A 72,089-nucleotide genomic window follows, 5' to 3' on the forward strand; every position below is an offset into this window, starting at 1 on the left:
AAAGCCATTGTTGCTATGCAGCACTCACAATTCATTGCCTTTTAGTAGAACCCCAGAAGCTGCTGGCACAGTAGTCTTCAGGGAGGCCCCAAGGGCAGACTGAAGCCAAGGTAAAGCCTGGGTTTGGCTTATTGATACAGGGATCTGGGGTAGTGAGAACCAGTTAAGAATGCACCTGGCTTATGCAGGTAGGTTGGATCCTCACAATGATTTTGTGTGATAGCCTAAGACCAGAAGTGGCAGCTGGCAGAATGGTTCAGCCCAGGTGGCCAGTCACTCATTGTTCACTAGCAGACTTTGGCACTCAGGACAAACAGCTGCAATGCAGAATCAGTCCGATAGCTGGCTGAGCAGTGCCAAGCTCCAGGCCTCCAGCCAAGTCAGAGGGCAGCAGGCACTCATTCATATCAGTGAGTGAAGTCGAGCTAGTAGAGTTACTTGAAGAACCATAGTAATTCAGTGCTTCAGCAAATCTGGTCAGTAAAGTATAAGAAATTATATACTCTATTAGTGTTCAGCGTGTACATTTTCTATTTGAACCAGGGGGTTCTAGTCATGGAACTAAAATCTTTTGACCTAATCCAGGAAAACAAGTGGTAAGGGACATGCTTCAGCAGATAGATACTTGTTTTTCCACTACTTTTTTTTCCAGATCCCACTGAGTGATATCTTTATGTGAGATTACATTGGGGCAATGCAGTGCCTATCCTGCTCACCCTGCAAGGGCTGTAGGTGTTTTCTTCACAGCAGGACAGCAGCCAGAACAACACTGTCTCCTCCTGCCCCACATACCATGGCTAATGGAGACCTGAGGAGGTGCTGGTAGGTAGCTGCAGCAGGTGAAACTCTGAACAGCTGTAGCTAAGTACTCTTCTTTGCTCAGCCCCCAATTCAGCACAGTGTGGAAGTGTTAAAGCAAATACTCAGCTTGAAGCTTATGTTTAAGTGCCATCAACTTAACCACATGCTTAAATTTCAGCACATGCTTAAGTGCTTTGCTGAATGCTCTGGGACTGCAGGAGCATAGGTGAGGAGAGAGTATGGATGCAGTGCCACCCACCAGTTCCCTCAGGTATGGGCTTGCACTGAGGGAATTAAGGAAAAAGGAACTAAGGGTATGTCTACACTACCCACCGGATCGGCGGGCAGCAATCGATCTAGCGGGGATTGATTTATCGTGTCTAGTCTAGACACAATCAATCGATCCCCAAGCGCTCGCCTGTCGACTCCTGTACTTCACTGCCACAGGAGGCACAGGTGGAGTCGATGGGGGAGTGGCAGCAGTCAACTTCTAAGTCGATCTAAGTATGTCAACTTCAGCTACGTTATTCATGTTGCTGAAGTTGCGTAACTTAGATCAATCTCCCTTCCCCCTCCCTCCGCCCACAGTGTAGACCAGGCCTAGGAGACAGGTTAAATGTAGCTAGTTCTCAAATACGAGTAAATTGAAAATGGAGAAGATTGTGTTATCTTGTCTGGTTGGAACCTGGTAACAGAAACAGATAATTAAGCCCCCAAGAAGGCTTTGAGTGTCTCTCCCTTACTGAACCATAATTTGGGATATCTGTTTCATTTCAAGCCTTGTACTCAATTCTGTTCATTTTTGCAATATCTAGTCTGCATTGTACATGTTCCAAGAAGAGTTAGTTAGGCACTTAACTGCAATGACACCATTCATTACAAAGATATGTTTAACTGTTCTCACATAAATGTTACTCATTTGCCACCCTGGTGTTTAAGTGTGAACAACATATTGTGTAGTCTGTGTAGCTGGTGAGTCAGTTATACATTGTTTGGCACTTTTTTCTCTTTCTGTCCTAACCATAAAATAACTGCAATAAAATAATCATGGAATCATAGAAATGTAGAAGTGGTATGTACTTTGAGAGGTCATCTAGTCCACACTACCTGCCTTCCCTCTCCCCCCGATGAGGCAGGACCAACTAAACCTAGGCTGATAAATCTACCCTGTGCTTAAAAACCTCCTATGATGGGGATTCCACAACCTCCTTTGCAAGCCTATTTCAGTGCTTAACTATTCTTATAGTTACAAGTTTTTCCTAATATCTAACCTAAATTGCCCTTGCTGCAGCTTAAGCCCATTACTGCTTGTCCTACCTTCAGTGGACATCAAGAGCAACGGAACACCTACCTTTTTACAACAGCCCTTAACATATTTGAAGTCTGTTATCAGGTTCCCCCTCAGTTGTCTTTTCTCAAGACTAACCATGCCCACTATTTTAAACCTTTTCTTGTAGGTCAGGTTTTCTAAACCTTTTATCATTTTTGTTGCTCGCGTGTGGACTCTCTCCAGTTTGTCCGCATCTTTCTTGAAGTGTGGCATCCAGAATTGGACATCATACTCCAGGTGAGGCTTCACTAGTGCCTAGTAGAGTGAAACAGTTGCCTCCCATTTCTTACATACAACATTCCTATTAATCCAGAATATTAGCCTTTTTCCCAACTGCTTCACCTTGTTGGTTCATATGCAATTCGTGATCCACTATAATCTACTGACTCTTTTCAACCATGTTACTGCCTCACCAGTTATTCCCCATGTTGTATTTATGCATTTGATTTTTCCTTTCTAAGGCTAGTACTTTGCACTTGTCGTTATTCAATTTCATCTTGTTGATTTGAGATCAATTGTTCAATTTATCCCAGTCATTTTGAATTCTAATCTTGGCCTCCAGAGCGCTAGTGATTGTGCCCAGCTTGGTGTCATCTGCGAATGTTATAAGCATATTCTCCACTCTATCAACTAAGTCATCAATGACAACTTTTGAATAGTATAGCACATAGGACAGATCTCTCCAGGACCCCACTGTATACGTCTTCCCACTTTGACAGAAAGCATTGATAACTCCTCTTTGAATATGGTTTTCCAAACAGTTGAGCATCTGCCTTATAGTAATTTCATCTAGCCCACATTGCCCTAATGATACGAAACATCCAGTGACACAATTGATTGGAGGCACAGTTCAAAAAGTCAGAGCAGCAATACTCCAGGCTCTCAATTTCCAACTGACAGGTTTACTTTGCTTTTTGGAATCAAGTCAAAATAACCAACAAAACTGGGACCACAGATTTGTAATCATCTTGATGTTGCTTTTCTTCCCTCACCTTTTGCTCCTCCCCATCCATCACTTCGTTCTACCCCTACGTTGTCTGGGTAAGTACACAGCATAGCCCCCTCGGTCACTGGATCCAAAACTGTGTCTTATTCCCTCTTCTCATCACTGCCCTGTACTGCTTCTTAGTTCCACTGATTATTGCCTTGGATCTGTATGACATATATGCACTCCTGTTCACATGTTTGGGTTTCCCCATTTCTTTTGTAAAATGGATCTGTCCTGCACAAAAACCCCTATAAATATTCCAAGACACAGTAGCCAAGTCCTGCCACACAAGGTGATCGTGCTACCGTATATCAAGCTGCTCTCACATATGCTAGTGCCTGAGTCAGCTCTCAACTGGTGGCAGAATCAGAAGTCACAAAGTTAGGTGCAAGAGAACTTACTCTAGTCTACCTCAGGTCCTGTGCCAAGCACTCAGGTCCAGGCTTCAACCCCCGAAATCAGGGCCTCCTTTTCTAGGGGAAAACTGGTGTACATTTAGGGTATGTCTACACTGGGTTTTAAAACCTGCAGCAGGGAGTCTCTCAACCTGGGTCTCTACAGAGTTAAGTTTGCTAGGTTTGCACTACAGCACTAAAAACAGGAGTGTAAATGTTGCAGCTTGGGTTGGAGATCAAGATATGAAGTCCACCCTGCTCAGAGCCCAAGCCCTAATATCTACACAGCTGTTTTAAGCACTGTAGCATGAATCCAAGTCTATAGACCTGGGATCTGAGATTTGCTCTCATGGGTTTTAAAATGCAATGTAGACAGTGGTGGATGATTAGCCACTGGGCCAATGGGGCCCATGCCCCAGGCAACTGGGGAGACCTAGAAAAAAGGGCACTTCTGTGTCCCAACCCGCTTCGCCCACCTGGACAGCTACCTGGCAGGAGCATGGGGGAAGTCAGGAGGGACTGCAGGCAGAAGGCAGGGAGGGGCCCCCGCTTGCTCTGGCCCAGGGACCCACAAAAGCTTAATCCGCCTCTGAATGTAGACATACCCTTAGGCCCTAATCCTGCAATGAGCTTCGTACAAGCAGATCCCTCTGTCCACACAGAGCCTGATTGACTTCAGTGGAGTTCAGCTTGGACACAGGGATCAATCCATGAAGAACTCTATTAAAGGTCACAGACTGTTCTATAGCAAATCATATTAGCAACGATTGATAGAAATGTATTTAGAAAAAAAAATTTAAGTGTGAAATCAAATTTGAAAGGACACATCTTTTCACTTTCAAATAGCTTAGGCCAAAAACCCAGGTGTGAATTTCCACTATTCCACTTGCATCTGAATTCCAATCTAAATTTCACTAAGACACATTTTTTCTTGTGTGTGTGTGTGCGCTAAATCTAATTAAAGAAGTAAATAAAAACAAGCCCTTTATAATGGGATAAACTACGATTTTGATCATGCAAAGACAGACACATGCTTAATGTTAAATGCACAGAGGGTAGTCTCATTGAGATATTTCCGGTACATAAAATTAAGCATGAATGTAAGTTTGTTGCAGGATCAGAACTTGGGGTCCGTCTATACTTACCTCCGGGTCCGGCGGTAAGCAATCGATCTTCTGGGTTTGATTTATCGCATCTCGTCTAGATGCAATAAATCGATCCCAGATCGCTCCCGGAAGTGCTCGCCGTCGATGCCGGTACTCCTGCTCCGCGAGAGGAGTATGCGGAGTCAACGGGGGAGCCTGCCTGCCGTGTCTGGACCCGCAGTAAGTTCAAACTAAGGTACTTCGACTTCAGCTACGTTATTCACGTAGCTGAAGTTGCGTATCTTAATTCGAAGTGGGGGGTTAGTGTGGACCAGGCCTTAGACATCTATCCTCAATTAGTTCTGATCTGGTGTAGGTGTCTGCTTGCAGGGAGCTCATTACAGGATCAGGACCTAAAATTCTAGATCTGAATGACTCTGAAATGTGATTTCAAAATGTAAATCTGATTTTTGCAGATTGAGCCCATCTCCAGTTGCCAATAATACTTGCTTTCCTCTTTCCAGTAGATACATCTGGGTAAACATTTTAATATGATATTTTTCACACTGTTAGTTCTTACAATTGACTGGTGCATCTGAGGATGCTTACTGTGGGTAAGTTATTGATTTTTAGGAAAAAATAGAGTTTGAACCACATTAATATTTTTTAATAAAATATATTCATATGTTTGTAATTGGAAGATGCTAGAAAACTGTCAGCTCTTTCTCTGTGGGATAGTTTTTAGTCGGGTTTTTTTTTATTGTTGCAAAAACAACAACAACAATCAGTTTCTCCCAGCCCACCTAAAAAGACCAAAATCCAGAGAAACACAGGAACAGTAGCAAACTACATTTTGTGTGTTTCAAATATAAATATATTTGCTTTGTGCATTTCTTCTATGTGTGCATCAAAGTGAATGCTTGGTTTATTTTGTATTCTATTTCTTTTGTGGGGAAATAATATCATCATCTGTGTTGCTCTTCCAGTTTCCTTGGGCAATTCTTTTGTGCTTGGAGCTCCCTTTGCTCCTTTGATGAGGAAACTGTCAGCAACTGTGGAAATAAAGATGGACTATATGTCCTACTGAATGTCAGAGTAGGTGGACCTCATTAACCTTCTGGGAATTAGAAATGAGTTAAACCCATCTGTAGAGGGTGAATTCAGAGGGGCCTCCTGAGGATCGCTGTCTTAGATATGGCCTAAATACACAAAGGTACTTAAGCACCTAGTTTTGTTCCACCGTGATCCACAAAACTGCCACTAAAACCTGTAGGCACCTAAATTTTCAGGGTAAATGTTCCTTAGGTACCTATGCTTCTGCCTCTGAGTGTGCGCCCTGCTGCCTCAGTGCAGGCATCCAGACACTTATCTCCTGCCTAACTCCAGTGGGGGAAGATAGGCACTCTTCTGCTAAATTGTAAGCAGGGCCCAATCCAGTAGATATGCTCAGAGGCCACCAACCAGATGGGGTCCCATTCAAAATCCAGCCAAAGGAGGAATTGATGCTCATCTTATAACTTCTAGATCAGTGGTCAGAACAAACTCACCTAGGATGTGGGAGGCCTAGATTCAATTTTCCCCTCTGCTGTCGGGAAAGAAAGGATTTGAGCAGAAGGTCTCCCACCTCTCAGGAGAGTGCTCTAACCACTGCCTATGGGATATTCTGATGTGGGGCTTCCGCCGCCTCTCCTATTGGAGCTTTTCACTGTGGCTAAATAATCATTGGAGAAGTGGCATTGTACCCTGGACCTCCTACTTCCCAGGTGGTTGTCCTAACCACTGGTCTACAAAGTCATTTTCAGTCTGTCACAAAACAACTCTTAAAATATTTATCTGCAGTAGAATAGTCGTGCCAGAAAAACAATGTGTGCGTGTAAAATATTGGTCTCATATACACTGTCAGAACAAAGTAGTCAACCAGAGGTGAAAACCAGGAGAGATGAAGCCAGGAGGAAAAGCATTTGAAAGGTTATAAGTAACAGCCAGGAGCTCACCTATATCAGAGAAAAGAACAACAACAAAGATGTGTGAAGCCCATAGGAGCTGCTAGGAAAAAGGGGAAGAAGTTCTGGAACTGCAGGTGTTAGAGCTGTGAGTAGTTCCAAAGCCATGCAGGGCCCACACAGCAACAACTCAGGGAAAGAGTACTTGGAGCATTGGAGAAAAAGGGAACCACAGGGAATGAAGTTGTGGGAGCACCTTCACATAGGAAAATTTGTATATAAGATACGTGAATGGATTCCTGTGGGGTCAGGCGAGGGAGGTCTTCTAGTCTGTTGCTAACAAGAGCAGAAGCTATCAACAGTGTGGGAGCACCCAAAGAAGCTAGGCAGAAAAGAGAAAATGTGAAGGGGCTCCCTAAAGGGGTGGAACTTGGGGCATCTTGGGTACTAATTTAAGTGACAGTTATATCTTTTGTTACACAGCCCTGTATACAGTGACTGATTCCAGGAATGGAGGAACCATGGAAACAAATTAAGACAGGCATGGGTCTATTCCATGTCCAAGAATACTATGTACCCACCAATGCAGGAAGAAACTACGCCAACCCTGAGAAATTTATCACAATCTCAAGTGAGAGCTAGACTATCATTTACACTGTTGATATCCCTGCTAAGTCTCATCAAGTAGCTGATGAGGATGAGGAAGCTACATTGTTCCCAGAGGATCTCAATGAGCCAAATAATGACAACATGTGAGGGAGAGGCAATTTAAATGATAGTGAAAGCCTGACAGTTAGATTTAAGACTGATGAGGGCATAGGGTAAGTGAGCTATTTCATAAACACCCATAGACTGATTTTCAGAAGAACTGAATAACTAAAGTTCCTGTTAAATCAATGGAAGTTAAACAGGCCAGCAAAGTATAGTGGCTGTGGTGTAAGATTTATTAGTGCCATAACTGAAGCATGCAAGGAACTGAAATTGTACAGAACAACTTTAGGATTATTAAAACTATGACAGGGCTGGGAGGAGTGAAACATGCAAAAGGGTATAGGGAAGTGATGACCTAGGTTCACATTCAGGTAGAATTCTGAGTGGTGTCTCTGCTACCCTGACTGTTTTTTGAGATATCTAAGACATTGTGGTGCAGTAGATAGTCCTGCCTCAGTGCAGGAGGCTCGACTTGATGAATTCTCAAGGTCCCTTCCAGTCCCACATTTCTATAATTCTATGAGCAGCATGAAAATTATACACATGCCTCTATCACTATACAGGAGAGAAGAAAAATATCTTTATGTGAACAGGCGAGAATTCTAGAGCAACCTCTATAGACATCTTACTTGAGATGATAATGTTCCCTTCAAGAACCACAGGATTGCCAATGAACTTATAGGAGTGCCAGACTGTAGAGGAAAAAACTCATAGTTTTTTGCTGAGACTATCTATTCCAACGTCCAAAATACAAAGGAGATCATGAAAGTTGTCAGGAATCATAAGACTTCTCAGCACAAATCCAAGAGGAAAAACTGTGCGTAACACTGAGAGAAAGGAGAGTGATGGCAGAAATGGCACTGTGACATAGTAACTTGACATTAGATGGGAAATGGACACTGTTGTTGTGTATATTTTTCCTATACAAGAAATATAATACACCTCTATCCCTATATAACGCTGTCCTCGGGAGCCAAAAAATCTTACCGTGTTATAGGTGAAACCGCATTATATCAAACTTGCTTTGATCCACCGGAGTGCGCAGCCCCGCCCCCCCGGAGCACTGCTTTACCACGTTATATCCGAATTCATGTTATATCAGATCGCGTTATATTGGTATAGAGGTGTATTAAGAAACCATGTGTGAACATTGCAGTCTACATAACCATGTTTAGTGAATACTCACAACACGGAAAATCTAGCTACATATTCACACAACTTCTCTGGTTGGGGTCTGATGGCTTGTAAAACAAGGAACGCAGTGAGTACTAGCAGAGGACTCACAAACTAAATAAAAGGATGTTATCCATTTCCTATATACAACACCTGCTGACAAAAGGGATTAATAACCAAACTCAATGGGTTGGGTAGACTTACCTAAGGCCTCTTCCTCTTCTTACACATTTACATCACTTGTATAGCTTGTCATGCCAATAAAGTCTCGTTGAAAAGAAATTTTCTTCAACTTTCGCCTTTGATGATACTTATGGAAACTCATTGTCTTTGATGTGATTATACAAGTGAAAGTGAAGAGAATTCATTGAAGAATTCTATAGATGATGTTCAGGAAGAAATAGAATCCAGGCCAAATCTTCTCAAATTTATCTGAGATCTCTCTTTTTTTCCTAAATGTAAGCCAGTCTTTAGCCACCACGTCAGCCAAGCATCTGTGCCAGATTTCTGTCCCTGGAGGCAGTCTGTTTCTCCATCTATGCAATATGAGTCATTTGGCTACAAGCACTACTCTAAAGAACCAAACTTTCCATGAGTTGGAGAGTTTATAAGATGATAGGCTATATCCCAACACACAGTTCTGGGAAGTAATTTTTGAAGATGTATCCCTAATCCTCCTAACCAAAAGTCCCAACACCCTGAAGCCAGTGTGACTCCAGTAGATCCACATTTCCAGCAACTGTCTGTTTTGTAAAGGCCCATGCAGGGACCAGTGTGAAAGAAATATTTTCTGCTGAATCAGCCTTAATCACAGATCAGTAGTTGAGTACTTTTTATTATTATTATTATTATTTATTATTATTTACAAGGCATTTCTCCATTGGCTATAGTTCAAGGATATACACAAATCTTTGTTTCAGGCCTGGTGCAGGCAATTTCTAGAATCTTGGTAGATGGAAACCAAGACATCGCTCTCCTTTCCCCTCCTTTTCCCACTACTTTCCTTTCCTGTTCCTCTCTTCTCATTCCTTTACTTTTTTGTTTTTCTTGTTGTTTTCATCTCCCATTCATTTATTTGTTTGTTTATTTTGAAGAAAAAAATCAAGAAATAGAATCCAGCTCCCTCTCCCTCTTAGCTTTGTTAGTTGTACAGGGCTAGCCAGTGCAAAATGCAGTAAAATGTGCATGTGTGTTACTAAAGCAAACAGACATGAATGCATACACACATGGAGTCAAGTATCAGAGGGGTAGCCATGTTAGTCTGGATCTGTAAAAAGCAACAAAGAGTCCTGTGGCACCTTATAGACTAACAGACGTATTGGAGCATAAGCTTTCATGAGTCTGACGAAGTGGGTATTCACCCACGAAAGCTTATGCTCCAATACGTTTGTTAGTCTATAAGGTGCCACAGGACTCTTTGTTGTGCTTTACACACATAGAGACAAGTTGGGTTAGGTGATGTCTTTTATTGGACCAACAGAAGTTGGTCAATAAGAGATTATCTCACCGACCTTCTCTCTCTAATATCCTGGGACAAATATGGCTACAACTACACAGCATACATACAAGAAGGCAGGCCTGTTGAGTAAGCTGGTGCCATTTTACTTAGGCTACGTTTACACTACGGGGAGGGATAGATTTCAGATACGCAAATTCAGCTGCACGAATAGTGGAGCTGAATTCGACATATCTAATCCGATTTACCCCCCTCTGAGGACGGCGGCAAATCAAGTGCCGCGGCTCCTCCGTCGACGACGCTTACTCCTACCTGGGCTGGTGGAGTACACGCGTTGATTCGGGGATCGATTATCGCGTCCCGACGAGACGCGATAAATCGATCCCCAAGAGATCGATTTTCTACCGCCGATCCAGGCGGGTAGTGAAGACCTGCCCTTAGTTATCTTTTGGAATAGGAGGCCACTTTAGAATGATAAAAATCTCCTTAATTCTTACCTTTGCCAAGTACCTTTAGATTTTGAGAAGTTGTTTGTATGCTTACCTTAAAAACTCTTCTGTGTTGTTCCACCGTAATACTACATTCAGATACTTTGGTGATGGGTGTGGTATAAGTAGCTACTGGAGATGCAATCTATTCTATTCTCTCTCTTAGAATCCTGCTTTCTTCTATGTCTGCATTTGTTTGGGTTTTGCAAACAACTGTCTTTGGTTTCTGAAGATTGTGTATATGGATCTGAGAATATAAGATGTATAGATCTGTCTTTCACTTCTGTTAAAGATGCCCACATCTGATGGCATTATTGTGTAAATAGCAACATGCCAGGAACATCTTACACAGGGTGATAGATGATAGATAGCATATTAACATTTATCAAGCTGCTTAAATGCATATCTTTAAAATGCCAAAAATCCTTCCAACTTTCCTGGAGAATCTTTTGAATCTCACTATAATGTAAGTTTGAGCGAGTCTGGAGATGTTGAAAGAGTTAGGTAGGGCTTTTAGAGGAAATCCATCCTGACCTGTAAACTATAAACTAGGATAATTGATTCTTCCCAGTATCAGCCTATGTCTTGTAATTATAAATTATTCTACTAACCAAAAAAGGAATCTCTTTCATTCTGATTACTTGCAAGAGATGATTGTCTGAGCCTCTAAAAGCCAAGACATAACCTTGATCTCACAATCACACTTAAGTATGTTACAATTCTCACAATAAACAAAATCCATATGCATGGAATTGTAAGAATTCCTGCCTTCTATATGTTCCTTGATTTACAAGTTGGGGTATGAGTGGTAAGTATGTGCAAAACTATGGGCACACAGAGGGATGGAAAATACCAGTGTCCTGGAGTTATTTCATTACTTGCTCCTGGTGTTCTCTTCGAGTGGAAAATTTAATATAAGCCATATTATGCCATTTGATTTGCACATACAGCTCACATCGACTGCAGTGGGAGTTGGATGTAAATATTTGAAGGCAGAATTTGACCCTATTTCTCTAGATATTATCTGGAAACTGATTGATAGAGGGGAAGGGGGAACAGTACCTCATTCTTGAACTGTCACCAGAGGGCATTGTGTCCAAGTACTGCAGAGTGACAGATAGTTTGACCATCACAGCTAGCAGACTCTTGGAAGCCTGACTCTCCAAATACTCTTTCAACTACCTATAAAAATTCAGTGTGCTGAATCCTATTCTCAATGAAGCATGTGTAAATATGGAGTAACTCTTCAGACATCAGCGGAGTTAGTCTGGATGTACACCAGTATAAATGACAGGAGAAGTTGTCCGAATATTATTTTATCCATCGTATACTTTCCAGAGCATTTGTTGTTTTATCAGGATTTGTGTGTGTGTTTGTGTTTTTAAAGTTTACTGACCTTTGTACCCTGTCAGCATGGTACACACACACTCCTTTCTTTCTCTGATTTGCCTCAGAACATACAGTGGAAAACACTGTCTTCCTGTAAACTCTGGTGTTTGTTGTAACTTGTTTTATAAAACAAGTTCCAAGCAAGGTCACGCGCATACATACACATCACTTCAAACACTTCACATTAGCTACTGTGTACAAAAGCAACAACTAATTGAAGCTGATTGAATGCTGAATTGAAACCAGGTGAAAATAATGAAAGTGTGTGGATATAGGCTGCAGCAGCCTTAGCTCTCTGTCACCTATGTGGTCACAAAGGGATCTTTGCCTTCTTTCTGATGGCTTAGAAAAGCTTTAATGGCTTTACATAGAACCCATTGAAAAGTCCAGTGTGGCTGAGAATGAATTGTGCTGTGACTTTACTACACAAATGAAGATTTTTCTGGTCTGATTTTCAAAGCCTTCACCATTCCCATTACCTGAGAGTTGCAGGTTTGCATGGTGCCTTTTGAAACTCAGTCTACTGAAACATATCTTGGGCCCTGAGTTGTGAAATTATTGTCAGAGGAGTTTCAAGAATATTAGATAAATCCAGTGGCAATATATTGTGTAGTTGCTAAGAGAAGGCAATATGCTTCTGTGGCTCTCCTGTTAAGACTGCTCATGATTAAGATGATTATGCTGTTCTGATGACATTTATTTTTATGTCTATTGATACAGTTGCCATACTTGAAAAAAGTGGTAGGGAAGTACAATGAGGACAGCTAACATTGATGACAGTACTAGAAATGCCAGGAATAATTTGCTGAAATTGGCAGAAGCTGAAGGCATGCACTATCCTTGTTCACACTTCAGGGCCAAATCTAATGCTTGTTAAAGTCCATGGACTTTAGAGCTGGTTGAAATTTCATTGAAAAATACTGCTTGGGCAAGTGAAATATTTCACACAAAAAATGCCAGTTTCTTCAAAATGTCCTGATATTTGGATCATAATTCTGTTGGAAAAATGCTAGTACTATATATTTTTTGTTTTTAATGCCTGTTTTAACATTAGGGAAAAAAATGTTTTGCCACACTTGAACTTCTGATTGATGCCCTATGTAAAATGTGACTGAGTTCCATCACATTGCCAAATGGTGCTCCAGGACAGGATGAGTATTCCTAGACATGCTGGGTGAGCATGTAATTGGCTCAGTTGGCCCACATTTCACAGAGAGTGAACTGCTGTTCTGTTTGTGATGCTATTTGGGGCTAAGCCACGATACATCACATGACTGTCTGCTTGTGGGCTTCCCAGTAGGACTGCTGAGCCATAATCTCCTTGCAACCCTAATGTTTCGAGAGAGGGAGCAAAATTTGGTGGTGGTGTTTGTCACACTCCAATTTGTAGCTTCCTCTGCTGGGCTTTTCAATAAATGAGGGTTCTGGGCAGGCTTTACATGTTAGGCATCTATCTGATAGTCAGGTTCCCTGTTGGGCTGACAGGCCATAACACCCATTCCCCCACCCCAAATCTTTGAGTAGAGTGGTTTGGGAACAGGGATATTGGGCTGAGATTTCTATCGTTGAACATTTTGGCTTCTTTGCTAGGCTTTTTGATACATGCAGTGGAGTTTGGTTCCTTGGGGTCATTGCAGAATTCTCCCCTCACCCAAACTCATCTTGTAGTCACCTCCTGAGATAGGGCCACAGAACAGTGGACTATGACTAGTGTTCCCTCTAATTTTTCCCACCTATGTGCGGAATTAATTTTGCTATGTGCACCAATATGGAGGTGATGTGTGACACATCACCTCCATATTGGTGCACATAACAAAATTCATGTGGCAGGGTGGAGCCAAGGGGTTCAGAGTGTGGGAAGAGGCTCAGGGCTGGCGCAAAGGGTTGGGGCTCTGGGGTGGGACTGGGGATGAGGGCTTTGGGGTGCAGTGGGGCTCCCTGGGGCTACAGTGGGGAGAGAGGACTCCCCCCCCCAGCTCTCTCTCCCCGCAGAAGCACCTGGGCTGTGGGGGAAGAGGCGCCTGTCCCCTGGCCATGGCACATTCGGGGCTGGGCTGGGTCGGGGCCAGGGAGGGCTGCCGCAGCAGGTCCAGGACTTGGGGAGAGGCATCTCTCCCCGCCACAGCCCTGAGCATCAGCACAATGCTCAATAGGCAGCTGTGCGGCCGTGCAGCTTAGAGGGAACTTAGACTATGACTCCTGCCCCAGCTCAAGTGAACAGTAACTGCAGGAAGCCACATTTGGCTTATCTGTTACCACAGAGAAATGATTCCAGGAGGTGGAGCACAACCCTTTTCTTCTGCTGCCCCTAGGCTGTTGATGGGAGTATAACTGCTTCCCACACTCCATCTTCACTTCCTCCACCTGCCTCTCCACTGATATATTCTGCTTATGCATTGTGAGTTTTTCCTGGTTTTATTTGGTATGGGATTTCTTTGTTTTTCAAAGTATGCCCACTTCCTCCCTTCCCCTGCCCACCAATGCACTGAGAAATAGATTCAAAGTGGCTACTTTTGAACTTCTTGTTTTGGGTTGCACTATCAACATTTTGAATTGAACCAATTTTAAATTTTGTTTGCTTCAAATTGAAAATGACAAAAATGTCCCCTTGACAGTTTATGATTTTTGAATCTGTTTGGAATTTTGTTTTGTGGAAAATATTAACATTTAATTTCAGGATGAAAATGGTTGTCAGATTTTTTTTTCTTGAAATTGATATTCTGTTTATTTTTGAACTAGATCTACTTTGGATCGAACCCCCAAACAGCTACACTGGTGTAAGTGCTGGCTACCTCTACTCACATGCAATAAGAGGCACAAATGCATGTATGCCTTGTAAAGCTATTTTTTGTTGTATGATTCAGGCTTAGTAGTTGGGATAGGGAGTAGTTTTCCACCATAACAAGAATGACATCCCCAACAGTGACAATCCTGTCCACCCAAACACCATACCCAACCCTCCGAAAAATAAAAACCTGAAGCAAATCAACTAACTACCAAAAAACAAGAACAACCACCTGAGCTTTTGATTTTGTTTTATTTTTTGAAAAGGGAGAAATGCCAGAAACTCCATGCAGTCCACTTAGGGATTTGGCTGTTGCTGTCAATTTTAGATGGAAGGTGCTCATACACTATAGTATAAGACCCTAAGACACTATTACTTCTGAACTGGTGCTAGTTTTTGTGCATATATTTATTTGATCATGTTGGCTAAGGGTTTGGTTCATCTTGTTTTCTATATTTAAATGTGCAATATGGCATCATATAAAAAAGGTTTTCACTGTATTACAGTGGAATATCTTAAAGACAGAATGATCATTATTTCAGCTGATCATATGGCTTACCTGTGTGACCGTTATATCTGTTAAGTTTTACTTTTGCAGAATGAGCTTTGGGGATAAATCAGTTTATTGAAACAACTGTTTAAGCCATATAATGCTGTAGTACACTTAACTTGATATGCTATTTGCTTTTGTTCTTAATGAATCTTTGATACCCAGTTCACAATCTCACCTCCATGTTTTACTATCCAGAAAATAAAGAGGAAGGGTTTCATTTTAAAAGGTCAAACTGATAAACAAATGTAAAAGGGTCAATGCACTTCAGAGTGCAAAGCAATATCCGATCATGGAAGGAACCCCTTAATCCTAATTCGCTACCTCAGATAAAGGTGTCAGTCCTTCTTAGGCTTTCCTGATCTTAACAAAGCAAGACAAGAGGTAACTTATGAGACCAGTCTCTGGTGTTACAGACTCCCTTCCTTTCTAACAGAGTATTTTGGTGTGTCACAGTGTATAAACAGCCCTTACAGAGCAATAGCACACAATCACTTCTCATGCTATATGCACAGCAAAGTCAATTAGAAGCGACGAGTCTATTTTATACATTAAATTTGGTGAGGGCTTTTTCCCCCCTGTATTCTGAAAGGCACCCACTCTTCCCTGAAAGGCACAACTTTACTGTCAGAAAACTGAACACTACTCATGCTAATGAAATGTAGCTTTGTTTTTTGTGGCCGCTTAGGAGCCCAGTCCTGCAAACTATTTCTCACACTGAGCACTCGCCACTGAAGTCAATAACAAACCATTTGAAGAAAGGTTTTCAGGATTTGTCCCAGAAGGACATGTGTATATTTATTTCATTAAATAGATACAAAGCTTATTCATAGAATCATAGAATATCAGGGTTGGAAGGGACCTCAGGATGTCATCTAGTCCAACCCCCTGTTCAAAGCAGGACCAATACCAACTAAATCAGAAGGCAATCAGGTTAGTCAGGCAGGACTTGCCCTTGGTGAATCCATGCTGACTGTTCCTGATCACTTTACTCTCCTCAAAGTGCATCAGAATTGATTCCTTGAGGACCTGCTCCAATTCTTTAACCAAGAATTTCAGGTCCTGTGTGTTTAACTAACTTTGACAAAACTTGAGTTTCATTGAAATATGTTTTTGGCCTATAAATGAATCCCATGCAGTTTTCAAGGTAGATTCCATTAAAAATGCATGTCTTTCCATCAAAGGAGGTTTTTGTTATGCAAACAATAAAGCAAACTATGAAAGCTAACTGTATATGCAGCTGCTGTTCTACCCAGCACCATAAACAAGCCAAGGCTAGTTACCAGTTTCCTTATGGATGGAGGTAGCTTCTGGAGTGCAGTGAAAATGTATGTGCCACAGATTGGCAGTGCGACTAGTAAATAATTATCTCTTGACTTCAGTGGGACTGTTCATGTCTAGAAGTCCTCCTTTAAGGATGGATTAATGAAGTAACCCACTGCTTAAAAAGAAAAAATATGTAGGACTATTACTTGGTTGCTCAACCCACCACACCAGCCATGGCCTTGACTGTGTGTTAGCCTAATTTAATGCACTTTTCTGATTCAAAGCTGGGTGGCCTAGGTTGAAATGTAGTGCTTTCTTAGTGAGATAGGCTCTCAAGGGAGAAGGCCCTTCCTCACATCCTCTCAAGAGGTAACACAGGAGAGTTCCCCTTGTAAGCACTCCACAAGGCAGTTTGTAATTATACCAAGGATGGGTCAGACAATGCTGCTAAACTTGCAGCTGCAGAGGGCCCTGGCCATTGGTGTGACTTCATCGTGGCTCAGTGTGGGTGCAGGGGTCCGTCCACCCAGAGCGGTTTGCATGATTAAGATCTCAATGGCTTATCACAATACTCCTCACCCTCTCTCTTCTTCTCTCCTACTGTTTGTCATGCTCTCTTGTTTGTCTTGTCTAAAACTAGATTGTAAGCTTGTCAGGATAGGGACAGTGTTTCCCTATGTATTTGTACAGCCTAAAGCATAATGAAGCCCCTGATTCCAATCATGACATCTGAGCACTGCTGGATTATATAAATAAATTAGCAATAATGATGAAGGCTTTCTTTCAACATCCTATGCCCCACCCCGCACTATCAACAACAACTTTATATACAGTCCTACACCTGCTTGTTGTTGGCAATCATATTGGAGCATGCATTTGAGGGAAGACCCCCTCCACAAGCAGTATCATTGCAAATAGTGCCCTCATAGAGAGATTAAGTGCATGGCTTGGCAGCTGGCAGGGCAGAACAGCAGGTGGCAAAGCATGTGTGCTGTTTGTCTAAGAGAGGGATGGAGTCTGTGGCTACCCACTCAACAACGTTGGTGGAACAAACAGTACGTACCCTTGTCAACAGAGCAAATGCATCATTTGGAAAAAGCTGCTGTCTGTGGAAATGAATGTGCTGTTTTTTAAGCAGTACCCGTGCACAGCTTGTTTTCTTCTTTTTCCCTGTTCATTAAGATGTATTAACATAATCAAGGTACTATAAAACTAATGTGTTACTTGGAGGCAGCTGTGCAACACCTGACAGGATGAATGCATGTGCTATTTGTCTAAGAGAGCGACAGTGAGACGTAATCATGCTAACACATCCAACCCTCCAAACACTGACAGCATAAATAACAGAAGCCTTATCAATAGTGCAAATGTATCAGTTGGCAGCAGTGGAAATGTGCGCTGGGCATTTGTATGTTGCAAAGATGTTAGCAGTGAATCATTGTAAGAATGGATTTTTCCCACTCTGCTATCTACAGACACCTTCTAAATACGTCTGCTTTGTTTTGCGGGTATTTAGGTTTAGGATTTTTCTCCCCTTCGGTCTCCTAAACTGCAGCCTATACTGTGTTTTTGTTGTCTGTTTTGCAAAATGATTCCATCTCCAATAAGTGCTTCTAATATTCCTCACAGTTGTTTTTTTAAATATAAATCTCATTGTTTTCTTGGTTCTTGGCCCATGATTTTCACTTCCCACTGGTCTGGCTTTTCTGCCCTTTCTCTGCAGAGCGGTGCCAAGTGATGCAGACAGCGTACTTGTGCTGGAGGGAGAATTCACATGAAACCCAAAATCAGGAAGTGGCTTTGCTTTTGGTAACTCACATTTAAAAACAGAAGAAAAAAATTGTTAACAAAAAGAGAGCAGTTTGTGTATCCCCCATGAAATATAAGCTAGAACACAGGCCTAGAAAATCTTGAGAACAGTACAGTCTTAAGTCCAGGAGGCTCAAGAGGGTTTGGGAATACAGGAAAACATGATCATCCATCCCTATCTATTATTACCTAAGATATTTTAAATGGTTCTTCTTTACATTTTTACTGAATTTAGAATTCTGCTCATACAAGGAAACAGATTGGCAGCCCGGGAGAATGACAAGTCCTTTTGTTCCCAGAAGAGGTGCAGTAAAAACACAAGCTTCCTCCACCCTACAATGCCAAATGCCTCAGTGATGAACTGGGGAAACTGGCTTTTTAAAGGTAAGAGAATAGCTCAGTTTCCAGACTCTTGCTCTTTTTTCTGGCCCACTAGGACTTACACTGGGGCAATAACTCATTTCTGCTGCTATATAGGTGGCAGCTATTTTTTGGTGACTAACAATCCAAATTGAATTAGTGACCCAGAGGTGAACAGCCCCATCCCAACAACGAGTTTTCCTACACAACAGCTTTTTTATTAAGACAAAGTCAGTGAGCTCAAGATTAAGAGGGGGATAAAGAGGGGAGCGGAAATACAACTTAACTGTGGTTAGAGTCTTATAATGTTGTAACTCCCTCCTTTTAGTGATGTGCAATGTAGAACCAGACAAACAACTAATTTTTCAGTTCAGTGGCAATTCTGAAAGAAATTAGTACTGGTTTACATTGAATCAAATCTGTTATTTTACAATCAATTGAAAAAGTCCATTTGGGGTCTGTTCCAGAGCAGAGATTTGAACCTGAGTGCCCAACCACTGAGCTAACAGTTAGCAGGGAAGTAGGAGGCAGCAACACCACCAGCACCATCTCCTTCTCTGGTCATTTTGTGAATGGCGTCAAAGTTGCAAATAGTTTTGGGTCAACTGAAATAATGTTTTCATTGAATAAATGACCTGTCCAAAAATTTTCACCCAGCTCCAGTCTAATGTTAGTTTGCAAGCTTGTAGGAGCAGGGATCATATATTCTTTCTGTACACAGAGGTGCTATTCAGGTGTCATTACAGATAACAAATACTACTAATAAAAGAAAGCTGAAGATGTCTATGAAAAAAATAAAAGCAACAAATAGTAGATTCTTCCTTTGTTAATAAGGAAAACAAATCCATATGGAGAGGATTCGAATGAGTTCCTAACAAATGTGAGTCTCTGGGAAGCAGCAGTCGTAATTATGGACACTCTCTACAGACTGTGAAAAGACACAGAACGCATATCACATAATAGTCCATAGTGCACACTAGTTGTACAAGAACCAAATGGGCCAGAGGCAAGAAAAATTTGACAGAAAAAATGAGACATTTTAGGGATAGATGGCACTGTCAGTATCATTGGGTGGAATGCAGTAAATATTTAAACAATGTTACTGTTATTGCTCCACCTTCTCCCTCCTCCCTACAAAAAAAAAGAATAAGGAAGAGGTCACTTTGGAACTTGAGACAAGAAGATGCTTAAAAATTGGCTTTAAAAATTAGCATGTATATTAAAAGCTTTTTGAAAACACATAATGAAGGTCATGGGGTGCAGTCTAATCAGTATATTAGAAGTATGCTCAGTGTGGGTTACATTACCGCATAAAAGAGAATATTTAAAAATAATAATATCCTGTCAGAATAAAAAAAAATTGAATTATCAGTTTAATTATGGGTTGCCTAAATATTCTGCTAAGAGTATGCCACGAAAAGAGATTTGAAAATCAATGGATCTTTTCTTGAGGAGCAGTAATATATGTTTTCTCCAAGGGACAGTAGCCTACTCAAAGGAACTATGCTCCCATACCTGGGTCAGACACTGTAGCTGAGACGTCATGTGCTCCCAGAAGGTGTGCTTCCCAATGTAGTACACTGCGTGCCCTCCACCACTGCCAGAACTCTGCTGAGGATGGCCTATAAAAGCCTCTGTCCCCTAGAAGCACTCAGGGCAGAGGGGAGAAGCTCATGAGGTCAACTGAATTATACAATTTTGAACTTTTCACATCTTGACTCTCTTCATAGTTAAATCCTTTCTCCCTTCCCCATCATCCTAGTTCTTACATTACTGGCTTCTATCATCCTCTTGTTTCTTTTCTGCCAGCATCACCCTGCTGTTCCCTACCTCATCCCTCATAGCCCATCATGCATCACACATTCTTTCTCTTGTTGCCTCTCTCTCACGCCTTCCTCTATCTCCTTTTCTTGTTCTTGCAAACATATTTCCTACCATCCCTGTCAGCTCCCTGTTGTCAACCTCTCCACCCCCATACAAGGCTTGTAAACTGTCTGAAAACCACTAACAAAATAACTTTAAAAGCAACCATTAATGTGTACGCATAAAGAACCCTAATCAACCACATAATCTTAACATGGTGTTACATGTGTCCCTTGTTCTACTCCACACTCCCTACTTGTTACCACTCAGAGTGTTAATAGTAGGCTTCTTGGAGCAGAATTCTTGGGTCTGATTCTTCACTCTTTTGCACTCTGTAATCAGCCTTGGCAATCTGTATACCATTCTGACTTGATAGCATTTTACTTCCCCTTTGATGACTCTGAGTGTGTGTGTGTGTGTAGTTAATGAGAGCAAAATCACAATGCATATAGAATAATCAGTTTGTGAGACTAGGTGTACTTGTACAGGTGATCTAATGAAAAGATTTCTTGAATTCCTCAGCCTTATCAAGAATGGATAAGAGAGCCATGTTTAATGCAGCAAAATATGTCCTTTGAAAGCGTAAGAGGAAAGTGGAGAGTAAAACTTGAGCAGTTCCCACTCAAGACTGATGCAATTTTATAAGAAACATGTACTACCCCGGCCCTGTCATGCACATCAGTTAAATTAGGTAGGTCAGAAAGAAGTTCAGAAATGGGGAGCTGGCTTTCAGAGTTTCTAGAGTTATTCATGAGTTGTAGGGTAGTGATTCACCAGATTCAGAATCAACACAAGTAATAAAATTATTAGACCAAAAAACTCTGCCAGGAGTGTGAAGATTTCTTTTCTTTTCTTTTAGCAGCTGCAATACTTTTTAACTCTGATGAAGTTGGCATCTATCTTTTTCATACTGTGATTGTAGATTTTCTCTGCTTGTATGTCTTAAATTTTGGAGATTTATGTGTACATACATAGGGGATTGAAAAATAAAATGCCTTCAGAGGAGAGTTATACTAAGATTTTGCAGACATACTCTGTACAGGGTGTAGCCTCTTATTTTTAGTTATATATTACTTATTAACAGTTCTCTGTTGCAGTGTTCCTGGTGAATGGATGGGAATGGAGCTTTCTTTTCCAACCTTAGGGAGTATTGGTTTAACACTCTTTGAATCAAATGGCCATTCTCTGTGGAACTACTGCGGAAATATCAGTGTCATGAACTCCCCACCAGTTCATCTGTATAAGCGATTATGAAACAGTGTCTGTCTTTTCTTCTTGGTGATCAGCAAATCACTTCTCACCACTCATCCATCTCTTTTATTTCAGCTTATGAATTTTTAGGGATGTATTTTTTCCTGACTCCATTGTGATGCTTTTCAGGGCACCCAAGGCTGAGAGTCACCTTGTTACCACCTCCCTCCAGTGCAAGGGAATCTTGTCTTTAGCTGGGTGTTTGCTCCCTAATACAACCAAACTGTCAGCCACTCAAGCATTCTTCTCTGGTTTATACCAGCCACGTCTTTGCTTTGCAGGTTGACAATAGATGCACCCAGCCCAGAGTCCCTTCAAAGTGTCCCCCTGTGGTATCCAGGCCCGATCACTGGATACCCACAGAAATCCCAGATCCTCTGTTCCTTTTCAGTTGGCTTCTTGTTGTGTTCCAGATAGGCTGTTTTCTTAACGTTGATGAGAGGTTCTGCTTCATTTTCTTCAAATCAGTCCTTTTTTGATGGTCTCTTCCCCCAAATGTAGCTAAAGCTGTTTCATGGATTGTTGTTCTTAAATATTCCCAAAATTCCTCTGCCTTCTTTGGTAATGACTTCCCATGCATGCTAAGTTCAAAAGCCTTCACAAACTCCTAGCATTTCCTCTGTTTTTTGGTGTTAATAGCATTGATTTGGGGTTTGCTCCTAAGCTTTACTCTATGTAGTTTCTTGGCTGTAATCTTCACTTTGCTAATAATCAAGGAGTGGTCAGTGTCACAATCAGCGCTGTGGAATATGCAAATATTCTGCACTAAGAGTAGGTCTTTCCTTCTGACGATAACAAGGTCTAATTGGTGCCAGTGGCCTGGTTATGGATGTCACCATGATACTTTGTGGCGATCCTTTCCTGTAAAATATGAATTGGTAATGCACATTTGGTTTTGGGCACAGAATTCAAGAAGTCATTGGCAAGTCTCATTCATCTTGCCAATGCCAAAATGTCCTAGGCAATCTGGCCATGACTTGTTGTCTGCACCGACTCTTGCATTAAAGTCACCAAGGAGGAAAAGTTGCTCAGTTGATGGTATTCTTTTGATGACTACATGCGAAGAGTCATACAATGTATCCTGCTCCTTGGGGCTAGATTTGAGTGTTGATGCATAGGCACTAATGATGTTCACAGAGCCAATGGTCATCTGAAGTTTAAGTGAGAGGATACGCTCTGACTTCCCAATGGGTGTTTCTAGGAGTTTACCCAGTTTTTTCTCACAGTGAAACCGACACCGTGCAGATGATTTTCTTCGCTGCTTTCACCTTGCCAAAAGAAGGTGTAATTGGCCTCTTAGACAGAACCAGCATCTGCAAGACTTGTTTCCTGAAGTGCTGCAATGTCAACATTGAGTTTGTACAGCTCACAGTGTATCAAAGCTGACTTCCGTATGCTGCTTGTGTATTGTAGGTCATCATCGTCTGTCAATCCCAGACACGTGGTCCTGACATTCCAGCTTCCAAGCCGGAAAGTTCTTGGTTTCTCATTTTTGCCAGGTGGAAGGTTTATGTCTGCCTTTCAACTTTTGGTCTAGCCCCACTCACCCCATGAGGTGAACAGACCATGGTGGGTCAGCACCAAACTGTTCTGGGGCTGCCCGGTTTTGTGGCGGGTGGTGGCTGATGAATGCAATGCAGCGATTCCTTCACCATCAAAGTGACTGATGGCATCCTCTTCTACCATAACTGCCACCTTCCATTTTGTGTCCATGTTGCCAGCAAGGATGGAGTGTCCTCTCTATGTGGTGTAGCTGCAATAGCCTGGGCAGTTGATATGGAGGCACTGCTTTGCCCATGTCTCAGCATCCCCCTCCTGACTTCACCAACAGAGAGCATCAAAGTGAGACTTTGACATGCAAAAACTGAGGTAGAGTGAGCAAGCAGATGCTGTACAAATCATTACTAGATCAAGCTCTGTGAAGAGACACAGACAGCCTCAAACACAGGAAACCTCAAAGTCCTGTATGACAGCCTGAAGAAAGCTCTAGGTTTCACTGTCAACAAGGTTGTTGACACTGTCAACTGTCAACAGTTCAAATCGTATTCTTGAACTGTGTGTTTAAGGACATGAAAGATGGAATGTATCTCCACACAAGATCAGATGGGAAACTCTTCAACCTTTCCCGACTTAAGTCAAAGACCAAAGTCAAAAAGGTGCTAATCAGGGAACTTCTATTCACTGATGATGCTGCCTTCATAGCCCACAATGAAAATCTACTACAAGAACTCATGGACTGCCTTTCAAGTGCCTGTCAGGCATTTGTTCTTACCATCAGCATCAAGGAAATGGTTGTATTAGGACGGGGTTCCACAAGATCCTTCAATTACCTTAAATGCAAACCATCTAGAAGTAGTCCAAAAGTTCAGATATTTAGGTTCTACAGTGACCACCAACCTCTCACTGGATGAAGAACTAAATGTTTGCATTGGAAAGGCTGCCACCACCTTTAGCAGACTAACTAAAAGAGCATGGAACAACTCAAAGCTTACCATCAACAAGCTTGCGTCCTCAGCATTCTGATGTATGGTGGGGAAACATGGACAGCTTATGCTCATCAGGAGAAAAGGTTAAACAGTTTCCACCTATGTTGTTTACGCCATATACTCAACACCAAATGGCAGGATAAAGTCACTAATGCAGAGGCTCTTCCAAGGGCAAATATACCAAGTGTGATATACAACTCAGACCAACTCAGGCATGCCAGACTCCCCTGGTTTTAAATGCTGCCTGACTTGCAGACTCTCCATACTGGTCTCTGACGGCCACTCTCAGTGTGTCCACTGCCTCGGCAAGACACACATCACTCAAAAGTGCCCACATTGCAGAAAGCTGACGGCCAGGATAAGAAAAGGATGGAAAGCTTATTCCTCAGCTACACTTCAGTTCTGCATAGCCGACTATGCTGTCCTGCTGGCCAAATATACGCACAATTTGTTTCTCCATAATGTCAACTTTTATTGAAAATTTACCAGATGACAAAAAACAGTACAAACCAAACATTTCTCAAGGATCTCTCATCGCCAGGACAGTCCTCCAGGCCTCCCTTGACTCTGCAGACATGGCAGCATGATCCATTATGACATCCGTGGTCATGTGCCATGCATCATGGCTCCACCTCTTCGAATTCCTAAGAGTGGTCCAGGCAATAGTTGAGGACCTACCCTTTGAGGGACAGAAACTATTTGCAGACAAAACCAATGTTTCGTTACACACCTAAAAGACTCCAGGGTGACTTTAAAAACCCTTGCAGTTTTACAAGCAGAGATTCTGGTCTACATCATACTCTCAGACCCAAAGACAGTACGACCAACAGCATAAACAAAGACAGAACAGATGTCAGCAGAACCAAGATCAGCCTTCCACATCTCAACAATTCACCTCTAAACAATCATTTTGAATATGTATTTGAGGACACAAGACCTCCACACTCCCTAACCAGAAATAGTCCCCCGCCCATTCGGAGACCACCTGTCACCATACTACTCAGTCTGGAACACCACCATGACAGACAAATGGGTTTTAGAGATTATCCAGAAGGACTATTCTATCCCCTTTATTTCTATCCCACCTACCCACCCCCATCCCTCTTCAGGGACCTCTCTCATGAGCACCTGTTACAACAGGAAATAAACCACCTCATACAATTAGGTGCCATGGAACCCATACCATTACAACACAGGGGGAGAGGTTTGTATTCACATTACTTTCTAACTCAGAAAAATACTGGTAGGTGGAGACCCATCCTGAATTTATGAAAACTCAACAAATTGGTGAGAACGCAATGTTTCAAAATGGTGACTAACCACAATAATTAGAGAAAGGAGATTTGCTTTCAGCCCTCAACCTTCAGGACACTTATTTTCATATCACCATCCACCCATCACACAGAAGATTCCTGAGATTCACCCTAGGGAAACAGCATTTCCAATACACAGTACTACCCTTTGCCTTTCCACTGCCCCAAGGGTTTTTCCCAAAGTACTCGCTGCTGTTGCAGCTTACCTCCGCAGACAAGGAGTGATGATACACCTCTACCCCGATATAACGCTGTCCTCGGGAGCCAAAAGATCTTACCGTGTTATAGGTGAAACCGCGTGTATCAAACTTGCTTTGATCCGCCAGAGCACGCAGCCCCGCCCCCCCTGGAGCGCTGCTTTACCGTGTTATATCCGAATTCGTGTTATATTGGGTCACATTATATCGGGGTAGAGGTGTATTTCCATATTTAGACAACTGCCTTATAAGGGCACCAATGCAGCAAGAAGCAATAAACATCATGCAGAGCACAATAACCCTGTTCACAGACCTAGGGTTGCAAATAAATGTACAAAAGTCCACACTGGTTCCTGTCCAAAAGTTTCAGAGTAGGAGCCATGTTAGTCTGTATCCGCAAAAAGAACAGGAGTCCTTGTGGCACCTTAGAGACAAACAAATCTATTTGAGCATAGGCTTTCATGGGCTACAGCCCACTTCATCGGATGTATAGAATGGAACATATATTGAGATATATATACACACGTACAGAGAGCATGAACAGGTGGGAGTTGTCTTACCAACTCTGAGAGGCCAATTAAGTAAGAGAAAAAAAACTTTTGAAGTGATAATCAAGATAGCCCAGTACAGACAGTTTGATAAAAAGTGTGAGAATACTTACATGGGGAGATAGATTCAATGTTTGTAATGGCTCAGCCATTCCCAGTCTCTATTCAAGCCTAAGTTGATTGTATCTAGTTTGCATATCAATGCAAGCTCAGCAGTTTCTCATTGGAGCTTTTCTGTTGCAAAATTGCCACCCGCAGGTCTGTCATTGAGTGACCAGACAGGTTAAAGTGTTCTCCTACTGGTTTTTGAATGATGTGATTCCTGATGTCAGATTTGTGTCCATATATTCTTTTGCATAGAGATTGTCCGGTTTGGCCAATGTACATGGCAGAGGGGCATTGCTGGCACATGATGGCATATATCACATTGGTAGATGTGCAGGCGAACGAGTCCCTGATGGCATGGCTGATGTGATTAGGTCCTATGAGGATGTCACTTGAATAGATATGTGGACAGAGTTGGCATCGGGCTTTGTTGCAAGGATAGGTTCCTGGGTCAGTGTTTTTGTTCAGTGATGTGTGGTTGCTGGTAAGTATTTGCTTCAGGTTGGGGGGCTGTCTGTAAGCGAGGACAGGTCTGTCTCCCAAGATTTGTGAGAGTCAGGGATCATCTTTCAGGATAGGTTGTAGATCTTTGATGATGCGCTGGAGAGGTTTTAGTTGGGGGCTGAAGGTGACAGCTAGTGGTATTCTGTTATTTTCTTTTTTGGGCTTGTCTTGTAGGAGGTGACTTCTGGGTACTCGTCTGGCTCTGTCAATCTGTTTGTCCAAAAGTTGGAATTCATAGGAGCTACCTCGATTGTATCACAGCAACAGCCATGTTACCCCAACAAAACTTCCTCATTCAAGTCAACTTAATTTCAATGGTGATGGAGAGCCCACAAAAATCTGCCAGAACATGCTTACAACTCTTGGGACATATGTCAGCAACAACATTTGTTCTAAGGCCTTGGCTACACTTACCCGGTAGTTCGGCAGCGAGCGATCGAACTTCTGGGTTCGACTTATCGCGTCTAGTCTGGACGCGATAAGTCGAACCCGGAAGTGCTCGCCGTCGACTGCGGTACTCCAGCTCGGCGAGAGGAGTACCGCGGAGTCGACGGGGGAGCCTGCCTGCCGAGTGTGGACCAAGGTAAGTTCGAACTAAGGTACTTCGAACTTCAGCTACGTTATTCACGTAGCTGAAGTTGCGTACCTTAGTTCGAATTAGGGGGGTAGTGTAGACCTGGCCTAAAACATTCCAGATTCCACATGAGAAGTTTGCAGACCTGGCTTCGAACATTATATGTATGGCAAAGACACTCTCTTAACAGATACTTTATAATGCCACACAGAGTAAAAGACTCGTTAACATGGTGGACACAACCAAAGTACGTCTGCTTAGGAGTCCCTTTCCAACAAAGAACTCCAACCGTGACAATCACAACAGACCTAATAGGTTGAGAGGGCGCAGCTACTCAACAATACGATCCAAGGCTGCTAGTCCTCAGCAGAGTCCAACCTGCACATAAACTTACTGAAACTAAGCGCAGTCCGAAATGCATGTGACCACTTTCTCCCTCTAATCAAGAACAATGCCATCAAGATCCTCATGGACAATATACCATGCACGTTTTATATATGCCGCCAAGGGGAAGCACAATCATACTCCCTATGTACAGATGCAATACGCTTTTGGAATTGATGCATCACCAAAAACATGGAGATATCAGCATCCTATCTGCTGGGATGTCAGATACAACAGCGGATCTACTAAGCAGGGATTTTTCAGAAACCCACAAGTGGGAGATAGATCCCGGAATTCTCAAATCCATATTCAAACTATGGGGATTCCTCACCATAGATCTATTTGCAACAGCTCAGAATGCCAAATGCCCACAATATTGCTCCAGAGCAGGATTGGGACATCACTCCCTAGGCAACTCTCTCCTCATAAAATGGGAGGCGCCACTGATGTACGCATTTCCTCTAATTCCACTCCTAAGCCGAGTCATTCACAAGATCAGGCAGGACAAGTCCAGGGCAATTCTCATTGTGTCCAGACAAACGTGGTTCTCATACCTGTGTCAGATGGCAGTGAAACCGCCTCAAACCCTTCCCTTGGTACCTCACCTTCTATCACAGGATGCGGGACGCGTCCGTCACCCCAACTGCACAGTACTCCACCTCAAGGCCTGGTTACTCCATTGCTGACTGGGGTTGAGAGGGCCTGTTCTGAGAAAGTAACAGATATATTACTGAACAGTCGAAGACTAAGCACAAGAAAGACATATATCCACAAGTGGACATGATTCTGCACCTGGTGCCAAGACAAATAGATCTTACCACAGTCGTTTCCTCTACCATGGATCCTCGACTATTTTTTAGGACTTAAAAACTTGGGGCTAGCCACAAGCTCCCTCAGAGTACATTTGGCTGCTATTACCTCCTTCCAAGACAAGGTGGACGGGGTTACTATGTTTGCTCAGCCAATGATTAAACACTTCCTTAAAGACATTGAAAACACTTATCCCATACTAAGAAACCCAACACCCATGTGGGAACTCAACCTTGTGCTATACGAATTCATGGGAAAACCATTTGAATCCCTTGCAACTTGTTCTTTGTTGCAGTTATCCATGAAGGTGACCTTCCTCATTGCCATCACATCTGCAAGATGAGTGGGAGAATTAGGTGCCTTAATGGTACACCCAACGTATACAACATTCTTTAAAAATAAAGTAATCCTGTGACTGCATCCTAAGTTCATACCCAAGGTCGCCTCCCCCTTTCATTTAAATGAACCCATTTACTAACCTGTATTTTTTCTGAAGCCACATGCAGACGGGAGGGAGGCCTCACTCCACATTCTGGATGTTTGCAGAGCATTAGCTTTCTACATTGAAAGAACAAAAACATTTAGAAAATCACCTTGACTATTCGTTTCAGTAACAGAATGCTCGATGGATCAAGCCATCTCAAAACAGAGACTATCCAAATGGATATCTGGATGTATCCATTTGTGCTACCAAAACAATCTACAACTTCCACCAGGAATACGTACACACTCCACTAGATTGCTGGCAGCATCTGTGACCTTTCTCAATAATGTACCTATTACTGACATTTGCAAAGCAACTACCTGGGCATGAGTCCATACTTTCACTAAACACTATGCTTTAGAACAACAGTCAGCATCAGATACTCATTTTGGACTTATGATGCTATCCACCATCAATAGACCAAATCCGGAGCTCCTCCTGTTCACTGAGGGGCCCTGCTCAACAATCACCTAAAGTGGAGCACCCAGAGGGACACTCCTCGAAGAAGAGAGGGTTACTCACCTTTTGCAGTAACAGAGGTTCTTCCAGATGGTTGTCCCTATGGGTCTTCCACTCCCCTTTCTCCTCCCCTCTACTTCAGCGTTTCAGACCAATTCTCTGAGGTAGAGAAGGAACAGGGGGATGGTTGGCTGTGCACTGCTATGTAACTGCTCAGTATGGAGCGAGACGGCTACAGCGCACGAGCAGCCCAACCAAGCACTGCTACCACAAATTTCCCATCACAAGTGCAAGGTGTCAAGACACCTAAAGTGGAGCACCCACAGGGACAAACATCTTGAAGAACCTCAGTTACTGCACAAGGTGAGTAACCTTGTCTTATATGATGTAGTACCCAATCCTGCACCCATTAAAGCAATGGGGGTTTGCTACAGAATGTTTGGGCCTTACTTGTCATTGCACCTTTATGAACGAGGGTAAAAGTCCTATTTTACAGAGTGAGCTGAAATACAAAAAGAGCTTAACCTATAACTTGCCCAAAGCCACATTTCAAATAAGTGACAGAATAAGGAGTAAGTGAATTCTTGGTTTAGAGCCCTGTACAAAATCCCCCTAGACCACACAGCTCTCATAAAATTTGGACTATATGAACCTTGTTATTTTGGTGATCAACAGTTTGGGGTTTTTTTCCTGCTCCTATATATGTTAGACAATATGATTCTGATCATGGAAAAGAAAAAGGTTACAAATAATGCACAGCTGTACTGCCTTTGACACCCATTCTTAGACAGACGTATGTGTAATTACACTCACTCTCTCTCTCTCCCTCTCTCACATACACATACACGTATTACAGAACCATTGGTGCCTCTCCACAAGCAAGGTTGTTATCATCCTCCTATTATAAAACCCATTTCCTTCTACCCTGTAACATTCTCAGTAAAACTCCTTTTTGATTGAAGATTCTCATGTTTTGTTTTTTTGTTTCAGTCCAGAGGAATATTTTTCCCTTGGGAACATTCAAGCAATATTTGGCCAAGCTGCTTTTCAGTTATATAGATCAGTGAACATTTTAAATGTTTATGACTTTTTCCAGAACTGTCTATCTAGTTATCAAAGATGCAATAAAGCATTTAAATGCCAGAGAGTCTGAGATGAACTGGCTAAGTAGTGTATGAATGTAAGAGCACGAGGAAGATGGGTCTGTGACAGAGTGCCAAGAGCTAGCACTTGAGCCAGCACTCTGGTCACTATTAGTGCTAATTAGGCTCTTCTAACTGACAGAGGTGTATCTGATTACCAGGCCATATTGGGGCTAGTGAGTCAATGAGCTAGTTAGCCCATTAACAGGGAATTTGTATAAAAGGGCAGAAGAAGGAGTGCTCAGGGCAAAGACAAAGAGAGAAACAGAAGGCTAGGAGAGCTTGATAAAGGAAGTTCTCTGAGTAGAGACACCTTATCTCCCCCTTTTTGGAGAAGGGATTAGAAATTTGAGATACAATATGTGAAGGTGTGGAGACACTGCTATGTAACCCAGGGGTGTTTACAAGCAAGAAGGTCTCAGATTGGTCTGTATTTATGGAAGAGGCATGGATGTGACACACTGCCCTGTCACAAGGTCTAACAACATATAGATATAAGATACCTTCAACATGGGCAGAATCCAGAGAACTCATTGGAAAACAGATTTTCCATGTTGTGAAAAAGTTCAAGACTAAAAAAAAATACTTTTGGCCCAACTCGTGACAAAAAGCCAAAATTTTGACATTTTTCATGCAACAAAATTCCAAGAATGTTTTTGTTTTGCATCAGTTAAAATATTTCATTTCAGTAAATTCAAAACATATTGCTTCAGTTCTGACCCTTTTGTATTTTTAAAGTTCTTTATATTAAAAAAAAAGTACATTTTGGGCTGAAAGGTCACGTTTAAATACAAAATTGTAAATGTGAAAATGGGGCAGTTCGGCATTTTCAAAAAGTTTTTTCCAATTTTTTTTTATGAAATTTCATCAAAATTGCTGCAGTTTTGCCGGACACCATTTAATAAAAATGGCATTTTCTGATAGTACGCTGCTTCAATGGAAATTTTCCAACCATTCGTACACTCTCTGCCTTTCAGGAGATCCAGGTTTTTGGTAATCTCGACTGTTCTTTTCCCTCACCCACAGTAAAATCCTTCCTGGATCTTAATGTCACATACCTGCCACTGCAGCACTTTTCGTGAACCTCATTGTCACAACTCCACCCCACACTCTGTGAGTGCATGCAAGCCACTCTTCTCTCATTCACTTCTGGCAGCTATAGCCCTTCCATTGCTACAATACATGCATCAATCCCAACACATTACCACTCGGTGCCAAAATTAATGAGCCATCCTACCCCTCCTATTAATTTAGATACAACAAATTAAAGGTCATTACACCAAAAGTTGTTAAACTTTTTTTACTGAGAAAATTCCCAAACGAAAGCAGTCATAGAATGTGAAATCTTCACTTGAATCAGTACAGTAAAAAAGAGGGCTTTTCTTGGCCAAGTTAAGATTCTCAGCCAGATTTATTGGTACCACTAAGGCTATTTTACATCACCAGAGCGGCACAAGGTATCTGGGATATACCAGTCAATCTGTTTAAATTTCCAATTTATCTCTGAAGTTTGAGAATTGTTATTCATTGACCCCTTTAACTTAATTGCAAGTTTAGGTTTTGTAACAAAGACATTCTTTCTCAAGTCTTTCTGGAAATAGATCATTTTCTTTGTTCATTTATCATGTTTCTTATGCTAGAGGCTAGGGACCAACTGAGACCAGGGCCCCATTATACTACACACTTGCCAAACATAGAATAAGAGACAGTCCTTGCTCCAAAGAGCTTGTGATCTAAAGGAATGCAAGATACAAGCAGAGTGCACCATGTGATGCTGGCAAGCAACATGCTAGTTCTGAGATTTTTTGGGGGGGGAGAGGGGGGGGGGTCTTTTTTTTTTGCTTTTGTTTAAAGGCATTCAAGAGCGCTTGTTTGGAGGGCATTAACTAAGTGGAAAAACTAACGGAGGGAGGGGGCATAAAGTGTTACAGACAGAGAAGGAGGATGCAGAAGGCATAGCTACTTAAACCTTTGCTTGGCAATGTACTTATCAAATCAGGATGTGGTGACTGCAGTTGCCTCACATATCCCTGGAATACACAGGTTATTCTTTTTAGCAACATTCTCACCCACTGTAACAGTGAGCAAACTGCCATTGCAACCTGTGCCCAACACTCTGTCCAGCTCAGTCCAAGGATTAAAGGCCACAATCTCAATTTCACTCTTTATTCTGTTAAAGCTAAAGTAACTGCTCTGGCTTTCCAGAATCAGATTTCATCGTGTTCATTGGCGTTCAGTTTCTTACTGTGAACTTGAACGGAGCTCTGACTCTAGTAATTTTTTGAGTCAAAACATCCATCTCTAGCAAGTCCAGCCTAGCATTTATTCTTCTTTCCAAATCCCAAATGGAGCTGAGAGCTGCTGCACAGGAGTCTTACTCTGAAGCCTCTGCTGCCATGGGCTCCAGTTCACTAGACACGCTACCAGAGTGTGAAGGGATAGGACATACCAACAGGGAGACACAACAGCCCCCATCTCCTTCCTCAGATCAGCTAGATGGAGACAGCAGAATTATTTAATGTTCTATTATTAAAAGGACACTAAATCCACTGAAGGGATTGGGGGGTGGGTTATGTCTTATCTATAATAGGGCCCAAATGATACATAAAATTCCACCGTAGTATGGGGCACGCAGACAACAAACACACATATGCAAAAGGACTTAAGCTAGGGAATAGAACAAAAGAAAAATAGTTCAGATGATCCCAAGATTGAGGCCTGGCCCCTGCCAGGCACCCACTCTTCTAACACTGGGTTACATTGTTTATCAAGAGTGCTGCTGGCATGGCAGGTCTTGGTGCTGAAGGGAGAGGCGGTCATTAAGATAACATGGGCCCAACTCATTTAGAGCTTTAAAGATCCAAAGCAGGACCTCAAATTGTATGTGGTAGAGCACACTGGGATGCTGTGTTCTCAGAGACCTCTCTTGTTTAGCAGGGGAGCTGTAAATGGTGCTCTTTCAGTTTATGTGGTTTCATTCTTAGGTACAATGTGTTACAATAATCAAGCATGAAGGTTTTGATTCCCCTGGTCCAGCATTCTGTTGCACAAAATTGTCCTATTTAACACTGACAAAATGGGTTAAACATTTTGGAGGTCCATAGAATGCAGAGAGGAAAAGTGTGGAAGGAAGAGACAGGAAGGGAACCCAAGGACTTTAAGCTAATAGACATTTAACAGAGATAAAGGGAGCAGATTTTAGGGATATAATTTTGCAAACAAGAAAAAATAGTCACTAGGAAACTTGGCTAAATCCTCTTCAAACAAAACAGGGATTGCAACTGAAGCAAAGGGTTTAAATTAAATCAAGAGATACCAAAAACAAATTCTTGTGAAGGAGAGAATTATGTAAATTGACGATGAAGTGGTGAGCAGTTAGGACAGTGAAATTAACATATATTGTTTAAGTGTCATGCATGTTGGACCAGACAGTCTTATTTTATTTGCTGAACTTCCTTCTGTTCTTTAGTCTAAATGGAAATGATTTCTATAAATCCCATCTCCAAGAAACAACTGATGATACAGGCATGCTGCAGTTGGTTGGTTGCACCTGTTCCAGTAGGGTGGAAGGAGGGAAGAAGGGCCACAGGAAGTGAGGCATGAGCTATCGCAAACTAGGGAGCTGTGGAAAGGAAAACACTGAGAAGACCTTGTATGTGGGATAATTGTGCTTGACTGTGGCAGAGGAGATAGAAGGAGGCCCTTTGTATATTAATTTTATTTTCTATTATTTGTGTAAGCTCAGCCCTTCAGATGGTTCCTAGGCTAAACAGAGAGGATCTGACTGTCATTTGAACTAAGGCCCCTTTTCACTTTCACTTTTCACTCTGGCAGTATAAAGAGACCCTAAAAGGCATATGTAACTGATGCCATCTTTGACTCCTTTACCAGAGCAGTATAAAGGGGCCTTAGCATAAATGAGATTCATACCCAGGAAAATCTAATCCCCCTCACCACAGAAATAGGTCAGCACTAGTGTGATGCCCACCATCTTGGCTGACATTCCAGGGAGTGAACTAGGGACCTACAAAGCTGAAGGCATGGGCTACTACAGCTTGAACTAAGGAACAAAGCTCTCTAGCTCAGGAGCTGTGAACAGACTCTCATCCTCTGTGTATTGGGCCCAGAGAGGGACACATAACATACATTGACAAATGGGTTATGCTAGCTATTGCTTCATTGGTTTTCAAGGCAACACTGACCCCTTATAAAGACTGATGACAGGAATAAAAAGAGTGCAACTCATTACTGTTAGCCAGAGAAAATTGCATATTTATGGAGAAAAGACTAACCACCTAGAGACCTGGACATAATGGACCAGATTTTCAAAGTTGGTGCCCAAACTTGCCCCAGCAAAATATACACACACATCTGTTTGGAGCACAAATCCATGTGCATGCAAAATGGATACCTGTGTATGCATTACTCGTTTTCATACATAAATGCATGTGTTAGAAGTACAGTGACATTTATGTGAATATTCTGTGAGTTCAGCTTAAGCACCAACCTTAGAAAACATGGTGCAAAGTTTTTTATGGGTGTGTCTTCACTGCACCTGGGAGGGGTGATTTGCAGTATGGGTAGACAGACTCGCACTAGCTCAGCTCAAGCTAACATGCTGAAGTAGCAGTATGGAAGTTGCAGCATTGGCGGCAGCATAAGCTAGCCACCCAAATTCAAGCCCACCTTGTTTCCTGTGTCCAAGGTCAGGCAACTAGCCCAAGACATCTGCAGTGCCATAATGTCCACATTCCGATTTTTAGGAAGCTAGCTTGAGCAGAGCTAGCAGGAGTCTGTCTATCCACGCTGCGAATCATACCTCCCAGCTGCAATGTAGACATACCCTATAAGGCTCAAACAGATGTTTTAAATGATTCATAATGAGGAACAGCTCCTGTTTCAGAAGGCTAAAAATATGGCATAAAAACAACATACAAAAAAGAACGTCCATCTGGAATTAGCTCAGTGGTTTGAGCACTGGCCTGCTAAACCCAGAGTTGTGAGTTCAGTCCTTGAGGGGACCACTTAGGGATCTGGGGCAAAATCAGTACTTGGTCCTGCTAGTGAAGGCAGGGGGCTGGACTCAATGACCTTTCAAGGTCTCTTCCAGTTCTAGGAGATAGGATATCTATATTCATTTATTTTTATTTTTTTCTATGCATTCGAAGAGAGAAGATGCTAGAGCCTGAAGAGGACTCAGAATTGGATAGATCGGGGGACAGGAAAGACAGTTTGTTTCTCAGAATGCCATGCCATCTTGCCAAGTACAGAAATCCAGCTGTGGTGTGAAGGCTAGTGTTCATTTTACTTAGCTATGAGTGCAATATTCATCATATTTTCTAAACGAGATTAATGACAGAGGTGTAGGTGATGAGCTAAGGTCCGAGTCTAATCAAAATGAACAAAATGCTGTGATAAATAAATCCGTGTTTTTGGAGCTCTGGAAAAACAGGAGTTTGTGGGAATATAGTTTGCAGTCAGTGTTTCCAAAAATTGACAGAGAAAATTAAAATCTGTTCTAGAGTTTCTGTCTGTCAAATACTGGAATTTTCACTGATACATGGATTCTGAGAGTCCTGGAGATAACAAATGACTTGGGGGATCATGACCACCCTCTCTTTCTTTATAGCTAGGTGGGAAGGGGGTCCACAAACTTTTGTTGTTTTAATACATGATCACAGTATGAAAAAGGCTGAGAACCACTGTTCTGGTAGATAATATTAATTATAAAGATTATTTGAACACTGAATTATTTCTGGAGATGGTCAATCTATTGTTCTATGGAAGGAAAAAGGTGAACATCAACGAGAGATTTTGGCAGAAGGCAATGGTCACTTCTAACATGGGCACCGCAAATGGAGCTTCATCCTCACAACTCAACACTTCTGCCCATGCCAGAGAGTGGTGATCTGCTACAAAAATACAGCTTTTTTTTTTCACCTAAAAAAAGAGCAACAATGGTGAGCCTCATTCTTGACTTGCTCACTTCCAATCAAATGCAGTAGAACAGCAAGAGTCTACCATTGCCACCACGTAGCTGATGTTATGCACCTGGTGGCTGCTTCCTTAAGTGACCCCTCTTCCTCCTCGACTGGCCTTCATGCTTATTGGCTCTTTGTTTTCCCCTGGTGAAGGAATATGATTATAATGGTCATTCTTGCTGGCAGTAGCCATTTGATGTTACATGGTGGGTGCCCATGTGGCCACAGGACCATAAATGTTTCCCTGTCCCACGTGTAGAGGTGATTGCATAGAAAAGTTACCTGTGAATTCTGACATCCCCGCCTTCAATTTTTGACCACACAGCAGATCCTTTGTTCCATGATCTTTAGGCTATAACATGTGCAAATTGTCTTCAGGCAAGGACCCATTCTGGTGCTCAAACGGTGACCTTTCAAGGTCCCTTCTAGGAGATAGGATATCTTTATTAATTCGGAAGGAGGGATAGCTCAGTGGTTTGAGCATTGGCCTGCTAAACCCAGGGTTGGGAGTTCAATCCTTGAGGGGGCCACTTGGGGATTTGGGGCAAAATCAGTACTTGGTCCTGCTAGTGAAGGCCGGGGGCTGGACTCAATGACCTTTCAAGGTCCCTTCCAGTTCTAGGAGATGGGATATCTCCATTATAAAAACTTCACTGCTGCTCATGCTGATTTTTGGTTTTGCTTCAGAATACCAATTTTTCTACAAATCTCCTGTTCTTTCCTTGCCTTCCAACACTACCATAACCAAACACACAAAGCAAGCATATAAATGATTGTGAGGTGACTGCAGCTGGTAGCAATGTGAGTATTCGCACATGGTTATGCTGGCTTGTTCACCACTATGCATTTGCAACAAATACACATTTGTGTGAATGAAACCCAGTTTGTACTAATGTTTGTGGAAAAATGAACAAAAAGCAATACAGTTGCAATTCCTTCCCTGCGCCTCAAAACCCCACATCACTCCAGGGCTAAGCCCCCAAAAGGATGCAACTCAATTCCCTGTCTACCTACTCAGGAAGGAAAGTATTGGGTGTGCTCTCCCTATTTTATCCCCCTGACTCTGCCTAGGACCACGCATGAGAGTATGTGTGTATATGAGGTCTTACTCCCCCGTCCGGTTGCATAATGGTCAATTCAGTCTAGCCCTCATTTCAACAGCAAATGACACTAGTTATGCCCACAAAATTGCAGGTACAAAATAGAAGCCAATTTAGACTCAGCTCTGCTCCTCATTCTTTGTGCAACCTTAGGCAAATCAATTCATCTTTCTGCGCTTCCCTCTTCCCACCCGTGAAATGGGGTTAATGCTCATCGTTGACAAGCACATTTTAATCTTTGGATGAAAGTCATCATGTAGAAGTAAGGTGTTATTAATGAACTCAGAGCAAGTTCCATCTGTGCCTAGTGAGAAGTATATGAGCCATAACTGACTTATCAGGCATTTGCAAAATGCGAAAAGGGAAAATCGATCCTTATTGGCTCCCGCAACTTTGGGCAATTACCTTGCAGCTGCAGTAACACAGAAGAAAGTTCAGTTCAATTTCTGCAAGCACTAGCCAAATGAGAATTGCAAGCAAAGTGACGAGCAGTGATTTCCTCCCCTTCTGTCCCCCCCCCCCGCCCCCAGCCCTGAAAGTAATGCTTCAGGCAAGGATTTCTGTCCTCGAAGACATGCTAAAAAGGGGAGAACTCTGAGCAATGGTTAGTGATTTCAGTGAATACTGCTGTAGGCACTTGTGGAGAGGCAATAATACAAATAAGAAGAGGAAATAGAGAGGAAACTGGGAATAATAAAGGATAAATAAGGCTATCAGCAGTACATAATATTATAAAAATAAAGTGGGGATAAAAATATAGTCTTTCTGAAACAAAACAGGTTAAGAAGGATGTTGAACGATCTACCAAGATGCACCAGGGTTAATAATAATGTATTTGGGGATGGTTACATTATTGTTACGGTTTTGCTGATATTGCTGTTATTAGCTTGAAAATGGCTTTTGAATGTGTAATGCTCTTCCATTTAAAATCTGTCCAGCCTGCTGACACTCTCTGATCACACTGTTTACTCAGGGCCAGGTGTTTCATGAAACTGGCTTTAAATGCCAATAATGAAGCACCTTAGAGGTTCCGTGTCTCAGCACAGATGTGTGTATTTTTTAATCCTAAAATCTCTTGCGTGCTCAAATTTAGAGGTGTTTTTTTTTTAAATCAAGGAAAATAGCTTTCTTTGTCTAATGTTACCATCTTTCTCCTTGCCTTTGAAAAAATCAGTAGGTTCCTTCAGAAAGAAAGGGATGTTATTTTCTATGCCTTATGATACCTTAGGTAAGATCTGCGAAGCAGAGAAGCTTTTATTCTCATTATGTTATATGTGGAAGCATTGTGAAATAATAAATCCCTCAGTGGTGCAGACTGAAAGATTTTCATTTCATCTTGAGATGTGCCAAAGTGCCTAGAAATAATTCAAGTAATTGGCAAACAGCTGTACTGTCAGGATCTTTCTGGTGCAATTTGGTCTTGAATCTTAGAGGGGCGCTAAAGAGTTCTGAAGTCATTTACCTTAACAGATGAATGACTGGGAACATTAAGAGACTTTTAGAGAAGCTGCTGGAGTGAAAACACAGGAGTAGTTTCTGATCTTGATGTCCTGGTAGAAGAAACACTTCTCTCTTTTATTTTTTCATGCATGACTTTTCGAATACATTGTGCTATGTGCCATGGAAAATAATGTGGTGGTTTTCTTTTCTCCAAGGGACTCTACCAGATGCTAGTATGCACCCAATAACAGAATTTTCACCGATACTTTAAATTATTATGAGGTGCGGCGCAATATAGCAGATGCTGTACATAGTGCAACATTGTAGATCAATAAATTAGCGCTGTAGTTAATACACATTAAGAGTGAGTGTTGAGGATGTGGAGTATGTCTCCATGAGGGTAGTCCCTTACTTGTTGGCATGTACAGTACTATTTAAGTGTGTAGAAGGGTGGGTATTCTAGGCCCCCATACCCTGATTATTTTCAGAGGTGCTGAGCACCTCCAGCTTCCCATTGTCTTCAGTTGACGGGTGCTCAGCACGTCTATAAGTCAAGCCATTAAGATTTGCTACAGTATTAGTCTGATTCTCAAAGCTGCCTTATACCCAGCAGCTCCCATTGCCTTCTGTGGGATTCACAGATGTTTTTCACTTCTGAAAATCGGGGCATATATGAACTTTCCTACTCCCCCCTCCCAATTACCCATTATGTGAAGAGGAATTTTTGCTAGGAGCAGCAATGTGTGTGTTGTTTTTGTGAGTATGTGTCACAGACTAAAATAATATCAGGCTCAAAATGTTTGCAAATGAGACAAGAACCAGGCTTTTAATTTATACAGTGGTTTGAATGGAGCAAAGGGGAATTTTGGACACATGACTTACATTTTATTTGTAATCTAATACTCTGTGTATATGGACAAGTGTACGGGCTTGTTGACATGGTGCAGCAAAGCACACCAGAGTAAAGTGTATTAATGTGCTGCACTGTAACTGCCCCTGTGTAGATCCTGCTGGCATGCTCTAAGAGGGACCTAGATTGAGTACCCCAGCAGGATCTCCATGGGGCAATTAGAGCTCTTTACAAATCAGCCTTCTATTGCTGGCACCATGTAGATAAGTCCTATGCTATATCCCTTTCCTCCATCCTTTGTCCATCTAATCTACTAGGAAAGGACTGTTGTCTTACTCTGTCCAGTTCCTAGAACAACAGGACCTTGGTCTTGGGTGGGGAACTGTAGGCACTATCATAATAATAAATAACACATGTATTTTCTGTATGATTGTGGGAATTCAGCTCAAGAGAAAAGGAGTGTCATTTTAGAATTTCTGATGTTACATCATTTGAAAGAAAAAGTGCATGTAAAACTATCTGCTATAGCAAACATGTTTAAATGCGCACTTATTGTAAGAATTTGACCTTAAACTCTATTTGGATAATAAATTATCAGCAGGTAATTTGTGGTTTAGGTTGCAAAAGGAAGGATTGTAAATTACCTGCAAGTAGGTTGGGAAGGTAAAGAAATGAAATAAACAGATTTTTATTAGTAACACAAGTAAAGAGTTAGCTTACAAGCTAACTGGGAATAGCTCTGTGCACTTGCCATAAAAGCATGCTAAGAAGAAGGGGGGGTGGGGGAGATTTGAATGATCTCAGAGGCCTAACAGAGAAAACTTCAGCTGAAGGATCATAGTTCTAGTCTCAGCATTGTTGGCTGCGTGAGAAATAGCACATCACTGTTTTTAGAAAGTCCTGTGCTGCGGTATACCAGCCAAGAAGGAAGTGTGCCACGGAATATTAACCCCAAAAGCTAAAGGGAAAGGTTTCCAAGAACCTCCAAACAAAAGAAATCTGCTTGAGCATGACTAACATATAAAAATGTTCCACAGACAATCACTATGCTCTCAAATGATCTCACACAAAAACACTATAAAAGACAAAAACACCCTATCACCTGTGGGTGAACACTTTTCACAAAGTGCTCACTCTGAATCTGACCTCTCAGTTCCCATCCTCAAATTAAAACTGCACATCACCTTCAACAGATGAGCCTGGGAGCTTAAATTCATAATTTTTCTAAACACCAAAAATTATGGACTGTACAGAGACAGTCTGGCTTATTACAACAATCTATAACCCACTAATCCACCGCAGCTTTTTTCCCTCTCTCTCCTTCTCCCCTATGACTGGAGAGGTGTTAACGGGTCACTTCATCTTGAATTGTTCCTTAAAATATGTGTTAACTACTTATGCTAGACAATCTATTCCACCTTGTATTTAGCTCTGAGCTCCTTTCCCAGACCCAAAGAAGAGCTCAGCATAAGGACTGTTCTCACACTATAGAGTTAGGTAGACGTAAGGCAGCTAACATCAACCTAACTCTATAAGCATAGGCGCCAACTCCGTGGGTGCTTCAGGGCTTGAATACCTATGGAAAAAAAAGTGGGTGCTCAGCACCCACCGGCAGCCCCACAGATCAACTCTTCCCTTGCCCCCTCCTCCGCCCAATGCCTCCCACCCACTGAGATCAGCTCTTCAGTGATGTTCAGGAGGCACTGGGTAGGAGAGGGAGAAGTGGGAGCAGGAAGAGGCAGCGGGAAGGAGCAGAATGGGGCGTGGTGAGGGCGGTAAGAGACGGGGCTGGGTGGGGTTTGGGGGAAGGGGTGGGGTGGAGGTGGGGCCTGGGGCAGAGCAGGGGTCGAGCAGCCACAGGGAACTGGGGAATTCAGCACCTATGTCTGTAAGTGTCTATCATAAAATGTATCTCTCACCCACTTGCCCACTACACGACTTAATAACTCAACCTCCACGAGAGGCGTAGCACTAATTTCGATGTGGTTAGGTCGATGCAGTGTCAGTGATTATAGATATTATATTATAGATTATAGTGTGTCAGCGTAGACTCTGCATTTCTTACATTGGCTGTTGCTGCCTTCCAGAAGCCGTCCCACAATGCCCCATACTTACAGATAAATCAGTGCACATGCTCCTGGTGAGGACACGCACACTGACACAAGCAGCATAGTGCACACATGCAAAAGTGATTGAATTTCTGTAGTGGCTGGACGTTGACATGACTTGGGTTGACTTAATTTTGTAGTGTAGACTTGCCCTAAACTTGAAAGCTTCTCTCCCTTACCACCAGAAGTTGGCTTAACAAAATGTATTACCTCACCTGCCTTGTCTCTCTAATATAGAGGGTGACCAGACAGCAAATGTGAAAAATTGGGACAGGGGGTGGGGGGGCAATAGGAACCTATACAAGAAAAAGACCCAAAAATCGGGAGTGTCCCTATAAAATCGGGACATCTGGTCACCCTACTAATATATAATATATAAGAAATTTCTTAGGTTAGGCGTACCTACGCCTGGCTGACTGAATGGGAAAAAGAGGGAGAATCATGTTTTTTTTTCTTTTTCTAAATCAAAAATGTTCCCTTTCTATGTTTTTTTTTTAACGCTACTCTTCTAGCAGTTCGCATCAACAGCATTCAACTGTTAAAAAAGCTTCCAAGGGTATTGCAGCAAAACACCATCTTTGGGTGAAATGTGACAGAGAGGAAGGATGGTAGCGTGCATGGGGCACTAGCTTGTGACTCAGGAGATTTCAATTCTTGCCTCAAGCACAGCCTTCCTGTGGCAAATCACTTAACTTACCCTTTCTTGCAAAACCGCATGTGTAAAATGGGGCTACCACCTCCCTACCTCATGAAGTGCTGTGGGGCTAAAAGCTGTTAATGATTGTGAGGTACTCAGATGCTACCATGATGAGGACCATAGACTGACATATGTAGATAGTAAAAGCAAGGGGAGGTACTGTGAGAAGAATTGTTCTGATATAAAATAACAAAATGTGTTAAATACTGATTTGCTTTGGCTATGCTCACTCCCCTTTTGTGTTGGTTCTTGAAAATAACCTGCAACCTACAGCAAAATATTTAAACAAAGAAAAAAATGCTTGTGAAAAAGAAACATGATTCCTAAGTAGTTTACTTTGCTTTCAATCCTTGTAAGATATATTTAAATTATTTTTAAAATTTACAAAAAATATGCTTATCATAAACGTCTCTCAGTAGAGGGCATGGTGGTAAAAACATGGATATTTTTTATTATTTATATTCCAGTAGCATGTTATCAGCTGTGGCAGGCAGTCCACCTAGGAGAAGGAAAACTCCAATTTCAAACATCAGGCCTGGTCAGCCAGTTTGTAAAAGCTGTGTCAATCACATATGCTCAATGGTTCTGCACTGCCAACTCTGGCTAATGGGACAAGGCAAGCAAGCTTGTGGGAGCCCTAGTCAGGGACCAGGGCCCCCACAGTGAGGGTCTCTGTACAAATACAGAACAAAAAGACAATCCTTGTCCCAAAGAGTTTACAAGTTAAGGATTTGTGTGTGTACATGAGGGTGCAAGTGAGGGGACCATTCCGGCCACACATGAGAACAATGAGGGGAATGAGGAAACAAGTTGTTGGGGGGAACACTGGGAGAGCATGTCTGTGTGGGGAGCACAAAGGGGACATTCCTGACTCTCCTCGGGAGCATAAAATGTATCTATGTGACTGATGATCAGAATGGAGAGGGATTTTCCACAAACAAAAATGTTGTGAAAACCCAGTTTAGGTTGGTCAGCTGAATATTTCACCAACACAAACATAAAACCGCAGGGATTCCTAGCTCAGTCCTCAGCCATCCATTGTAACCTGCAAGCATGATTCTGCTTTCACATTTACCTTCCCCACAGCTGACACCAACATTGTGTCTGCCTCCTTTCTCCACCTTTATGTGAAATGAGTAGCAGTCTTACAGTAGGATTTTAAATGGAAGCTGTTTACACCATTAACTATGGATGGGCTAGCTCTGCCCCGTAATATGCTCTCTGCAGCTGATGCTGGCAAGCAATCAGGTAGCCTTATTCTGAACCTGCTATAGTTTTTGAATGGCCTTCAAATGCAGTCATGTATGAAGTATTTTTCAGAAATATAGTCTGGAGGTCACAAAGGCATAGAGAACAACAGTAAAGTCCTTTTTTGAGCAAAAGGGGTTCAATTATCTGGCTAGACGCAGATGGGGAAAAGGCCCCCTGAGGCCACCTGTGCATCCAGAAAAAGTTAGGAATTCAAAAGTACCCCTAAACTGATCGACTCCTTGCCAAAGGCATGTACCATGCGGTAGCAGTGTAGTAACATTTACCTGGGCACAGCAGCTCTGCACATATGGGCCCAAAATTTGAAGTTCTGATCCAGTTCGTATTCTCTGTTTACTCAGGCTATGTGCACACTTAAAATGCTACAGTGGCACAGCTGTAGTGCTTCAATGTAGACCCTCACTACAGCGACAGGAATGGTTCTTCCATCACTGTAGTTAATCCACCTCCCCAAGAGGTGGTCGCTAGTGCTGTCTACATCAGGGGTTAGGTCGGCATAGCTACATCTCTCAGGGGGATGGATTTTTCACACCCTGAGAGATGTAGCTATGCCCATGTACGTTTCCAGTGTAAACCAGCCCATAGACTTACCCATTGATTTGAATAGGAATTTGCCTAAATAAGGAAAGAGATAACATGGCATTCAGGATTTCACCCAGTTTTTGTAAAGCATTTTGGGATCCTGCAGGAGGAATTGTTAAACCAATTTAGATAATATCAGTTATCTATAACCCTGCTGTGGTTCAAAGTTTAAACAAGAAAGGCAATTTTATCATATATTGCCTTTTTTCTCCCTATTCAGTTGCTAGGCTACAATAATATTTCTAGTAAATCTGTATAGCTATTGAAATATTAAATCAAGCATCCAAGACACAAATGTGATTTTAAAAATACATAAACACTAATGAGCTTCATTTTTCTCAGCTTTGTCTTTTGTTCCTGCCTGTGATAGCATATCAAACCATTTTTAAGATATCTGATATCGAAACTGAATTGTATACTGCATGCAGAACAGTTTACTCCATTCAAACATATAAATGAATTTACTTTGAAATATAAGAAGATGCATAAACAAATATTCACCCCAAAAAAATCTATAGTTCAAAACATACCAATTAGAATTCAGGAAACAGATAAGTTTTTTAAATGCCATCTTAAACTTGGAAAGAGAATCTATTAGGAGGTAATTGATTCCACCAAACAGAAACAATGATTGAAAACGTTCTGTGACCCGATGATCCTAGGATCTATAAAAGTAGTAATAACTCTATATTAGGGCTGTCAAACAATTGGAAAAATTAATCATGATTAATCTCAAGATTAAAAGAAATTGTGATTAATCAATGTTTTAATCGCACTATTAAACAATAATAGAATATAATTTATTTTAAATATTTTGGATGTTTTCTACATTTTCAAATATATTGATTTCAATTACAACACAGAATTCAAAGTGTACAGTGCTCACTTTATATTATTTTTATTACAACTATTTGCACTGTAAAAAAGATAAAAGAAATAGTATTTTTCAATTCACCTCCTACAAATACTGTAGTGCAATCTCTTTATCATGAAAGTGCTACTTACAATTGTAGAATTTTTTTACGTAACTGCACTCAAAAAGAAATTCAAACTGAAAATTTTCTTTCCATTTTTTAATTTTCATTTTTATATTTTTAAGCTTACATCTCATGACTTGTCAGTAGTAATAGTGCACAATATGACTTCTCATGTAAAATGTAATAATATATTTTATATATTATATATTTTATATAATTTTGTTTTATCAATTTTGAGAGTTTGAAAGAACTCATCCAGGACTCGATCCCCAAAGCGGGTGACACAAAATGAATCAGGGTACAGCAGCCCAGGACCATGACGGTGAAAAAAAGTGGGGTGATGGAAACATTTAAATTGAGCCTCTATTAGAGTGTCTTTAAAAAGTTTCCACACAACTTGCAGGGATTTCATTTTGGCATTGTACCTTTTAAATTTTGCTTAACTAAGTTCCTCATTTTTGTGTAGTTCCCCTTTCTGAAATTAAATGCTACTGTGGTGGGCTGCTTTGGTTGCCACCCCCCCAGAGAGATGTTAAATTGTATTATGTTGTCGTCACTATTAATAAGCGGTTCAGCTATATTCACCTCTTGGGCCAGATTCTGTGCTCCACTTAAGGACTAAATCAAGAACTCTTTTGGGTTCCAGGACTAGCTGCTCCAAGAAGCAGTCATGTAAGGTGTCAAGAAACTTTAGCTCTGCAACCCATCCTGAGGTGACATGTACCCAGTCAGTATGAGGATAGTTGAAATTCCCCATTACTATTGAGTTTTTTATTTTTATAGCCTCTCTAACCTCCCTGAGTATTTTACAGTCACTATCACCATCCTGGTCATATGATTGGTAGTATATTCCTACTCCTATATTCTTATTATTCAAGCATGGAATTACTATCAAAGAGAGTTTATAGTTCCGTTTATTTCATTTAAGATTTTTATTTCATTTGACTCTATGCTTTCTTTCACATATAATGCCACTCCCACACCAGTACGACTTATTCTGTCCTTCCAGTATATTTTGTACCCTGGTATTACTGTGTTCCATGGATTATCCTCACTCCACCAAGTTTCTGTGATGCCTATTATATCAATATTATCATTTAATAGGAGGCACTTAAGTTCGCCCATCTTAGTATTTAGACTTCAAGCATTTCTATATAAGCTCTTCAAAAATTGTCACTTTTTAGCTGTCTGCCATTATGTGATGTAATTGAATGAGACTCTGTTTCATTTGATTGTTTCTCTTCAGTTCTTACCTGTACTTTATCAACTTCTAGGCTGTCTTTAATAGGATAGAGAATCCTCTTTAATAAATCATCCCATAAGTGATATCTCTGTCTGAATCATGTTGTCCTCTGTACCTATCAGCTTTCCCCTATCCCTTAGTTTAAAAATTCCTCTACAACCATTTTAAATGTAGTTCCTAATAAAACTAAATCCCTCCTCCAAACACCATCCAGTTCAATAACCCTGTAGTTTGGCCTGTCTAGCTGGCTCTGCACGTGGAACTGGAAGCATTTGGCTGGAGTTCAGAATCAGTTCTATAAAGGTTCTATACAGGTAATAATTTTTGCTCTGTCTGTTAAATTGGTCACTCAGGGTGACATCCAGCTAATTAAAAAGTAGAATAAGAGTTAGTGCAACTCTGGCGTTTCTGTCGATGTCTTCCCCATCTTCTTTCATGATCTTGCAACACAAGCACAGCAACGTGCTGTCCATGTCCAGGTAATGATCCCTGTGTCTTGAGATCAAAAATTCTAGAGGGACGTTCGCGGTTAAAATTGCAAACAGTGGCACTTCACCTGTAGAGCACTTAGCATAATGGGGCCCTGATCCATTACTAGGACTGCTAAGCACTGTGGTAATACTACTAATAAATGCTATTCTCAGTACTGGTTTTGAGAAATAAACCCAGCTCTGATTTGGCATATATTTTGGAGCCACAGTGAATGAAAGCCATGTTGTGTTTTAAAATATTTTACCCTGAGCAATGTTCCGCATCCTCTGCTTAGAGCAGCTTTTATGCTTATGTCTGCAATAGCTTCCAACAACTTTTCTTTCAAAGGGAACAGGAGGTCCTGTGACTGGGAGAGTATGCTGCTGTTCTTTTTCTCTTTAATCTTCACTAGACTGGAACCTTTCTGTTCCATGTGCTTGCCTGCTTTGTTCATAATGGCACTAGGAACATGACTCACTACATCTTAGGTTATATTTGCAGCTATTTTCATGTGTGGATTAATCATTTTAGAACCTTTCTCAAAAGCCAGCACTGCTTTTTGGAAAAAAAACCTGAAATATTCCGCCTATTCCTGCCCTATGCATAACAGGAAATCCCTAATATCCTGGTAGGGCATAACCAATCTGGGTTTTATAATAGTTCCTATACAAAGAGGGTTCCCCATAATGTTTTATAATCACTATACTTCAACTTTTCTGGGGCACTGGTGAAGTTAAATGATCACCTGATCAGAATGAAATGAAACATTTAGATCCCTCTTTATTTCAATAGTGATGGTGCTGATGCGATGCTTACTCCCGGGCACATAATGAGGATTGTTGTACTTGATAATGATAAATTCATTGTTGCTACTGTGGATTGGAACACAATAGCATGTTGTAATACACCACAAACTGGTGTTCCACTGTATCAATGTACACATATAGAGAATTAAAATCCCCTATCATGTCAGCAGGGATTGGGGGCTATCTTGCATTTCTCATATGGGATTGTTTCCAATATTATCTCCAATTCTCTCATTAGAGTTCTTGACTCAGCTAACCCTTTTGATCACAGAATCATAGATTACACTGACCTCCAGTTTCTTGGTGTTGCCATTACTAGTGGTGTTGATATTTGTCACTAAGTCCTGAAGACTTGAATAATAGCCTGCTCTTGTACATGGTAGTGCCACCTGTCTTTGTCTCATGTTATCACAAATGGTAAATTGTGAGAGATCATGTTCTATGAGTGGTAATAATTAATCTCTGATAAAGAAAAATCCCAGTTACCAACCAGGTTTAAAGGCTTGGCAATCTCCTTTCTTAAAAGGAGATGCAGTAACTTTTTTTTAAGATTGTCCCCCTAGACGGTTTTCCACATGCTCAGTAGGCTAGAGGAGGTAATATCATTCAGGCACTTGCTGATAGATTGGTTGTAATTGTGCATGAAGGCCTGTAGTACATCAATGTATTATAAGGTGCTATAAGCAGTAAAAATACCTCCACTTCTTTGATTTTAAAGGTCTATTAAACTTCTCGACAGCCCCTGCCTGGACTTCATTAATGGTAACAAAACATTGTACACCTTGATTTAAAAAATTCTTTAAAATTTTGTTTGAAAACTGCTTTCTAGGGCTTGTCTGTAATTTCTGAGGCATCCATTGGGTGAGAATATTTTAAATGCTGTTGCCACCTCTCTCCAATTCTTATTTTTGGAGGCTGGCATCCAGACATATCTGAACATATTGTTTATCACTGTTAAAATGTATTCACAACTAGCCTTGTGTTTCGAGTAGGGGGCTATGTCAAGAAAATCAATTTGCCATTGTGTGACCACATCAGAAACAACTGTTCTATTTATTTTAAATTTGGTACTGGTTGGCTTGTGCAGGGTCTGAGCATCTTAATCTATAAAACAGGCTGCTTTCTGCTCAAAATTTTACCACAGTTTTTAGCGGCCTGAAATAAAGGGCTCACTCTCCCCCAAACTCTCCAGGAGAGTAATGAATGTTTTTAATAGTCCCTTCATTTCTGACCCATATAATTCTAAGGTATATGTAAGAAGTCATAGGGTATGTTGGATTTTTCATATGCAGAATATTAATAGATAAATATTAGATGGATACAGGTCATCATATTTTATATTTGAAATACAGAATCTTAAAAGCAGAGTAGATATGTGGTCATTTGTAGTAACTGTAAACTGCTGGAGACGTGTTATTTACATTATACGCTAATCCTGATTTGTGAAATAAAGGATGAGTAAATTCTGATCCATATCCAGCCTTATTCTTTTTGATTCATTAGGAAGAAGCTCTGTCATTTACATCTCAGAAAACATTTGGGCAATAAAACTGTGTAGTATATATGCAGTTTCTTTAGTGGGCGACACATGGAATTTGTGAAATATACATTGTCCCAGTAATCTTTCTTGTGTAATTTTGTATAAAGGAATCCTTTACTTTGTTGCAAGCTTGTTTAGTTGTGTAGAATTAATTACTAATCCAAAGGCTAGACCTGTCCTCCACTGCATTAGTGCACTATACTTTCTATTTTGTAAAAACAGTTCTTTTCCATTCCTAAGCAAGTGCAGTTGCAGACTTCACAAGATGCCTAGTGAGGCACCCGATGAGCTGTAGTTGGGTATGTAGCCCTAAGGGACGTGGGGGGCAGGAGGTAAATCTAAGACACCAATTAACTAAAGCACTTAAGCAAATACTTTGCTGAACTGGAGCCTAACACCCCAATCCTGCAATCAATTCTGTATAGACATACCCATGGGCCCATGTCAAGGCTGCTTTAGGGTACAAATGTGGGGGCCTGCATGAAACTTCTAAGCTTAACTACCAGCTTAGATCTGGTCCGCTGCCACCACTCTCGATGCTAATTCCCTTCCCTGGGTAGCCTTGAGAGACTCTTCACCAATTCCCTGGTGAATACAGATCCAAACCCCTTGGATCTTAAAACAAGGAGAAATTAACCATTCCCCCTCCTCCCTTCCACCAACTCCTGCTGGATCAAGATCCAACCCCCTTGGATCTAAAAACAAGGAAAATCAATCAGGTTCTTAAAAAGAAGGCTTTTAATTAAAGAAAAGGTAAAAATCATCTCTGTAAAATCAGGATGGAAAATAACTTTACAGGGTAATCAAACTTAAAGAGCCCAGAGGACCCCCCTCTAGCCTTAGGTTCAAAGTTACAGCAAACAGAGGTAAACACCCTAGTAAAAGGTACATTTACAAGTTGAGAAAACGAAGATAAACTAACACGCCTTGCCTGGCTGTTTACTTACAAGTTTGAAATATGAGAGACTTGTTCAGAAAGATTTGGAGAACCTGGATTGATGTCTGGTCCCTCTTAGTCCCAAGAGCGAACAACCCCCAAAACAAAGAGCACAAACAAAAGCCTTCCCCCCCCCCCAAAGATTTGAAAGTATCTTGTCCCCTTATTGGTCCTTTGGGTCAGGTGTCAGCCAGGTTACCTGAGCTTCTTAACCCTTTACAGGTAAAAGGATTTTGGAGTCGCTGGCCAGGAGGGATTTTATAGTACTGTACACAGGAGAGCTGTTACCCTTCCCTTTATAGTTACGACAGCCCATGTATAGCCTCATTGACTTCAAAGAGATTTTGTGTGGGCATAAGGATTCACACGTGTATCCAATCACAGGATTGGGGCTTATTAATTTAACTAAAGAGCTCCCTAGTAATAGTTCTGTTAAAAGTGGAAATAAAAAAGAACACTGATATGATTTAGGTATATCAGTCCTAGACTTAGCCCCACAGAATTCTTAGTTCATGGCATTTCAGCATTATGGAAACTGAAAGTATGCACCAATAGGCAAAAATAAAAGTTTCAAAAAGTGCAGAAGAGAGCTAGTCAGTACAAATGCAGCTAATTTAAGCCCCAGAGACACTCATGCTTCCAGATATACTAAAGATTAAAAACGTTCTTCTATTTATAAGACATATTTTAGAGACAATATTGCTATTAACTTTCCATTCATTATAGATCTCTTTTGTTAGTCTGTTGTCCTTTTGCTGTCATCAGTCCTAACGTGAGTAGCCTTACTATCAGGGTAATTTAAATATTGAAAATTAAACTATTTCTGAATCCCCTTCCCCCACCTCACCTCAAAAATATTGTTTCTAAGTCACTTGGTTCCATTAAGAGATTTTGGATAATGTACAATGTCTTCTTTAAGAGATAAAATGCTAATGGTTATAAATAGATTTATAATCATATTGGTGATTCTCAGAAGCGTTGCACTCAAGAAGAGCAATGCAATTGACAAGCAATTTAAACTGGAGTGTGAAAGGATGCAGAAATAACAAGATTTGCATGAAAAATATTGAGATCATGAGAACATCAAATTTAAACAAAAAATTCATGTGCCTCATGATTAAATCATGAGAGCTGACATTACTGTTATAACATTCAATATCCTTGGCTTTTGAAAATAGTTTTATAATGAGGGTGGAGTGTATCTATCTCTACAGAAAATTAATGTTGTTTGTATCTAGCCAGCTCATTATTATGGGAATCAGGAATATAAGAATCTCAAATCTTAATACGGGTCAGAAGATCTAGGATGCTTCCCGCTATGGTTGAGCCCCTGTTGTGGGGAAGATAACTCAAAGCAAAGACAGAAACTGGCCTGGCTTGCAAATCAGTCAATCAATCTATGATTACCCAAAAAAAAAAGGAATTTCAATCAGATACTTGATTGTCTGTTATATCTTATCAGTTGACAATCATTAATCTTAGGAAAGAATGGAGTTACCCACATCTGTGATGGTGAGGGCAGATCTAAAACCAGGGTCATCGGAAAGAGACTCTCTCACATCCATCATGCTTTATTCATGTGAGTCAAACAGCCACCATGCCAGCTTTCTTTGGGGTTTTGTTTGCTTGCTTGCTTGTTTGTGTGTTTTATGATACAATGGGCAGTCTGAAAAACCTGCTGAACTTGTTATCTCAGAGGGGAAATTTTGCTTCCACTTCTGTTGATACTTTCATATTATACTGTATCGCTGTGGATGGTATTTCCAGTGGGATGCCATGTTTTTTCCATGAATGAGAAGACTGTCACACTCAAAAGTGTCTTCAGACACAAACAGATTTTGAAACTATCTTTCTCATGCCTAAAGAGATTTTAAAAGAAATCAAATAATAGTAATTTAAAAAGCCTGGCTCAGGAAATCATTAAAGATTCTCTTTTAAAGAGTTTTTGGGGTACACATTGAGATTTTAAAAATATGTTTTACATTTTCAACCATTTTATTCCAACTACAAGATGGCTGCTTTTTCAGGTAACCATTATCCTCCTCATAATTCATAGCAGATTTTATATAAAGGACTTGGTATTTCAACTGAATAAAACAGACGATGGTAATCTAACTAGATCTATTGCCTGTAAGTTGCTGGGAGCACCTGCTTCTTAGCTCTCTGTTGAATAGGAAATATACGGCTAGAAGGCTTCATGTGCTGCTTCCCAAATGATAACATTTTTTGCATTTTAATTTTAGAAGGCCAAAGCAAAGATAGACTCTAGTAGGAGGTTTTTCACAGACTTATTTCTGTTTACAAGCAATTAAGCACAACAGAGCATGCATTACTATGCCAAAATCCCATGGAACCTTGTCATTTTGTCCTACGTGTTTCGTCATGGCAATATCTCTGAGCTGAAATTTCATTGCAGTGATTGTCATCCGTCATTTTGTCATGGTGATGTCTCATCATGCAGCATCTTGTGGCTGATGTTTCATTGTGGACATTGTTATGAGCTTTTTTTTTTCATGCAACAACCCACTGTTGACATTTTGTCATGGGGCACTTTGTCTTTCCAAATCCCAGCCCTATTATTAAACATACAATTACATTTTATGTTTCTAAGTCCATGCTGCATCTTTACAAATTGAGGTGAAATACTCCAACAAAATGGAGGACAGAGCATCAGCCTGACACAGCAGAGACAAAACTCCCACTGACATTTGTTTATTATGGGAAGCAGCGCGGGCTGAGGGATGTGCTGGCCGCCACTTCCTGCCGCCCCCATTGGCCTGGAGCGGCGAACCGTGGCCAGTGAGAGCCCCGATTGGCCGAACCTGCGGACGCAGCAGGTAAACAAACCAGTCCGGCCCACCAGGGGCTTTCCCTGAACAAGCGGCGGACTAGCTTCGAGAATCACTGCTGTAAAGGCTTCAGACAATGGATCTGTGGAATTATTCCTTTCTTTTGATTTGTATCTCTCTGTAGATGCCAAATTCAGATCTACCCAACAGAGAAGTACTCTCTCTCCTTGTGTATAATAAGGAGTTGATGCTCCCTTGTCTGTTGACATAGGCCATAGTCATACACTTGTTAGTAGCCAGGAAATATGTTGTTGCTTGATCTCACTTCCCATTGCTTAGAAGGAGAGATGAATGACCTTAAATTCTAGCCAGGTTATATTCATAGAGACTTCTGCTGGAGACCACCCAGCCTCTCTGAAATATGTGGTCTGATGAGCCCACCGCCCAATCCATATAGGTTAACATTCATTGTGTTCTGAATAGCTTTGTGAGGCAATGGCCATCACACAGTCTGACCCCTCTCCCCTCTCTACACTACCCCTTACACACACTTGGGGTGGTGAATGCTTTCTCTGGAAAATGTTTTTAGCTTTTTTTTTTTTTTTGTAATGACTAAGTTCAAGTACTTGGGTGAAAAGACTGCAAAGATCAAGAGAGGTCTCATATCAAATTGGCCAGGGTCAGAATAGACCCTATACCTTGGGAGCATTGCCTGATCTCATCCCATTGGCCATTTAGGCGCAGGAACATTGATCACTCTTCACTATAACACGTTTATGTAGCCTCATATCAGGAGAAAATGCATCATTCCATTAAACTGAAAGTTACTAATGGTCTGACTTGCAGAGATGCTGAGCACCTGCCTCTTCCAGTGTAGTCAATAGCTGCCACAGGTGCTTGAGTTCACTGAAAATGAAGCTATATATTTGTAATGGATAAAGAGGAAATTCTCTTCTGCATAATATATAGTTAGCCTGTGGAATTCACAGCTCCAGGAAATGATTAAAATAAATAGTTAAGTAGATATATATGAGGATAGGATAAGAAGCAATGGGATTAAATTGCAGCTAAGGTGGTTTAGGTTGGACATTAGGAAAAACTTCCTAACTGTCTGGGTAGTTAAGCTCTGGAATAAATTGCCTAGGGAGATTGTGAAATCTCTGTCATTGAAGATTTTTAAGAGTAGGTTAGACAAACACTGGTCAGGGATGGTCTAGATAATATTTAGTCCTGCCTTGAGTGTAGGTGACTGAACTAGATGACCTCTTGAAGTCCCTTCCAGTCTTATGATTCTATGATTCTCTATTTACAAGAACAGCAGCAGCATATGTTAGTTATCTTATCCAGATAGTAGTAATAATTGTGACAGACCCAGACGAGTGAAGTACAGGAGTCTGGTAGAGGGCAAATATACTGGTCACTGGATGAGTAGTTTTCTGTTCCCTGAGTGACCAGAGCAGGGCCTGCACTAAAGTAATCAGGAACCTGCTAAAACCAGTTAAGGCAGGCAGGCTAATTAGGACACCTAGAGCCAATTAAGAAGATGCTTCTAGAATCAATTAAGGCAGGCTAATCAGGGTACCTGGGTTTTAAAAAGGAGCTCATCCCAGTTTGTGGTGGGAGTGTGAGGAGCTAGAAGCAAGAGGTGCAAGGAGCAGAGAGTGAGAGGGTGCGCTGCTGGAGGACAGAGGAGCACAAACATTATCAGACACCAGGAGGAAGGTCCTATGGTGAGAATAAGGAAGGTGTTTGGAGGAGGCCATGGGGAAGTAGCCCAAGGAGTTGTAGCTGTCATGCAGCTGTTACAGGAGGCACTATAGACAGCTGCAGTCCCCAGGGCCCTGGGCTGGAACCTGGAGTAGAGGGCGGGCCTGGGTTCCTCCCAATTGACCTGGACTGTGGGTTCTCCCAGAGGGGAAGGTCTCTGGGCTGTTCCCCAACCCACATGGTGAATCTCTGAGGCAAGAAAATCCGCCAAGAAGCGCAGGACCCACCAAGATAGAGGAGGAACTTTGTCACATAATACACAGGTTAAACATCTGCAAACTCCAAGGTATAATCCTGTGGGTCTTGGTTAGGAATTTCCCTCTCAGATATAGCATTGTATGAGTGGATGGTGCTTAATCCTCAGTTTGCTGTGCATGTTGCTTAGGTATTACATAATTTAATCATGCACATTTCATTTTAGATATTTATTTGTGATTTCATACTGTCAAGCAACATATTACAGTGGACAGTTCATCTTGCAATGACTTATCACAGATATTCCATTGTCACAACATATCATCATCCCTATTATGACAAGTAATAAAGTGCAACTGAAGGAGAGGCCCGGGTTTGTATTGAAAGTGACCTTGAGGTTTTTCCAACTCAGTTCGATAGGGACAGATGAATATCATAAAAGAGACGTTTACACACTTCCAGAGGAGGAATTAGCAAGTTCTAAATTACCGTATGAGCCTCTCTTAGCAGCTGAAGTAATGTCAGGTGTACAAGTTCCATCATTAAAAAAAAGTAAGAGAAACTGGCATCCTAGGAGCAGAAAGGCAAATGACAAACCAAAGACCTTTCCTAGTAAAATATTTTGAGTCTCGCACAACATCCCATGAGAAATGAGTCCTATTTTTCTAGTTTGGGATAGTGGGTAATTAAAGAGCATTCATGCTCATATAAATGTGCTTGTATGTTTACAGTCTAATAATGTGTTCATATGATACGTATAAAAGACATCTTGAATATACATCAGTGGAAATGTTTACTGGTGTATTTCAAGTCACAAGGTAAAATACTGGTTCCACTGAAATCAATGACAGTGTCTACCTACAGATAGATTTGTTTTAACATGTGAGTAGTTTGTCCATTTGATATGCAACGGGAGCCTGAGAGAGTTAAATTCTAAAGTCAGGAACTGAGCTATATTACCAAAAAAAAAAGGCAAATCATTTTGTTCACACTGCTTTAACATGTAGTATATCTATAAATATATTTATAAACAGTTCCAGAGCTTTAACACTAAACAAAGTAGCGCAGCAACAACAAAGCTAAAATTCAGGATTTTGATTTCTGAAATAGTTGCATCTTTCTAAAACTGGAAATAAAAGGCTTGGCACTAAAGGCTTGGCACTAACTCTATTTAAACAGGAGCTAAATGTTACTTGCATACAGGCTTGCCAGGAAGAAGGATAATATCCTAGACATGCTTTTTTAAGCTTGTTTTAAAAAAAGAAGATTTAGAATGTCTCCAAAACTCATTCAGAGGAAAAATGAAAAGTTTACTTTTTTTGAATTGTAAGACATTTTTTACAATTTAGTAAAATGTCTTCAAGTTGCTGATTCATCTTTTTTTTAAACAAGCTGTTACAGTGTGTCAAGTCGTATTTGACACACCTAAAATGTTTAAGATACTCTGAATTTTACCCAATGAAAAAAAATGTCAGACATGCATCATCATGCATTCAGTGCTGCTCCTATTTATCACATAAACAAATAGAAAAGAAACTAACCAGAGTAGAAATGATATGGAGAAAAGTGAAACAAGAAAATAAGACTTGATGCCTTGTCTGGTTGAATGAGAACCAAATAATAGACAACTTACAACTGCAATAAAAGGTGCTGCTACTGTTTTAAAAGTTCATCTCCTGGAAGCACGAATACAATTCTGAACCAGTTTAGAGACACATAAGTGTAATAGCTTTTTACACCTATATTTTACCCCCACCCAGGTGTAAATGCTACCATTCAAATGTGTTGTGTATTATACCCATGTTGCACTCACTTTTGCATAGGTGTAAATGGCTCAAAGTGCCAGGCAGAGAGTCAGACCCTAGAATTCAGGGGTGATGCAAAATCATAGGCTTGCAAACAACTTTCAAAATCAATTGAAGCTGCATTTCACACTTGCACAAGCTTAAAATAATAATGCTTCACTATTTAAGTATTGCTAATTTAGAATTCATGTGCCAAAAGTGTGCTCAGTCACAAACCACATAGAAAGACACTGCCCCTGCATTTGAGAGTAAGTCTAAAGTACATCAAAAGTGTCCTGGACATTAACCATCACAAAGGACCTGATTGTGCCTCTCTTATTCATTTTAAGTAGGGCATCATGAAATGGAACTATCTGCAAAGTAAGGTACACAATGAGACCAAGCATGGCAGAATCTCAAAGTGCTCACATACTGATTGCAAGGAGGCTCTGTGTTGTTAAGGTTTCAGAACCATCTCAAAAGAGTCCATTCTGTACTATTGTTTAACAGAAATCTACCAAATCTGTGGGTGCCTAGGCACTAGGTGATGGGTGTGTCACAACAGCGAGCCGATCGATGTATATGCTGTTGACCATTTAAGAATTACATGTTTCCACACCAGGTTTATGACAGGAAAAAATTGACATTGAGATGTATCAATAATACAAAAACTTATGAAACATCAAAGTCTAGCAGATCAAAGCTTTGTATAGAGATATTCAAATCCAAAGACAAAAAAACCTGAAATTCCTTTTCATGAAGGCAGTTTGTTTAAACTGGTGTCAGCTGCTCTCTGAGCACCTGCTTGCCCATGGCCTAAATTAATCTTAAATTTGGCCTATTCAGTTACTTATTATGGAACCCAATCAGTAGGTGGCAACTGAGCTTCAGGCCTTGAATACCTGGTGTATTTTTGGAGTGTGCACAGATAGTCTTGTCTTTTCCCTGTCCCCAGTGTGGGAATATTCCATGAAGTCAATTCCTGCAACAATTTCACTGGCCCTTCAGTAAGATGACGTCGGAAGGCTAATAAGTCCCAGCACTTGGGGGAAGGCGACAGGTCAACTAATGTGAATTCTAACAGGAGAGGGAGGGAATGAGTGTCTCCAGGACCTATGATGAGACCTTGCTAGAGAAGGCACCGACACACAAGAAGTGGGAATGCAGTGAAGAGGCCTCTCCATGCCAGCAGCTTGGAGAGAGCGGGCAAGGTAGCAAGCGAGTGACTGTCAACAGCCTCTGCTCCCTGCTAACTAAGAACCACGGGAGATGATGATGAAACTCAAACTCTGATAGAAAGGAGATCAGGTCTAGGCACTTGATTTATGTCTTGTTGTATAAGGACGTGGAGGCTGGAGCCAGGAGTAGTGCTTACAAGGACACTTAGCAGTGGAGAGTTAATAGAGGTGCCGTAAAAGAGGGAACTGGAACCCTGCTCTTTTACTAGCATCAAGCTGGGGAATGGGGAGGAAGGGAGAGGAGAGAAATTAATTCCCTCAGTTGATACAGCTGATGGCTACAGGAGGGAAATGTACCAAGGGTTAAAATCCTAACCATCAGTGCAATGTGCCATGCTTTTTTGCCAGAAGGTATTGCTATAAGTGCTGTTGTCAGTCTGTAATGGAATAATATTTGCGCTAGTTAAGTGGATCCAGACTTACAGTGGCGTACCTGAGATCACCATCTGGCCCTCTGTTACTTTCTGAAACTCCTCGAAACTTTGTTTCCAACTCTCACAATTCTATCACAAGCAGTGCAATATTTTGAGTTTTTCTTAAAGCCCCAGCTGCTGGGATCAAGAGAGAGCATGGAAATCTCAGCTTTCATTTGAAAACTTAATGGCTTCCTGAGAACAGCTTGAAACTGTGACTCAAATACACCCTAAAGGCTCAGAAAGCAGAAGGTAAATAAGAAAAACCCCAAATTCATTAGTTTTTAACAAAAAAAATCTCATGAACTTTAAGCCAATCTCAAGATTTTTTTTTTTTTTTTTTTTAGATGCGAGGCTGACTCATGATTATCTTAGGGTATGTCTACACTACGAAATTAGGTCGAATTTATAGAAGCCGGTTTTATAGAAATCGGTTGTATACAGCCGATTGTGTGTGTCCCCACATAAAATGCTCTAAGTGCATGAAGTCGGCAGACCGTGTCCACAGTACCGAGGCTAGCGTCAACTTCCGGAGCGTTGCACTATGGGTAGCTATCCCACAGTTCCCGCAGTCTTCTCTGCCGCCCATTGGAATTCTGGGTTGAGATCCCAATGCCTGAATGATGCAAAACAGTGTCGCGGAGGGTTCTGGGTACATGTCGTCAGGCACCTCCCCCCATCAGAGCAATGGCAGACAATCGATTCGCGCCTTTTTACCTGGAGTACCTGTGCAGACAACATACCACGCCAAGCATGGAGCCCGCTCAGCTCAGTTCACCGTCACCGTATGCCCTCTGGGTGCCGGCAGACGTGGTACTGCATTGCTACACAGCAGCAGCTAATTGCCTTTTGGTAGAAGATGGTATATTATGATTGATATCCGTCGTCGTCGTACTGCAGTGGCTGTCAATCATGGGCACCTGGGCAGTCTCGACGATGATGGCTATCGGTCGTAGTATGCTATTTTCTGCCAAGCGCCCAGTATTTTCTGCCAAGCACCCAGAAGATGCCGAGGGTTATCAGTCATGCTGCACCGTCGTCTGCCAGCTTAAGATGTAAAAAATAGATTTGTTCTGTATTCATTTGCTTCCCCCTCCCTCCGTGAAATCAACGGCCTGCTATCACTCTCCTGAGGATAACAAAGAGAGATAAGGAATGGATGTTGTCTGCATGCCAGCAAACACTGGGACCATACGCTGCCATGCTTTGCTATGCAATGATTCCAGACTACGTGCTACTGGCCTGGCGTGGTAAAGTGTCCTACCGTGGCGGACAGGATAAGGCAGCTCTCCCCAGAAACCTTTTGCAAAGGCTTTGGAAGTACATGAAGGAGAGCTTTCTGGAGATGTCCCTGGAGGATTTCCACTCCATTCCCATACACGTTAACAGACTTTTCCAGTAGCTGTACTGGCCGCGATTGCCAGGGCAAATTAATCATTAATCATTAAACACGCTTGCTTTTAAACCAAGTGTAATATTTACAAAGGTACACTCACCAGAGGTCCTCAGTGTGCCCTCAGGGTCTGGGAGCACGCCTTGGGTGAGTTCGGGGGTTACTGGCTCCAGGTCCAGGGTGATAAACATATCCTAGCTGTTGGGGAAACCGGTTTCTCCACTTCCTTGCTGCTGTGAGCTATCCACATTATCTTCATCCTCCTCTTCCTCATACCCCGAACCCTCTTCCCTGTGTGTTTCTCCAGTGAAGGAATCATAGCACACGGTTGGGGTAGTGGTGGCTGCACCCCCTAGCATGGCATGCAGCTCCGCATAGAAGCGGCATGTTTGCAGCTGTGCCCCCAACCTTCCGTTTGCCTCTCTGGCTTTGTGGTAGGCTTGCCTTAGCTCCCTAATTTTCACGCGGCACTGCTGTGCGTCCCTGTTATGGCCTCTGTCCTTCATGGCCTTGGAGACCTTTTCTAATATTTTGTCATTTCTTTTACTGCTACGGAGTTCAGCTAGCACTGATTCATCTCCCCATATGGCGAGCAGATCCCGTACCTCCCATTTGGTCCATGCTCGAGCTCCTTTGCGATCCTGGGACTCCATCACGGTTACCTGTGCTGATGAGCTCTGCATGGTCACCTGTGCTCTCCACATTGGGCAAACAGGAAATGAAATTCAAACGTTCGCGGGGCTTTTCCTGTCTACCTGGTCAGTGCATCTGAGTTGAGAGCGCTGTCCAGAGCAGTCACAATGAAGCACTGTGGGATAGCTCCCGGAGGCCAATAATGTCGAATTCCATCTACACTACCCCAATTCCGACCCGCTAAGGCCGACTTTATCGCTAATCCCCTCGTCGGAGATGGAGTAAAGACCCCTTAAGTCGAAAGAAAGGGCTTCATCGTGTGAACGTGTCCAGGCTTAATTCGATTTAATGCTGCTAAAGTCGACCTAATCTCGTAGTGTAGACCAGGCCTTAGTGTTTGGGGTTTGCAATACAGTTGAATTGCAGCTTCTGAAAGATGTAATGGTGTGTTCCTTGAGGCCAGGCAACCTCCAGCAAAAGTCTGAATACAATCAATAAATAAGGCACTTGCTGGAGCTCTGCTAATATTATCATGAGACTTGTTTCTCTACGAACCTAGATTTACTGCTCTCAAAACAGGCTTCGGACAGATGGCTCAAGGTGATGTTATGAAGGTGGCCTATCAGCGTTTTTCAATTCAGAGATATTAATCTCTGAGAGATTACACTATTGAGGAGACAGCAGGTTCAGTAGTAAGGATCAGGGACTGAATCAGGAGACCATGGGTTCTTTTCCCAATTCTGTCACTGTCTCACTGGGTGACTATGCTTAAGCCACCTAACCCTGTTCTCCCACTCATAAAACATGGATAATATTGCTAATACTTGCCCCTATTCATAGAGTGCTTTGAGATCCGTGGATGAAGGTTACTAACTAAGTGCAAAGTACTGTGTCGTTCCCAGAAGGATCCCTTTTGTGGTGCGATGCATCTGAGGGCTTGTCTGTATTTGAAATGCGCAGACAGAAGAGGTTCCCCCATTAGCACAGGTAAGCAACTTCCCCACGAGTTGGTAGCTGGGCAACTGAAGTATTCTTGTGTCGACCTGGCGCTGTCTACACTGGGAGCTAAGTCAGCTTAACTACGCCATTCAAGGCTGTGGATTTTTCACAACCCTGAGCAACATAGTTAAGCCGACTTAATTTTCTTGTGTAGACCAGGCCTGAGAGTTCACGCCAGTGGAGTTAACCCAGATACATCAAAGGAAAGCAGAATCTGGCCTAAAGACAGCAACTGCCATTCTTGTCAGAGTAACTGCCTTTGCACAATGTACCCAGTATTTAGGCAGGTACCACCACTTCTGCTAATTGAATAAAATTCTTTGGAGGTTTTTTTGTTTGTTTTGTTTTACAAAATAGAGTAATGGTACTTTATTTGTAAGTAGCAGGTGTTGGCAAACTATCACTGAGCTCAGGAAGACTTATGATCTGTTTTATAGTTCCTACTTCCCTCATGTGTCTGTTTCATTTTTGCTACAGTTGATCGAGCTAAGTATAGTAAACACAATAACAAGCTAGAGGAAGGGACGCTCTTCAGAAGAATAGGTTCAGTAGGAAAATGAGGAGAGGAATCACAATGACCTTATACTTGAGTTAGCAAGACCTGCTGATCAATAAGCTTGTTGTTAGAGAAGGCTGAAACGTCCCACTCCAGGAGATTTCCATACAGGTGGCAATATAAGGGGCCAAGGTTAAAGGGCTGGAATGTGTGGTATGTGTGTGAGGGGAATGGGCATATTGCGTGGGGAGTTAAAATCTCTTTTCTCCACTCATTTGAGCATTTAAAGCTTTTCAGACTTTCAGATGGGAGCATTAATTACTTGATGTTTAAAAGAAAGTTGTTATAAAAACCTGTTTACTGTGTAATCATATGGCTTATGTATTTGGAGAGATGTGATCCTGTCAATCTCTTTAAATTATTTAAAAACTCAAATTGTTGCAAGTTGCTCAAGCAATTTTTCAGATGAATAATAGCTATTGGGGCTTCTTGGATGGGAAATGTTCAAAATCTCTGCTGGTGCCATGCTTTTTATTGTAAAGAGCTAACAGAGCCTGCTGGCCCCATTATGTGTGTGTCACACCATGAGGCAAAGAGCTGGCTAATATCAGATATGCTCTCTGTTGAAGTCTGCAAAAATAAAAAATAGATATGTATTGCAGTTGTTAGTTTGACAGCCACTGGTAAATTATGCCTCTTACCTGTAAACTCTCCAAATCCCCTTTCAGCATCTCACAAAGAACAATAATTGTTTATTGATCTAAACGTTAACAATGTATCACTTGTTCTTCAATAAGATCTAGAAATGTGACTCAAGGGCAATAACTGCTTCGGATAGCCACACAGACCATAAAACTCAGTGGATTTCTTCCTTCTTCCATAACACAGCCATGTGGTTTAAACATTTTTCACAATCTTACCTTATTACAGGGAGAGGGCGTGTATTTGTGTGGCCTTTTTAAATGTGGAGTTTTTATCAAAATACTGCTTTAATAGTACCTCTAAAATGCTTGTTTACAAGCACAGCAAAAAATCCATAGATCTGTTTTTAAAACAGTTCATGACATTTACTTCCAGTGTATTATGCATGTACCTGGCAAGACATACAAATACAATATGAATATATAAAGGGCAAAGCAGGAGCAGTTAAAATCTTCCCTCTTCCATACAAGAGGGAAGCAACTTTTTATCCAGTCATTTTACTAACATTTTATTATACATCAGATGAATCCATTTAAAGTGAAATAAAATAAGTGCCTTGATAGGTAAACTACACCTAATCAGACTTACAGAATAGTAGTAAAGCAGAATTTTTGATGTAGTGAACTTGAGGAGAATTTATTGTGTTTCATGTGAAGAAGGATATGGGTAAATTTGAATTGAAGTTCATTTCTGGCTACCAGAACAGCAGGCACATAATCATCATGATGGCTGTAGATAATGACAATAACATCAGTAGGCCATAACATAAAGCTATATTTTATGCAGACTGAGCACAGAAAAGTTTGCACGTTCACGGCTTATACCAACTTCGTAGATTTGGATGGATGATAAACCCTTGGATACCTCAGTAGCAATTAGTTACTTATCTTTCAATTCCGAAAATGGAAGTTGAAAGTTAAGTGGCAACAAAAAGCTAAGCACCTCTGGGACTCAGTCTCAAGTCTGGGCTAGACAGAAATGACAGAAAATCATTGAGAACTGAAGGCATTAAAAGGTCAGAAATAAATTGTGATCAAGCCCTGTTTGACCATTAGATCAGTCTGTATTTTTCTTTGCTTTTAAGAATGAAAACTTTTTCCGTTCTCTGTAGCTACTTGTGTTAGCATTAGGGATGCTGTAGGTATACAGTTTAAAAATGTCTTCATATTTGGATGATCATATTGAAAGGAGTCCTGTTACTAGTGACTATTTATATTCAGGGAAACTTCTAATGGATAGAATAGTGATAGTACAAGGATTATGATAGGCCGGGGATTGAGAGCAGCAATATAGGAATACTATGTTTCTTTTGCCAGCCACAGCAGTTCCTTAGCAGAAGCAGAGAATTCCCCATCATATACTCTGTGGGTGAAATTTCCTGGTCTCATTAAGTCAATAGCAAAACTCTCATTAACTTCACTGGGGCCAAGGTTTCACACTATATCTCTTCTTGCCCTTGATCAGAGAGTAGTACATCTCTTCTAGCTGAGAAACATAAATTACAATCATTTGTGAAACTGAAAAGCCAAAGAATGATTCTCCGTTGATGTATCTTTGAATTCTCTTTTAAAGGTTTGTTTGTTTTGTTTGTTTGGGGGAGTTCCGTTGCCATAAGCTCAGAAAGAGAGAGAAGGGTACTAAACACCCCACATTCATAAATACTCATGCTATTTCTCAGAACATGAAGTAGCTATGAAAACCTTGGACTCTCACAGAACACAAGATACAGAGCTAAATTCTAACCATTAATAACCTTATGAGACCTAGAAATGTTCTGATTCGCTGCTCCCACATCTTGAAAGTTTCTTGGCCATGAGCAGTTATATTCATAGGGTTAAATTGTGTCATACTGGAGTAGAGCCCTGAATTTTAACTACAAAACAGTAGAGTAGAGATGGGAATAAAACCTCCAGGAGTATGTCTACACTGCAGATGGGCAGTGTGATTCCCAGTGTTTGTAAACAGATTTGTGCTAGCACACTAAAAATAGCAGTGTAGCTATTGTGGCATGGGTGGTGGTGGCTCAGGCTAATTGCCCCAGTCTAAACCTGCCCAGCTGCCAGGGTTCTAGAATGGGCAGCTAGCCTGAGCAACTGCCAGTGCTGCAACATCAACACTGCTGGTTTTAGTGCTCTAACTCAAGCTGAGCTAGGGTAAGTCTGTCTACCCATTAGAAAGAGCACATTCAGCAGCAACATTTAGTTTGAAAGGTGCAGCATGGGCTCTTACTCCCCACATCCTTTTAATGGCAACCCCCAGGGGACAGCAGGAAGATGGGCCCTAGACTTATCCCTTCTTTATTGGTCATGCTTACTGTGGCGTGTAGAACACTATGCTTCTTGCACTCAGGGACATCTGTCAGCCATTTTCTGGCAGTCTCCTGCAACTGCAGAGAGAGTCTCTCTGTTCTCTCCTGCCTAGGGTTGCCATTTGTGCAGGTTTCCCACAATTATCTCTTTGTTGAGTAAGCTGTCATGGGAAATCTGTAAGGGTGTTCAGCCCACATTGCCAGCTGTCCACTTGTATGAGCTCCAGGTCACCCTGCTGTCCTGGGTTTTGTACACCAGAGGTGGCCACCCTACTCCTGCCCCTACTGTATTCACATAGTGGTAGCCTCTGTTCAGCGTTGAGTGTTGCTCAGGTATTTCCCCGTTGCTTGACTCATCTCTCTATGAGAAATTCTGTTTTTCCACAGTGGACAGCTAGGTATAAGAGAAGATGGCCCGATCTTTGAAGCAAAACTAACTATTGTTCAAAAACCTTCCTTGCAATTTTCTTTGTAGGTACCCAAATGTTTTGGGCAGGCGTAAGAGCAGCACTATCGAGCCCCAAAGTGATAGGAACTTGTGTAAATATTTAAGTGTCTCCCTCTCTCAGGTTGGAAGCAGCTTACAGCCAGGATCTTGTCTCATTTCGAATGCCACATTGTCCCTTGCACTGTAGTATTTTGAAAGAAATTCTAGCAAGAAAGCTCCCCCTCCCCCCCACTCCAACCCCTGCCACCCACTCCCTATGTTGATTCATTAAGATTCAAGATTGTGCTGCCCTGGAAATCCTTGGACTAGATAAAAAACAAAAACCTCACTTGTCACACACAAGGAACTGCATCACTGAACATGGTCAAGGAATCCCTGGGAAAAAATAAAAGTAACTCTGCATCAGCCAACAACTCAGTGTATAGACCTTTCTCAATATGAATTATGTTTCGGGTTGACATTTGGAATCATGCATTGTGATTGAGTGGTGTGGCCATTAATAGAAAAATCAAACTAAATTATATGCAAAGAACAACAGAGTGAATGACAAAAAACAATTTACTAGTTCTTTGGTTTTAATTACTCTACTGTCCATTACTTTCAATAGTGATGTTTAGGTTTTGTAAATAAGGATATAATTTGCTAGAGGATGATATGAAATGCCTTAAAATCTGTTTTTATTTTGGGTATTTGGCAAAAGTGAAGAAACAAGTCATTATTTCTATAGTTGCACTGAGCTGACCACTTTATATGCATGTAATACAAATGATATCTGCAGTTCCTGGAGGAATGTGGGTATTTTATTGCTTAATGGGTGTTATTCTCAATTTCTTCCTCTTCACTTCAACCCCCTCAAATATGCTGCTATATTTTAAATCTCCTTCAAAAGCATGTTGTGGTATGTGACATGCAACTCAAAGTGATTTTAAAGAGTTTTATTCTGTAGGTAGAAGCTGGTAATTTGAACCCACCTACAGGTAGTTGTGATAATGGGTACGTTAATACTCAGATACTTCTAATTGCTACTTGTTTCTCTTTTCAACTTTTTTTAATGAGTTTCAGTTTTTGATTTTTAGGTTTTGGGTTATTTTTTTTTTTTTTATTTTTTTTTACTGTAAAACAGAACTACAACTGCAAACTTGCATACTTCCACTCTCTTCTGCTTTATTGCGCTCTAGTTATAAAGCAATTATTGGATCAGGTGATATCTGTGTAACCCTTTCTGCTTTGAATGAAAGCAATGTTAAAGCAGATTTTGCTCTATATTATTATATATTATTGGTGTTATCGTAGCACCTGGAAGTTCTGTGAAGTCAGTGCTGAGGTCAGCACAGTAACTGGGTGGGAAGTGACACCGTGCCTGCCTTTCCAGAGGGACACAGCAGTTCGATGCAGTGGGACCAATGGCTCCATGCACAGTCTCATGGCCATAGAAAAACAAATGGGCAAGTCAGACAGACAGAGAAATTGGAAAACTAAAAACCTATTAAGAAGAGATTTAATAGATAATGTGGGAGGAAAAGAAGAGGAGCCCAGAGAGATCCCTGGAGATAGATACATTCTTTTCTGTGAAGAGCAAGGTGGGTGGATGGTTGTGTGTATGGGAGAGAGAGGGAGTCAGGGTGTTAGCAGGAAAACAAGTCCAGGGAAATTCCTAAGTCAGTGGGGCTATGAAGTTTTGCCCACTGCTGAGATGGTACTGCATGCTGCATGGATCCTTGGTGTTTTTCTGGTACTGAGGAAAGTGGTTCTAGGATTTTTTTTTAATTGCATTGGGAGGCCAGAAAAAGGATACAATAATTAGGGAGTGTAAAGAAAACAGACAAATGTTCTTCTGCTTTGGTTCAGAGGGGAGACATGGGGCTCTGAGTTTGGCTGGGAGGGATTGGTACAGAGAAAGCAGTGGATTCATGGGTCCTGTAGAGCTGCTTCAGGCTGTGTTGAGGAATTGACTGAGTCTGCTAATATTCTGCTGAGCCTCTACAGCTCACAGCCAGACTAGACAATTCTCCTTTTCCCCTTGGTACAGGAATTACACCGAGACACTTCCAAGCCTGAAAAGAGCTATCTCCTACCCCCAAAAAGCTACTAGATGGAGCCTGGGGGAGGAGAGGGCAGGGGACTGATCCTAGGAAAGTCCAGTCTCACAGGAGACATTTGGCAGGACAATTCCACTGAAATTCTAACAGGGAGAGTGGAATTAGTATGAGCTGAAAACAACAGCATTCTTACTGGAATCAATACCTATACACCACATTGAATTCCAACACACTCCATGTTCTCCCACTACACGAGACTGCAAATCAGATTAGTTGGTAAGGGCTGAGCTTAGCTTACATCCCCATGAGAATAACTGGTGAAGGCTTTTCACTGGGACTACTTACTGCATTGAATCTGGACAGCAGGGTTCACCCTCTGGTGACTATCCAGTCTGTGCCAACAGGTCAACTGTAAGGGGAGAAGAGGGCAATACTCCCTTACGGACAACTGTCTAGATCAGGAGAGTCAAACATCCATCCCACCTGATGCATTTATTTGGCTTATTTTTGCAGAATATAAGCTTTCATTTTAAAAAATATATTTTCTTGTCCTCACAGTTGCTAAGAAAATCTTCCAGACATGAGCAGAGCATTGCAAACAACCTGAAACAATGACTCTGAGAAGCATCAACTCCCCTTCCCTTCCCTACCCACAACCACCATTAATATCACTGAGATGTTAATTCTAAAGCCTAACAATGACATTTTGATATCAATGTTAACTGTTTCATTGCTGGTCATTTTTGCATATCAAATGGGGAAAGGGGTGGGAAGGAAAGTAAGTCAAGCATACAGAATGTCTGCTCAGGACAGGGTGTCCATTTGTCATTGTCCATTCCTAGTTTGTTGTTGCATAGCATGAAGCTCGCTCTTGTTTGTTGCCACCTGTAAAATACAGTTTTCTTCATTGGATCTTAATGGAATGTCCTCTCCGTTCTGGTAATTTAAGGAACTATCTTCTTGGACTCCCTGTGTTTTGGAGCAGAGAGTACCTCTGTCACTTTCTCCTCCCTCACACTGGTCACACAGTCATTCTTTTCTTGGCTTGCATTGTGCTTTGTTATACAATTTGTGGTCCCTGATTGGACCCTGAAATTCAGAGGGACAAACAGGGAATATGGAGAGGAACGGAGAAAGGAAGAGAAAGGGGGAAAGTAGCTGTTTAAATGTGAGCTCATTTTTTCCCCACTGAGATTGAAGAGACTCCGAACAAGTAATAAATACCTAAAAGCTTAATGTTTAAATTAAGGTCAGATTCTACTTTTGATCTTTGTGCAAACCTCCCCTTGTTGTCAGTAGGAATTCTGCTCTGGATTCCGGGTAGCATGAATCCCTGGATTTATACTCTATCCCATAGCCTGTAACTAAGCATGGACTTTGACTTTCTGCACACAGTGAGTTCTGGATGTCCTGAGATCTGCAGGGAAATCCTACAGATAATGCATCATGTGTGGAAGGCCTGAGCCTTCTCATTATTGCATCAGAATCTCCGCTGCCACGGCCCAGGTCATTGGTGTTGGAGGAGGTGGGGATGACAGTACTCATCATTACTCAATTACTCTCCTTTCATCAGATTTTTAAGCATTTGAGTTGGTCTTCTGCTCTTTATCCCCTCCATGACTTGAGTCAGCTCTCAGTACTCATTACACAGGCAAATTTACTAGTGATGTTAGTGGCGCATTTGCCAAAGTAAACATGGCAGGATCATGTCCTGTTGTATTCAGAAGACAGTCGGGTTTTTTTCTTCATTTAAATTTTGCCCGAGATTCTGCTGAAGTGGCTGCTTGCAAGCTGCTGTCCCTGGGTGCAGAACAGATATTTACTTCTGTTATAAATTAGGGCACACACTTGCTTTGCTTATTTTGTAGCAAAAAGCTTTTTCAGCTGAACTGATCGTTTTTGCTTGGCTAAGTATAATAAATACCAGAACTGCACTAAGTGCATTGATCTTCAGATATTCAAACCCTGAAGGTGATGGTGGGGTTTTCAGAAATACGGTATGCCGTCTTACTTCCATGATCAGGGATTCAAGGAACTGAAGTGTAGGAGGCACAGCTACATTTCTTACTTGTTTGATGGAAGCAACATTCACCATTTTGGAGGAGTCTGCTTAGATTTAACTCATGTGCATCCCAGCCACACCCAACTGTAGAGTTAAACTGCTTCCTGTCTTTGTCATTGAGACACTTCTCAGCTATCAGATATACTGCTGGATGCTAGGGGATATATATTATGCAGGAATCTGTCCAAAACACAATGGTAGAAATTATTTTTATTTAAGAAAAATACAAAAGAAGCAATTTGAGTGAATGAAGAAATGTTGGTGGGTGGGGATGTTCAATATAATTTCCGGATATAACAGTCAACATTTGCAGTTCTTTTTAATTATTTACTTATTAATGGGGCTGGTTAAGAAAAGGGTGTACAGTTCTGTGAAGGGGTTGAGGGGAATCTTTCTGGTTTTTTACATGCCTTTACACTAAATCAATATTTAGTTACAATTGTCTTGGTTTCACTCATATCAGTGGCTTGTAGTGATTTAATTAAAGAGGATCTGGCCCACATAATACAATACAGCTTTCTTGTGCACATCTTCTTTCATAACATCTCACTCCCAAAATGCTTTACAGATTCAAATGATTCATTTATAGAGATAAATAATAGCCAAGGGAAAGAGAAAATGTGTAGGTGGCCTGGAAGAAAAGCTGTGTTTTCGTCTGAGATTTGATGATCAATGGAGAGATTCAGAAATGCCATTCTAGGTAACAGGAGCAGCAGAAATGCTTCTGACTGTCACATCAGTAGTGGCCAGGTTGTAAAGAAGGGCAGAGAGGAGGTAAGCACTAGATCAGTGCTTCTAAACCAGGGGTACTTGTATCCCTGGGGGTACCCAGAGCTCTTCTAAACATCATCTAGATATTTGCCTGGTTTTACAATGGGCTACATAAAAAGCACTAGCAAAGTCAGCACAAAGTAAAATTCCATACAGACAATGAATTATACTGCTCTATATACTATACACTGATGTGTAAGTACAATATTTATGTTCCATTTGATTTATTTTATAATTATATGGTGAAAATGGGAACATGAGCAATTTTTCAGTAACGGTGAGCTGTTACACTTTTGTATTTTTATGTCTGATTTTGTAAGTAGGTAATTTTTAAGTGAGATGAAACTTGGGGGTACGCAAGACAAATCAGACTCCTGAAAGGGGTACAGTAGTTTGGAATGGTTGAGAGACACTGCATTAGATAAACAAAGGAAGTGGAAAGAGAAGTATAGATATGGTTCCTGTCAGTGCTTAATCTGTAATGAAAGAGGTGCCAGGGCCCAAGCAATGTTTTTACTTTCATAACTTATGTGGCAAGCCCAGAGGTGCCGGGGCTATGAACTGCCAAGCCTAGAGGTGCCAGGGCTGAGCCCTGGCACAGATTAAGCACTGGTTCCTGATTCTTCAGTCCTACCTCTGCAAAGTGGATGTAAAATGCTACCATTCTGATTTGGCTGTGTTTTACACCTGCTTTGAACAGGTTTAAATGATGACACGAAAGAGAAGGCAGTGGTAACCCAGGTCCAAATTGAAGGAGAGAAGTTGATGCAACTCCATGAAGGCTTATATATATAATTATATTTAAATCACTGGATCCCTAAATGAACAAGGACACTATAGAATAGTTTGAGATATGGAGGTGATGTGATTGTGATCCTTTCTGCAGTACAGGCTAGACGACAGGTGGCATCATTCCACACATTATGAAGTAAGGACAGATGAGACATCAGGAGGACATGGTAAAGGTACCTGCTTGCTAGAGTTAAGGTGAGAGAAGATAATGTAATGGGGGAAGATTTTAGCAGAGGTTGAGATGATTCAGTGACATACAAGGACAGTGATGTATATGGTAGTGAAATAGGAGCTATATGGGAAGATGATTTGAAAACAATAAATTAAAACTCGAGCAAAATATTAATACAGATTATAGTAATTTATCCCAGTCTTGTTTAATAAACACATCTGAATTATTCTGATTTACCAAACTGATATTTAGTCATTATAAAGCATGTTGTTAATCTAGATTTTAATATCCAGCTGTTGGTATCTCCTGGTGATTTTATTAAGTAAGCTGCTTGCAGTATATTATTCAACCATACCATTGTGTGTGGTATACAGCTCCAGGCAGGATATGGCCCCTGGTAAACAAAGACAACAAAGCTGAGGCTCATGGAAACTTATT

This window comes from Chrysemys picta, chromosome 1 (genome assembly GCF_011386835.1).
Source record: "Chrysemys picta bellii isolate R12L10 chromosome 1, ASM1138683v2, whole genome shotgun sequence".
NCBI lineage: Eukaryota > Metazoa > Chordata > Testudines > Emydidae > Chrysemys > Chrysemys picta.